This window comes from Bidens hawaiensis, unplaced genomic scaffold (assembly GCF_021521415.1).
Source record: "Bidens hawaiensis isolate Kalapana, Puna unplaced genomic scaffold, B.hawaiensis_p1.1 tig00021021_1, whole genome shotgun sequence".
Classification (NCBI taxonomy): domain Eukaryota; kingdom Viridiplantae; phylum Streptophyta; class Magnoliopsida; order Asterales; family Asteraceae; genus Bidens; species Bidens hawaiensis.
Window position 1 is genome coordinate 228118 of NW_027493247.1, and position 72089 is coordinate 300206.

A 72089-nucleotide genomic window follows, 5' to 3' on the forward strand; every position below is an offset into this window, starting at 1 on the left:
CTGGACTGAACGTTGAATCCGACCAGAAGCATGAGAAAACGAGTAGTCAAACTTGTTGACTATTTTGCCCTTAAATGGGTTTGAGTCCAATTGACCACCGAGACTCCCTCAATCAGCAAAATTGATTGAGGGCTTTTGTTCTACAGATAAAAATCTACAATATTGAATAGACAACTTACCTTAACGATTAATGGAACAAGAGATAATCGAGGTCAAAGGGTCTTGAAGCTTGAAAGTCAAACCGGAAGATGAAAGTTCTTGAAGAAAACGCCATGAACCATCATGAACGAATTTTTAAGAGTTCGGGGCTGAATTTCCAGATTATATTAGGGTTTTAGGATATGCCTTGTTTAACTATTAAAGGTTAAGACTTGTTTATTAGGAAATAGCTATTTTAGGAAACCTAATAATCAATTAATGGCAAAATCGGGTATAATAACTTAAAGATTTTGGTTTGGACACAGCAATAAAACGAAATCTGAATGTTTTATAAAATTAGTTGACATATCTTGGAGCTTAAGTTCCGTTAATTTAATCGAAAATAGGAAAGAATTGGCAAAATTAGTCCCTATAGTTCCCGAAAATGCGATTTTTAGCCGTTTTAAATGATTTTAAAGGTTGTTAAGAGCTATTTGGCATAATTGAAAGTTATGAAATTATAAAATAAGTTAACCAAGTTAAAAACCAATAAACACAAGTTTTAAATAGTTCGAAAGATCCGAATTACGTTCTCAAATCGGTTTAAACAAATACGAAAAAATCCGAGATGTTACATGCTTCATGAACAATCATTTCTTTTCCAGAAGAGTCCCCCCTAAGTGGATGTACCAACAGAAAAAATCAACATTTCCCGCTTCGGGATCATCATTTTGTCATTGCCCTTTAGCTTTCTCAGTTCATCATCTTTACATTGTTGCTAGAGTATCATCTCCCCCTAAGAAGCGACAGTCTTCTTCAACTCTTTGTTCTCTTTCCATAACAACTTCAATCCCTGTACCATCTTCTCTTCTTGTTTATTCCTTGAATCCATTCTTTGTCGATCAACATTCATCTGCGTTGCTTGAAGATATACCACATTCATCAAATATAAAAAATGTTGTTGTGTGGAAAGGGAGGTAAATGTTGTAGTTTCAATTGCAAGAATACTGTCGACTGACTTTAAAGTCTCTGGGGTCTTTCATGTCTAAAATTCTCTATAATCATTGTTCCTAAAGGAGATGTAGTGACTGAAAAAGATGGACCTTGAGTAGAAACATCCGCACCAATATAAGACGACGTTGTGCTTGGTGTTGCAGTCACCGTTGGTCCTTTTGTAAGAATTGGAGAACTTGTAGATGCAACTTGAGCTGCTGTTGTTGATATAAGTTGAAGTGAGACTTGAGTAATACTTGGAAACAGAGGATTAAAAGATACAGTCTACCCTAGAGTAAGAGCTAGAGTATCTTACACTACTGTAGTTGCTTGAGTTATTGTCAGCTTTGTCTTTTACCGGTTGGTTGGGGTACAACAGGAGGACCATTAGGCATTGTCGAATCAGGATTATCCATGATGATAACCCTCTTCTTTATTGGTCTAGTACTTTCAAGACTTTCTTTTACCTTTTTCTTTCCCTTATCTTTTCTATTTTACCTCTTTATAGTAGGTTGTGGTTGCACTGAACCACCTTCATCAACACCATCTTACCATCCTCATCATTATCTTCGTCATCATCACTATCATCATCAGAATCGAAATAATAATTCTTCCAGCGACCATTAGGAGGTTCAACATAATCTGCACTCACTAGATAACCAAACAATCTCTTCATTCTTGGTTTTTCTTCTTCAGTTTTACATGATAAGACAACATTCTTTTCACGGTATCAATGTTCATCACATTGATCTTGGTAATGCCAGTTTGATTATTTACATCTTTCGGCAAATTAGGTAACAATATGTTGATGATGATTTGCCAAAACAAGGATACATAAAAAAAATTATCCTTCTTTGTTGTACAACTCTTTTGCATATGAAAGAAAATCATCTCAGAGAAGTTCAAAGGCTTGTTAAGATTCAATGGCATCATAGGTGATTGTAATAAATCTTTGCATTTTTCGAACTCAACACGTAACAATCCCAAAATGTGTGATCTATGGGTAAGTGGGTTTGTCCCACATTGGTGAATTGGAAAATGGGTTGTCTCACATTTATAGAATGATAAACTTGTGAGCTCCTTATAAGGAGGAGGGCTCATAAAGTAATATTTTTGTATGAAAAGACACATTAAGTGGCATTAGCGAGGATGCAAAGCACCTGATGTGCATGCTCACGGGCACGGTCGAAGTACGATGGGCGTAATGTGTTGGTGCATTTTGGTGTGTCAGTAGTCCATAGGTTTAATGTTTGCCTTGTTTGCAATAAACGATAGTGTTTTGCTTGTGTTTTGTGTTTTTATGGGTTTGTGATAAGCGAAATTAAGGTTTAGGTGTATCAGGTGAAGATATGTAGTATATAAGCATATCTTCGGCCTAGGGTTTAAGGGGGTTCGTTCCAGCTGCAAGAATTATGAAGTGTTTTATCGTGTGTTGAAAGATACTGTGCTATTATTCAATATAAGTAATCCTTTGGTTTAATCTTTGGTTCGTGTGATTCGTGTTTATGTTAATACTCGTAAACAAATACTAATGGGTCTCCACACCCTTAGAGTTTAGGATACATCTGTTGTAGATCCATTCCAAAGACCTACAATTGGTATCAAAGCATTAAACTCTTAATTGTGTGGTTCGGAAGTATCACACGAGTGTTGCACTTGAAATAAGGATTAATCACAAGTTTTACGTCCAAAGCCTACTCAAAAATACATCCATAGCCTACCCACCAAAGATCCCCACAAAACCCTACACTCAAACTCACAGCCGAAAAAAGAAAAACCAATTTTTCCAGCCGTCACAGCGAAGTTATCGCTAGGGTTTCCTCAGATCAGGTGAAGTTATAACAGGCGAAGTTATAACAAGCAAAGTTATAACAGGCGAAGTTAGAACTAGGTGAAGTTGTCAAGTTACTTTGCTTAACCGAAGTTAACCAGACTGTTTTGACCAGGCGAAGTTGAATTAACTTCGCTTACACTAAAACTCAGTCAAAGTTATAGACCGTTTGAGCTACTTTCTTAGCAGAAACCTCCATAATTAATCAAATGACTTTAATAAATGTATCTAAACTGATTAAAATGGAAGCTGAGTCGGGTTCCGCTATGAAAGCACCTAAGTTACTTTGAGGAACTGATTTTGTTCATTGGAAGGAAAGATTTAAACAATACATCAAATGGCGAGACGCCAAAATGTGGGTGTGTATTGAAGATGGTTACACGAGTTTGATCAACTTGATCGACTCTTTTCATTAACGCAAATAAAAGAAAATACAAGAGTTTAAATAACCAACGTAACTTGACCCTCAAGGAACTAATCCCTGATTTGAAATGAAATCAAAGACAGAAATAAAAACATAATTAATGATTAAAAATAAACTAAATACTTGAGCACCAACTAGATGAATTTATCTGTTAAGCCTCTTTAATTTGATCTCCTCCAAACCGCCCCTTTGATATTGAACCGTACCACCCTTTTCGTCTGACTCTAACCGGTATTGCTAATTTCACACTCCCTTTCAATACCGAGTTGGTTCATTCCAATGATCAAACACATCTGATCAAGCTTTGACTTTGTCATTCCCTTTGTTAACATGTCAGCCAGCTTCTCGTTGGTATTCATATACTCAAACTTTATCTCGCCTTTAAGTACCTTCTCCCAAATAAAATGATAGTGCACTTCAATATGTTTTGTTCTTGCAAGGATTGTCGGATTCTTCACCAACTGTATAGCTGACTTAGTATCACACCATTTAACTCACCCCATAGTCATCATCTTGGTTCAACTCTTTCAACAAATGAATTAACGAAACTAACTCTTGTGCAGTGATGGCCGAGGCTTGCTATTCGGCTTCCGTAGTAGACAACAAAATCGTCGGTTGCCTCTTGCTGCGCCAAGACAGCGTGCTTGACCCAACTAGGAAAACATACCCAGTTGTCCATCTACGACTACTCGGGTCTCCCGCGTAATCCGCATCACAATAACCATGCAATTCAATCTGTTGCTCCCTCTTAAATTCAACACACGTTCCCAATGTTGTTACAACATACCTCAACACTTATTGGTTGCGTATAAATGAGGTTTTCTTGGATTTTTCATGTATCGAGTCAACACTCCCACACCGAATGCGATATCGGGTCTCGTTAACGTTTGGTATATGAGAATACCTACTATTCGTCTATACTGTGTTGGATCCTTAACTTGCTTTCCTTCATCAAGTTAGAGTTTAACATTAACATCGATTGGATTAACTGCTAATTTATCAGGTTTTACGCCCAACATGTCAAACTTAAACAACATTTCGGTCGCATACTTTCGCTGATGTAATACCATACCATCTTTACCATAGTCGAGCTCTAAACCGAGAAAATGCTTAAGTAGTCCCAAATCTTTCATTTTAAACCTCTTATCAGATTTTCCTTGAGTTGGGATATTTCTTCTATCAAGTGTCTCGTAATGATTAAATCGTCTACATATACGAGTACAACCACCACTTCTGTTCCTCTAACTTTAACAAACAAACTTGCATCCATCGTTGTTCCTACAAATTCGTTGTACTCGAGAAACTCAGAAATCTGCATGTACCGAGCTCTTGGAGATTGTTTTAGCTCATATAAAGCTTTCTTTAGCTTACACACATACTCGGGTCGAGAGTGTTCTTCGAAACCCGCGGTTGTTCCATGTAAATTGCTCGATCTAGATCTCCATACAAAAATGCATTATTCACATCCATTTGCCACAAGTCCCAATTTTTACTTATTGCAATGGCAATAAGGACACACGGAAGTTAATTTTACAACAGGACTAAACGTCTCGTCATAATCAAGGCCATATTCTTAAGAAAATCGTGTGCTATAAGACAAGCTTTATACCTCTCGACTGACTCGTCTGCTCGTTTCTTAACTTTGTAGACCCACTGACACGACACGGGCCTCACGTCTTCATGTTTAGGCACTATTTGCCTAGTTTCAATCTGGAGTAATGCATCAATTTCCAGCTTCATGGCTGACCCATTCAACTCGGTAACAAGCTTCTTTAAACGAACCTGGGTCTACATCATCTTCAATAACAGTGACCAAATTTGCACACCTAGGATTCTGTTTTCTTTCTTTTGATGACCGTCATGGGTTAGTCGTTTGAACTAAACTTGGTAGCTGTTGTTCGGTTTCATTACTATTGCTCTCTTCTTGTTCAGCCTCTTTGTCTGGGTCCGAGTCATTCACAATATCAAGTTGCAGCTTACCGCTCGATGTTTTGAGTCGTGCTGTCAGGTTTTCGGTGTCTGACAATTGTTGATTTTTGTTAGACCCCCATGACGAATTTTCATCGAATACTACATGACGAGAAACATGGCACTTTCCTGTATTCGGCTCGCAACACTTCCATCCTTTGCATTGCTCATCATACCCGATAAAAATACACTGGATTTCTTTCTTGTCTAACTCTTTCCTAAATGACTCGGAACAAACACGTAACAAACGCACCCAAAAACTTGAAGATTGCTTACGATCGGTTTCTTTTTAAACAATAGCTCGAAGGGAGATGTGCAACTCAAACCCTGTTGTGGGGTTCGGTTAGTTGCATATGCCGTTGCCTTCATTAATATAGCTCAAAATCTCTCCGAAACATTCTTGTTATTACGCCAACATCCCCACACTTGTTGTAAGTGGCAATTCTTTCGTTCTGACACATCGTTCTGTTGTGGTGTGTTCGAACAAGTTAACTGCCTTTCAATCTTACACGCCATTAGGAAGTCATTAAACTCTCGGCTCGTGTATTCTCCCTCGTTATCGGACTGAAGGGTTTGAATTGACTTACCAGTAACTCGTTCGGCTTCCATGCAGAATTCTTTAAATTTTTTGAAAGCCTCACTCTTCTGCTTCATCAACGCCACCCCAAAGAAAACAAGTGCAATCGTTAATAAACGTAATCATATACTCTGCCTCGCCAAGAGACTTTTGTTTCATCGGACCACAAACATCCGTATGAACCAACTCGAGTGGCTCATGAGTCTTGTAACTAGCCCTCTCGAACGATTTTTGGTGAGCTTTGCCAAATTGGCACTCGGGACATACCTCTTCAAGTTTCACCTCAAGTTTTGGAAGACCGGCCACTAACTGTTTCTCCACCATAATTTCAAGCTTATCATAACCTACATGCCTGAGCCTTTGATGCCAACGATCGGTCGTTTGATTATTTTTTGTCTTCTCAACGTAGGTTGACTCGGCCGACAACACATATACCTTCTCTTTCCTAACACCTTTAAGAACGGGAATTTGACATAATCCGCCCCAAATAAAACACTCCGACCTGTGTCGGTAATTTGAGAAATCGAAATCAAGTTCTTTTTTATACCGGGAACGTGATACACTTTTTTAAGCACGATATCATCTTCTTTTCCTTTAGATGGAAAAATAACATCACCTGTATTCGTTATTTTGTGACGTGAGTTATCTGCTATTACTACAACTCTATTTCAAACATATCTAGAAGAGTTAGCCAACTTATCTTTGTCTCCAACCAAGTGATTTGAGCACCCAGATTCGACTATCCATTCATCAAGATCGTTTGTTCTTTCTTCAACTCTGGTTGTAAGGGCTAGCACTACTTGCTTCTGGCCACGTTTGCTTCTACATCCCACAGTTCTTCGTTCTCGGCTACGTTTCCTTGCTCTTTTGGTTCGTTTATACATTCCTTAGCCATATGCCCACGTTCTCCACAATTATAGCACTTGTATGGAAAACTTTTATCTTTAGACTTATCCGATGATTCCACTTTCTAGAAGGTCTTGATTTGGACCAGTTTGACCGACAGCTTTGATCAAACTTTTGGTTCGATACTCTACCGAACCGAGCTTTCCCTTTCCCTTTCTCAAAAAACAGAGACTCATCTTCTTCCTTAATCGAGATGCCGACCATTTGTTTTACCAGGGCCTCTTGTCCAGTATGCAGATTCTCAAATTCAACAATGGTAGGCTGAGTAGGCCAGCCTTGAACTGCAGCGAAAAAGTTCGATACTCCGGTTTCAAATCATGGATAATAATCAGTTTCATCCTTGCTTCCCCAACTTGAGATTGGAAATCTAGTTCGCCGATCTCTCGGCAAAGATTCTTTACTCTATTGAAGTATTGAGGAGTCGAGAGCTCCCCTTTAGAAATGGACATCAACTCGCTTGCAAGCATCTGCAGACGCGCATCATTTTTCTTAGAAAACAGCCCGGCGAACATATCCCAGGTCTGCTTCGGGTGTAGAACGCCTTGCAGATGATCGTGTAATTCATCGTCCACCATGGTCTTGAGAACGAACATCGCTTTACCCGCTTTAACCCGCCACTTATGGGTATCGATTTGTGGCTCCTGGTGTTCGGCTCCATTAATGACTTCCCATAATTCTTGCCCCTGAAGGTAAGACATTAAACACGTGGACCATGTGTTATAGTTGGTGTTATTCATTTTCTTGACACCCCCAACTACTTGGAGATCCGCCATGGTGATCATTCTTGAACTTTCTGATCTGCAGCTTAGTTCGAAACTGATTGAAACAGGTTACTTGAACCTTCTTGATCTGCTACTTCTATTCCAGACTAACTGGGATATAAACTGTTTCTTCTTCCTTCGTCTTTTCTTCGATTACAAACCCGACAGACGGATTTAAATCTTTAATGAATGAAATAGCAAGTCCTCCAAGATCAGCTTGCTCTGATACCAGTTTGTTAAAACTGGGAGCACACTAATCCGCGAAAACACACAAGTTTGATCAACTTGATAGACTCTTTTTCATTAACACAAATAAACGAAAGTACAAGAGTTTAAATAACCAACATAACTTGACCCTCATGGAACTAATCCATGATTTGAAACGAAACGAAACCAAAGACAAAAATAAAAACATAATTAAAGACAAAAATAACTAAATACTTGACCACCAAGTAAACGAATTTATCTCTTAAGCCCCTTTTAATTTGATCTCCTCCAAACTGCCCATTCGAAATTAAATCGTACCACCCTTTTCGCCTGACTCTAACCGGTATTGCTAATTTAAAAAAAAACGACCAAGTAAAGTGAAATCTTACGAGAAGTGAAAACTTTGGTTGTTCTTTTCATAGTAGGTAATTTTCTTGTTTAGTAGTCATTTTAACTTTCATGTCAATGAAATCTTAGGTATGGATGGCTTAGTTATACGTGGCCATGTGCATCGGTAAACTTGTACCATATAATGAATATTTGATAAGGAAATGTGCCTAAGCAATTTAAATGAACCAAAGTTTTGTACTCAATTGGTTGTAAATTTTAATATGATATGGCGTCACGAAACATAATGATACTGCAAAATAAATGAAGGTATCATTGTAATTATGGGATTTTTTATGGCATATTCTCATATAATTAAAAGCATTAGCGACATCCTCATCTTTTGTCATTGCAAAATGCTTTTGTTTTTCAAATGGGTGAAGTTTTATTTGAATCTATTCCTATAAAGTCTTGGGATCAATAGCAAAATAAATGTCACCTTTCTCGATTATCTGTGGTACGCATGGTGATCAAACTTTTTTCAATACTTCAAAGACATGTTTTTCCCATGAGACTTCCCAATTATTTTTAGCGTTACTACCTTCACGCATTCAAAACTATGGGTTCGTGAATAACGAGGCTGATTAAACTGCTCATATTGTTATTTCGGTGCTAAATACATATTATTTCGTAGGATTCACAAAAATATTCAACCAAACCGCTAAATAGGGATTCAACAAACTTGAAACAACAAACAAAAAACCAGGTTGGTGGGTTTGGCCAAAAAGACGAATTTAACTATTTGGTTGTTTAATGGTTTGGTTTTGATGATTTAAATCAATATTTTTCTTAATCATAAATTCATAAGTTTGTATTACAATTTGTAACATGATAAAAATAGTTCATGATTTTATTCAGGTATACAACTACATATTTTAAAGGTAAATTGGAAATAAATAATCACATCTTTCGTGTATTAGTTAATAATAATTCCACCTTTAAAAATCACCAGTAGCGGTCCCACCTTTCAACTATTTTTGTCACAATGGCCATTCGTTAAAAAATGTTTAGCGTCGTTAAGGTTTTCCTAGTTTCAAATTGATGTGTTCAGGGCTTTTGATTGGAAGAAAGATACGAGTCGGCCGATATAAAACATATCTCAAAATACTATAAAGTCCGTCATACGTAAATGTTGGTTTGAGCCCATCATACGTAAAATGACCCTATAAAGTCCCTATGGTTTCTTGGTGTGTTGGTTTGTGTCCCTCCATCAACTAATGGTGTTATGTTGAGAGGAAAAAATAGTTGAAAGATGAAACCGTTGCTAGTGATTCTTAAAGGAGATTATTATCGGTCAAAACACAAAAGGTGGGATTATTTATTTTCTAATTTTTTCTATTTTAAATACATACATATAATTAAGCTAAAACATATGGTCCAGCTTACACGTTTAGCTCTAAGTTTTAAGATGGACTGAACCAAATCATTAAACGATCAAATCGTTAGCCGAACACTTAGATCTTAAACCAGCAAGTTTGTTTCTGAAGGTAAAAATTCGGGAAATACCGGTACCGTAACGTACTGGTACCAATACCGTACCGATCCCAAAACTCAAAACTTTTGTACCAATTCGGTATCGATGGTACCAAATCGGTACCGATTTCGGTAGCCATACTGTAAAGTCCGTCATACGTAACTGTTGGGTTTGAGACCATCATATGTAAAATGACCCTATAGAGTCCCTATGGTTTCTTGGTGTGTTGGATTGTGTCCCTCCATCAACTATAATGGTGTTATGTTGAGAGGCAAAATTTGACTTTTCACTTTGTATAAAACTCCCGATCAGTTTGCCTCCTACATTATATATAGTATATACTATATAGATATATAATAGAGAACATATATGTAATTTTATAATATTGAGGATTGATCTACAATATGAGCGAGCCACATAAACTATCCGTGTAATTAACTATATAGAACAAGCTTGAGACTTCCATGTTATGGGGGTTTATTTTGTTTTTTTTTAATCGTTTTGCTATTTTATATTTTTGTAATGATTTGTTTATTTTTTTAACGTAGTTTTGTTTTGATTTAATACGTGTATGTTAGTTAGTTAGTTACGTTTATTATATTTTTTAACGTTTGAACTCTTTCAATTGAGACGTGTAGGTTTTTTAGATTTTTAGCGAACGAGCATAAATGAACACAAACATGTTAATTATCTAAAATGAACAAACAAGAACACAAATATTTGTCTTGTGAAAAAGGGGTGGTTGATGCAGGGCCGGCCCAACAGTAGTGTTGGACCAAGCTAGGGCTTTAGGCCTTAGAGAAAAAAAGGCCCCCATTTAAAATTAACCATTTTTATATAGAGAGAAACGTCTACTAATAATGTGTAATTGATAAAAGAGACAATATCATACGCTGGCCTAGTGGTTTCCTGCATGTTTTTTAACTTCTAAAATTAAAACTTTTCCAACTCTCACTCACTTAAGTTGTATTTTTTATTTTTGTTGATTCTCCATATCATATCTTATTTATTTTGTTTTCATTTTTCCCTAGCTATCTACCTTGAATCTGTATTATATACATCACAACATCACGTTATTTTCTAATTGAAAATCCAAAGTATACACGATAACCCCTCGGTAAATTTTAAAATAAAAATTCTAAATTCTACAATTTAGTTTCTTTAACTCATGGTAAAGGCCTCAAATTTTCTTTTGCTTTAGGCCACCAAATTGGTTGGGCCGCCACTGGGTTGATGTAGGTGATGATGGTGGTTGATGCATGAGAGGGGAGGTTGATGACGGTGGGTGGTAATCGGAAGTTAACCGATGATGAAAAGGATAGGCCGGCGATGGAGAATATGTAGAGGAGAAAAATTAAATTAGGATTTGATGTTGAACGGGTTTCACAAATAAATAAGATGATATAACATGTTTAAGGACTATCCAGATTTTGTGACCTATGACCTGTGAAAATTAGGGTATGTTTGGTTAGAGATAATGGAATGAAGATGGAATGAAATGGGTGAAGGAATGGAATGGACAATGGAATGAAATAGATCATTACCATTACTTTGTCTTGTTTGGTTAACCTATGAGAATGAAATGAAATAAATTATTACTTTATGTTGTTTGGTATAAAAAAACAGTATGAATGAAATAGAAACTCCTATCTCAAAATATTTTTTTTACCAAAAAAATAAAATAAAAAATCCTGCAATGGTGACAGTGGTGGTGGTGGTGGTGTTAGATCCGGCGACGAAAATGGTGGTGGCAGTGGCGACGGTGGTGGTGAGGGTGGCTGTGGTCAAGCAGCGGTAGAATTGGTAGTGATGGCGATGGTAGGGTAGCGGTGATGGTTAGGCGTCGGCGGTGACAATGTTTGCGGTGGTTACGACGACGATGGTGCCGGCGGAGGTGGTGGCGGTGGTTGCGTTGGTGGCGACGGAGGTGGTGGTGGTGGCTACGGTGGCAATCAGGTGTTGGTGGTGGCGATTGTAGTGATGGTTGTTATTGTTAAGTGGTGGTGTTGTTGAGAAAGTAGGATGGAGGAATGGAATGAAAAAAAAGAAGGGGGGGGGGAAGGAATGGTTTTGATGGAATGGGATTCCATTCTATTGAGCAACCAAACACCACTTTTTTCATTTCTACGCAATGAATCATTCCATTCCCCCTATCAATCCTGCATACCAAACGCTACCTTATTGTTTGATGATTAAACAGCTATTTCACAAATAAATGAGATGTTATAACTCATTTAAGGTATAATTATGGCCTGACATGCAATGAGCTCATACTCGATCAATAAAATTGTTTTAGTATCGGTTTATTAAATATGTCGGTTTATGTGACTCACCAGCTTCGTGGTGACATATTTTTACCCGAGCATGCATTACAGGTTGATAAGTAAGCGCATGGATGCTAAGAGTTGGAAGAGTTTAGACGTTTTATCCTATTACCATTATTATGCTTTGTAATATGTGTAATAGTTAGACATGCAACAAATGCTTTAGTTCTTTATAAAAGATTATGTTTCCGCTGTAAGTCTGTGCGGACTAGTCACTGTAAGTGCCCCATCCTGGGTGGGGTATGACATAAGGGCTATCCGGGTTTAGAGAGACCCATTACCCGCGAAAATTATTGTTTAATTATAAAAGAGTTTCATAAATAAATGAGATGACATAACACATTTAAGGACTATCCGGGTTTGATGAGACCCATAACCCGTGAAAATTATTGTTTAATTATGAAAGAGTTTCACAAATAAATGAGATAACATAACACATTTAAGGACTATCCAGGTTTGATGAGACCCATACCCACGAATTTGATTTAAATGCATGAGAAGCCTCAAATCAAATCAAACTATCTGGTGGCTTAAAAGAGGATGGAATGCTATCAGAAAGTAACACACCGAATTTTTCTTTTAGACATCTAGATAAATAGATAGATATACAATATTTCAATGTACTTGTAAATAAATTAACCATCTATAGATGTTTTAAATTTACAGAAAAGAACCTTAAACAAATCATAATTTTTTAAAGACAAAATAGCAAAACTCGTCCTTTATGTTTTCATGATTTTTTAGTGGATGTCCTTTAGCGAAAGAAATACCAGAAAACATCCTTTATGATTAAAAAGCTTATCACGTTTTATCCTTTAGCCCTAACTCAGTTAAGTTTTCTCGTTAAAACAAGTCATGTGCAAAGCACACGAGGGTAAATGCGTCTTTTACTTCTTGAGGGACTATTAGGGTAGTAACTTAAACTTTGAGACAAAATGATGATATTTAAAGATAAAATTTCTCCATCTCTCCCAACAACCTGCAACTCTATCCACTTTATCTCCCTCTATAGTTTCCACCACTACAATCACCATCACCAGCCGCCACCACCATTTCCGGCCACCATAATTTTTTACCCCCGCGCCATATACTCCCTCTCTCTTCTTTATTCTATTTTTAATGTCATTTTCAAGCTTCCCAAGTTTTTTACTCATATTCAAGATTCTCACACCCATGAACAATTGTGATATGCATCAAATCTTCAACCTTTTTTAGAAAAATTTACAACAATCAAACAAATATCAAGATTCCACAATTTCTTGTTCTAATACCTCGACTTTAGCGTTTGGAAAGCCTAATTCGGAAATTGGTTGTGGAAAATCGGGGGGTTTTAACATTTGTTATGGTGTTGTTGTGGTGTGAGTTGGAGAGGAAGGTGTGGACGGTTTTCAATGGTTGACGGAGATGTTTAAGGGGCATAGCGATGTGCATCGGCGGCAGGGTCAATGACGACGGGGATGGCACAAATCACCGACGTGGTTGAGGAGGTTGATGGGTGTGGTGTTGAACGGCGACGGGGATGGCTTGATTAGGTTTTTCCAAGGTGTCCTTCCATCGGTGGTGGAGAAGAAGACGAGAACGTGAGTGATGAAGGGAAGGTGATAATGACGGTAAAAGGTGGGTGACTTTAGGCTTGAAGAAATATGAAGGGGATGGTGGTTATGGCGGAGGTGGTGGGTGGTGGTTGTGATTTTGGATTTTGGATTGAGAAAGAAGATGGGGGTAGATGGTGATGGTGGAAGATAGTTTATTCTTTTATTTCTTATTATTAAATTTGTAAAATTACAAAAGTACTCTCATATATTTTGCACATTTAACAAGAATACTTAACTGGGTTAGGGTTAAAGGACAAGACGTGATAAAGTTTTAATCATAAAGGATGTTTTCTGGTATTTCTTTCGCTAAAGGGCATCCACTGAAAAATCATGAAAATATAAAGGACGGGTTTTGCTATTTTGTACTTTTTTAAAATATTAAAGGTAATGATTATGTATGTACTACTATTCGGTTTCTTAGTTAACATTGACACGTTGTTATAATTTTTTTTAAGATCAAAATCCAATAAATCCGTATTCCTATATAGGATCATGAAAGGAACATGCCAATGCTCCTGGTTAGAGAAACGTGGAATAAGAATCAAATATAAATTATTTATTTTATGAAACGTAGGAACCAATAAAATAGTGACATATGAGGCTCATGAAAGGAACATGCAAATGTTCTCCGGTTAGAGAAACGTAGAAGAAGAATCAAATATAAATTATTTTTTTTAAGAAACATAGGAAACAATCAAATAGTGGCATATGACATCTCCGGATACTAGATGAAGCGTAATTTTTTATTTTGGTACATAAAAGGGTTTAAATAAGAAGAGACAAATTTCAAAGAATTACAAAAAGTCTATGTAGGTATTGTGTTTTAAATTTTAGGTATGATATTTGGATTCATTTCGAGTAATGGTATACAAAATAGCATCATATGTGTGGAGGTAGGGTACCAAATAGTCCGTAAAGTGACACAAGGCAAAGTCAACCATCAGTGGAGGCGGAAGATCATCCGCAGAAGATATATAACTTCCGCGGATGGCATACCTTACACTTAAAAACTCAGAGAGTTCAGCGAATGGTATGTTGTGATTGAAGGACAGGACCGCACGTGACAAAGAAGGGAAAGACCAATCGCAGATCAAGATTCCTTCAATTCCCATGACTGCGCGATGGACCAATCGTCGAGGGCCAGCGATGCACCTGCCTGCAACAGATATCATTGTATGCCAGCTGTCCGTCTAATCAAGAATCGTTATCATGCACAGCCGTAAGATTATAAGGTTTCGTTGAGTGGATACCTTCGGCTATAAATACCTAGAGAGGATCAATGGTAAAAGGATCTGCAACTCATTTCTCTTTAAGAAATTACTCATCACTTACCATACTGATTTTCACGCCGAAGGGTGGTTACGAGACCCCCCCCCCCAGATTCCTCGTCTCGTAACGAGCTCACAATGTTTTGTTTTGTAGGTGAAGTTGTTCTGACCTTGAACGATCTGGTTATACTCCACCCTCGGTTGATAGATTAAGCTAAACCAAATCTAGATTAGTTTAGTGTTTCTTCATTGGCACCATCTGACCTTGAACGATCTGGTTATACTCCACCCTCGGTTGATAGATTAAGCTAAACCAAATCTAGATTAGTTTAGTGTTTCTTCATTGGCACCATCCGTAGCACCAAGAATAATTATAAGTTGTTTAGGGTCGTTATGTCACACCCCGACTAGCAGTAGCGGAAGCGTAAAACAAGAATGCTATAGGCATCTCTGGTATCAACCACATTGTTTATAAAGAAACGTTAATAAACTAATTTGCATCATATTACATCATTATAACTTCGGTTACGAACTAGGTGCATCTATCTACAATAGTATCGATCACAACTTGAGCACGTAGCACACAACATCTCATTCCAATTTCGATATACCTGAAAAGCACGTTAAAAAGGTCAACTACGAATAGTTGGTGAGTTTCATAAGTTTAAACGAAATCCGATAAGCGTATCCATAATAATCATAATACGACGAACCGGGGGGGGGGGGGTTAGCTTGATCCATGCATTCCACTCAACCCATACCCTTCGACTACCTTAACCCGTTTAAGTCAAGTCCTTATTTTTATTCGAACCAGGTTTTTGATTCGAGTTTCCTTTAACCTATTCAAATCAAATTGGGTCAAGTACCCTTAATCTCATTCGAACCAATATTTGGGCCGAGTACCCTTACCCCATTCGAACCGAATTCGAGTCGATCCCATAGCCTCATTTGAATCAAGTTTGGGTTGAGTACCATACCCAATCGAACCGATCCGAGTCCCCTGTTTCATTTGATTCAATCCGAGTCTCCCATCCCCATTCAATTCAAATTTTGGTGCGACTCCCCTATTCCCATTCGATTCAAATCGGATCGAGTCCCCTTATGCCCACTCGATTCAAATTCGGGTCGAGCCTAACTTTTGTTCGTCGAGTCCCTTTATTCCAGCCTACTAAATTGGAGTCGAGCCCCATAATCCCATTGAACCGAATTTGAGCCGATGGGGAATTGAATCCTATATTTCATTCGAACTGGATATATCCTTTTAAGTCAAACCATTCGAACCTAAGTCCAACCCATTTACTTGGTCCGAACAAAGCTTATTCGAGTAGGGTGACTCAAGTTCATTTTGTTTTATAACTTACGAGACCCGATTGCTGATTATTACTTCATAACTAGAGGTGCACAAATCAGGTTTTTCAAATACCCGGGTTCGGGTATGGAACCGGGTTCGGGTATGACCGGGTATTGGCAATACCCGGGTCGGGTTCGGGTCCGGGTATTCTCTCTAAAAACCATACCCTATGCATCGGGTTCGGGTCGGGTATAGAACCGGGTATTTGAATACCCTATTTTCGAGTATTGAAAAAACCCTATTTTTGGGTTTTTTTGGGTTTTTTTCCGGGTATAGATTAGATTTTTGTAAGGGGTTACAATTTTTAGGGGTATTTTTGAGGTATTTTTTGGGTAATTTTGGGTATAGATCGGGTATTTAATAAACCAGATTTCAGGTATTGGAAAAAACCCGGTTCCAGGTATGGAACCGGTTCCGGGTTTCGGGTATTACCAGGTATAAATCGGGTCTAGTTCCGGGTACAGGTTTTGGTACTGAAATGCATACCATATCCGTACCCTACGGGTAGGGTCGGGTTCGGGTATTAAAATCCCGGGTATAAAAAAAACCGTTCCGGGTATTTTTTTCGGGTCCGGTTCCGGGTTCGGGTTTTTTGTGCACCTCTATTCATAACTACTAAGAATAAGATGAAAATGAATAAAAGGTCAAATCTTCAACCTACAACATACCTTTATGGATTTAGTTTAGATCTTGGACCACTTTATAAATCTAGAAGTGTTTCTCTTTGGTGTTAGAATAAGAATCAATCCTTGCTTAACTCTTGAGATCTTTAATGAAATAAGGAAGGAAGGAATGTTTGTGTGTGTACAGAGGGTGTGTATGCGTGTCTGAAGATAGGAGATGATGTTATGAGAATGACTAGGGTTTTAGGGAGGTTTAGGAGTTTATATAATCCAAGCTCATGAACCTTAGGCCCGTAATCATTCTTAAATCCATAAACAATCCTAAGCCTACCCCTTCATCCCGTTATTATTTAACATAATTAAATAACGACACATGACAAATAAATAAAAACTTATTTTATTTAATAATTTTCAAAAATTCACCCCGTTATTATTTAACATAATTAAATAACGACACATGACAAATAAATAAAAACTTATTTTATTTAATCCCGTTATTACACCAGTAATGGGGCTACAAGATCAAAATCAGAATATTCCTAATCAAATGATCAATAGTAAATTAGAAAATACTTCAATTTCAAAATCAACAAAATAAAACGATTGATGAAACAATTAGAAGTCTCAAAATGGAAAACAATAATGGATACCTCTAAACTATTGTGGATCGATGGATGCCTCTAAAGTATCGTCAGCATTGGTTACAATTAAAAATATCGTGAATTGAGTTCTTGATGGCAAAGGGTTGTAGGCAAATGAGGGCACACTATGCACTTGTTGGTAGACTTCAGGATTTTAAGGTTTTATGTTGCACATCGAAGCAAAATGACTAAATTAGCCCAAAGTCAAACACCCTCAAACGAGCTTTTTACTAACAAGGTTAGATTTCATTACATTTTTATGACGTGGATGATGACGTGGCAAAAATAGTGACGTAGACTGATTATGTTGTAAAAAATTATTTTTAAATTAAAATTAAAATTTTCTAACCAAAATAAACAAACAGAACCACTTCTTTAACAAAAATAAACGAAACGAACTACTTTCTAACCAAAATAAACGAACCGAACCACTTTTTTAACAAAATAAAAGAACCGAACCACTTTTTTTTCAACAAAAATAAATGAACCGGACCACTTTTTTAACAAAAATAAACGAACCAAACTAATTGTTTAACAAAAATAATTGAACTGAACCACTTTTTTAACAAAAGTAAACTAACCGAACCACTTTTTTTAACAAAATAAAACGGACCAAACCATCACCACCATTCTAACATGAAGCACTTCCGACCTGAACTCTGTCATCCTTGGTTTGTTTTTATTAGAAAAGTAATTTAATTCATTGATTTTTGTTAAAAAAAAGTGGTTTTTTTTATTGATTTTTGTTAAAAGAATGGTCTGGTTCGTTGATTTTTTTTAACAAAAGGTGTTTCGGTTTGTTGATTTTTGTTAATAAAAAGCGGTTAGGTTCATTTATTGTTATTAATTGTTATTAAAAAAGTGGTGTGATTCGTTTATTTTTGCTAAAAAGGTAGTTTGTTTGTTTGTTTTTGTTAAAAAGTAGTGTGATTTGTTTATTTTTATTTAAAAAAAAAGTGGTTCATTTCGTTTATTTTTGTTAAGAAAAAGTGGTTCGATTCGTTTATTTTGGTTAGGAAAATTAATTTTAATTTTAAAATAGTTTTTTACCACATAAGTATGCGTCGCTATTTTTGTCACACCATCGTGCACGTCGTCATCCAATGTCATCAATAAATTACCGAAATCTAACCCGTTAGTGTATAGCTTATTGGTGACCAATAGGTTGAAACTTGGGAAGTTGTATTTTTAAAGTATGGTTTAGCGCTGACCAATGGTACAAAGTTTAGATTATTAAAATCCAATATCCTATTTATTACTAATCATGGCCTGCCCAACAAGGTAATTAAGTAAAGAAGAAAATTACTGTTTGCGTCCCTGTGGTTTTAAGGCAGAGGCACCATGAGTCTCCGAAAATTTTTTTGAACTAGTTGAGTCCCTGTGGTTTCAAAAAGGAACCATTTGAGTCCCTGCCGTTACTTAACTTTCAGGGTAAACTTTCATTTTACTGAAACCACAGGGACTCAAATTGTTCGTTTCTGAAACCACAGGGACTCAACCAAATCAAAAAAATTTCGAATACTTATTGTGTATCCGTTCTAAAACCACAAAGACGCGAACAGTAATATGCATAACATATATTATATTTGTTATCGGTTTCCGTTTACAAATTTTTGTTGTAAGAATACTGTGTTGGTAACATGTGTCCCATATTCAAATCCTTGCGGCCGCTTTTTTGCAATTGCATAATGCATATCTTTTTCTTGGGAGGGGGAGATGTCCTTCTAGGCCCAATAAAAGTCCAATTTTCTTTATGCTTCAAGCCTCTAGCTTTAGAATTTTGTTGGAGCTATCAAGTTATGATACATGATTTGTCTTTTAGATCTAAGCATGCATTCCTAAAATAATACTTCCGATGATTCTAATAGAAATTTGAGTTCTCAAATGGAGAGGATATATATGTATTTGAAGTTTGGTGCAGTGAAGAACAAATTCATGTAAAAGAAAAATAGCATGGTTGAAGATTCGTTATTTATGCATTTTATTTTTATATATTTTTTGTCTTATGTGTAGTTTTTTTTTGTCTAGCACTAGTAATAAAAAAGGGTATTCCTTTTTATTCTTTACATACACAATCGTGACCTAAGACATTTTTGCATATATATAGATTGATTTGAGTTGATTTTTTATAGCTAATGGGCTAGACATTGAATTACTGTTATAACATTATTTAAAAGACAGGCTAATGAGTCGACTCGAGCTCGATACGTGAAGCTCAAGCTCGGACTTGCTTATTATATGAGCTAACTTTTAGGCTTGTTTAAGCTCGACTCGATCAAGTTTTTTCACGAGCCTACCTTGAGTTTGATACGATGATAATATTATTCTTGCTCAACTTCTTGATTATGATACAAAAGACTTTTCTTGCAAGCAAAGTAATTAATTAAGTTCATCAATTATTTAGTTCCGTTATTGTTTTATAATTAGGTTTCCTTAGAGTCTGTTTGTTATGAGGGTAATGAAATAGACTAGATAATGAAATGAATTGGGGAATTGAATAGACAAATGGATGGAATGGATCATCATTATTCCATTGTCTTGTTTGGTTATAATGTAGTAACTAGAAATGGGATAGATTATTACTTTATGTGAATGGAATGGATCATTTAATATTCTATTGTTTTATTTGGTTACCATTAGCAGCTAGAAATGAAATGGATTATTACTTTATGTTATGTAGGCAGAAAAAAGGACGGAATAAAATAAAAATGGTGGTGAGCGGCGATGTTAATGGTAGGTGGGGGTAATGGTGGGTGGTGGTTGCGGTGACGGTAGGGGTGTTGGTGGTGGGGGCTAATGGTGGTGCGTGACATACGGTGGTGGCGGGAAGCGGCTAGTGATGGTGGTTGGAGGTAATCAGTGACATCAGTTGGCAATGGCAGGTGATGTGGCTGGTGGCAGTGGTGGTGGCAGGGGGTGGGAGGCGGTTAGTGATGGTGGTTGGTGGTGGTTAGAGGTTGGAAGTTGTTGGTGATGATGATTGACGGCGACAGGTAGTGTGGTGATTGGCGACAACGATGGCTGGGGTAATGAAGGAGTTGGGGTTTTGACAGTGGTGGGTGTTACCTGTGGTGAGCAATGGTGGCGGTGGGATGTGGCGGCGATAGTGGGTAGGGTCAGCCGGGTGGTGGTTGTGGTGGTCGGTGGGTGAGTGGTGGAGATAATGTAGGGTGAAAGATGGGATGAAATAAAAAAAACTCGATTCCAATTCATTTATCAAACGAACACACCAAGAATGGAATTGGATTTCAATTCCTTCAAATTCCAATTCCTATTGGAATGTTCAAATTCCAAATTCAATTCCTTCCAATTCCAAATTCTATGCAAATTCCAATTCCAATTCCAATTCCATTCCATTATGTGAAACGAACACGCCTTAAGGAGTAGATAAAATGAATTTGAGGTGTTTTAAAGAGAATGAAATAAACAATGTAATATGTGATTTCATTGTCTTATACTATCAAAAACTTTTTTTTTCATTCCTTTATAATTGTTCATTCCAATCCGCTTCCTATTCCTGCATAACAAATGTTGCTTTATTGGTTGAGTTTTCCTTTTTTCATGCATCGTTTTCTTATATATTGTAATATTTGTTTAAGAAAAAAAAAATAAGAAAAGTGTTCCGAAGTTCGTGTCTCTTTTTTTCTTAGCATATCTCATTCTACGAGTTTATTAGAATTTGAGAGATTGGTATCTCAAATCGGTCTCAATAAGAGTTGCTCGGCTCGTTTCCACCCAAACACTTGGTCTAATGATCCAGTACAAAAGATTTAGTTTTGAGATTAGAGTTGTAAATTAATTATTCGTAAAAACTAAAGAGAGTAAAAAAAGCCATAATAATAATAATAATAGCGTTGTTGGAATCACAGAGTAGTGGCAATGGACGGAGGAAGGCAACCGCAACAGCAACAGCAACAGCAACGGCCACCACAAGGAAATAATAATGGAGATTTCACCCCCATTCTCACCGTCCTATTTGCTTTCATTCTTATCTTCTCCATGGTATGATAAGTGATACTGATAACCATCACACTTCATATTCATACACAACCGCTTACATCTCTATACTATTATTTTTGTTTCATTCCTTAATTATTTGGGCTTTTAGTTTACGTACGCAATGTTCAATTTTACAAACTCGTAATTGGAGGGTTTGGATCTCATACAAGTTGATTTAACTTCTGACTATTACAATATATTGATCAATTTAGGTATATCAGAATCATATAAATTCATACTCATTTTGAATTCTAGGGTTACCTCAAAACATGTCAGACACGACACAATAAGACACGATGACCTGTATAATACGTATGTGGAATTATGATTGTATTGAATTGAATAATATGATTACAATAGGAGGTCCTATATATAGGACAATTACAGGTAATAACAGAAACAAATAATTTACATATATATCATACTATTGGTTTAATATTCCCCCTCAAGCTAAGGCCGGGGAGCGACCTTTAGCTTGGATCTAAGAAGCAGAAACCGTTGTGAGGATAGAGGCTTTGTAAACACATATGCAATTTGATCGTCAGTCTTGATAAACTGTATTGCTACCTTTTTTTGAGCTACCCTTTCTCTCACAAAATGAAAGTCAATCTCCACGTGTTTTGTGCGCGCGTGATAGGTGCCAATGTCATAGATACGTGAAGCTCCTTAAGAAGTGCTTCAAGCCACTTTAATTCAGCAACAGTGTCAGCTAGGGCTTTGTATTTGGATTCTGTTGATGACCAAGAGACAGTTTGTTGTTTACGAGCACGCCATGAAATGAGATTCGATCCAAGATAGATGGCATATCCCCCCGTGGAACGACGGTCATCAAGGGAGCCTGCCCAATCAGCATCGGAGAAGGCTGTGAGGGACCGTTTATGGGCATCAGTGTAAGCATGAATGACGGAGGCTGATTGTTGTTGAATCAGTAAGCCAAGATGAGATGTTCCTTGGAGATACCGAAGAATTCTCTTAACCGCAGACCAATGATATTCTGTAGGTGAGTGCATACATTGACAAACCTTGTTGACCGCAAAGGTTATGTCAGGTCTGGTAAGATTTAGGTACTGTAATGCCCCAACAATTTGTCTAAATTTCACTGGATCGTCGAACTAAGGGCTATCCGAGTGCCAAGTTGGAATTAGGAGCCGTAGGAGAGTGAACCGGTTTTGCCTGAGAGAGACCTGCTTTCTGAATGATATCAGAAATGTATTTCTTCTGTGAGAGATGCAAGTCATTACCTTTAAAGAGTACTTCAATGCCCAAAAAATATGACAACCGACCCATGTCTTGGATCGCAAAGGTAGTGTTCAGCCGTTGAATGATGTGGTCAATGAGGCGGGAATTGTTGCCGGTGAGAATTATGTCATCCACATAAACAAGCATATATAATAAGTGACCATTGTGGGCATAAATAAACAATGAAGGATCTGTTTTGGACCCATGAAAACCGAGTTTCAATAAGACACTCGAAAGGCGAGTGAACCAGGCCCGTGGAGCTTATTTGAGGCCATACAGGGACTTGTGAAGAAGACATACATGATTTGGCTTTTGTGGATCAGTAAAGCCTTGTGGTTGTCGCAAGCACACCGTTTCCTTGAGATCTCTGTGAAGAAAGGCGTTTTGTACATCTAACTGGCGAACAGGTCATCGCCTTGTAACGGCAAGCGACAAAACCACACGAACCGTGGTGGATTTAACAACCGGACTAAATGTCTCGTGGTAGTCAATTCCTGGCTGTTGGTTGAACCCTTTTGCCACCAAACGAGCTTTGTGGCATTTTATATTCCCATATTCATCATGTTTCAACCTGTAACACTTACAATCAACAATATTAGCGGTAGGAACCGGTGGTACTAAAGTCCATGTACCATTTTTCATTAATGCGTTGAATTCCTTTGTCATGGCAGCACGCCATTGAGGGCTTTTGTTAGCAATGGCAAAGGTGGGTGGTTCGGTTAAGGAGGGGTTAACGGAAGTGTGAAAGGCAGAAGGATTATAAGGAGTTGTCTGCTTGGGTTTTTGTCGAAGGTTTGCTGGTCTAGTACGTGTTTGGGTGGCGTTTGTGTTGGGAATTGAAGTAGATTGGGTTTGAACAGTAGGTTGAGTTGGTGGTGGAACAGGAGGGATAATAGGTGGTCGGTTCGTTTGAGCCGAATGTTGATAGGTTTGATAGGCTGGATTTGTTGTTTTGAGAATGACGGGAGTAGGTGACAGTAGGCGGATCGGTGGTTGTGAGTTGTTTGGCTGGGCCGAGGGAGATGGTTCCGGTAGTGGATGTTGGATTCGGTTGTATAAAAGTGGTTTGGGCTGAGCTGGGATTTGGTTCAGTTTTGTTGGGAGAGGGTGGGTTATGTGATAGGTCATTTGTGGAAGACGAGGGTTGGTCATATGTGGTAGGAGAAGGATAAGATGAAACGTATGGATCGGGAGAAGGTGGGGTAGGTGTAGGAGAGGATGATTTAAGAAACGGAAAGTGTGATTCATTAAACCGTACATGCCGCGCGATGTAAATGCGATTGTTGGTAGGATCTAGGCATTGATATCCGTGATGAGAGGGGCTATACCCTAGAAAGACACATGGTAATGAACGGAAATCCATTTTGTGAGGATTGTATGGACGGAGGTGAGGAAAACATTGGCAACCGAAAACTCGTAAAAAGGAAAGATCAGGTTTTCGATTGAGAAGATTCTCGAAGGGAGAGATATGGGATGAAGTACGAGAGGGCATGCGGTTTATGAGGTATGTGGCGGTCTGAAAGGCAAAGTTCCAAAAATGCATTGGAACACCAGATTGTGCTAAGAGGGTGAGGCCGGTTTCGACTACATGACGGTGTCGTCTCTCAACAAAGCCATTTTGTTCGCTTGTATGAGGACAAGATAGGTGGTGTACGATTCCGAGTGTTTTAAAGAAGGAGGATAAGTTTCGAAACTCTCCCCCCTAATCTGTTTGAACCGATTTAAGTTGTGTTTTAAATTGTCTTTCAGCCATTGTGTGAAACTGTTTGAAGACACTGAATACATCAGATTTCTGTTTAATTGGAAATATCCACATATATCTAGTGTAATGATCAACGCAAAGTAAAAAATAACGATCACCATAAAAAGAAGTAACAGGAGCTGGACCCCAAACATCACAAAAAACTAAATCCAATACATGGGTGCTTCTATAATTATTAAAAGACAAATGCAGTTTTGATGACTTTCCCATGGGACATGAATTGCAAAAAGGAAGAACAGAGTTTTTAATAAGAGGAAGACAATTCTTAGAAATCATGGTCTGTAAAAGCTGCGAATGAGGGTGTCCGAGTCTTTGGTGCCAAGTTGTAGGAGAAGCTCGAACGGTGGAAAAAGCAACATTTGGGAGAGCATGAATCTTTGGTAAGTGAAAAGAGTAGAGACCGTCTTTACTTGGACCCATGAGGAGGATAGTGCGGGTAACTGAATCCTTCACACAAAAAAAAGTAGAGTGAAACTCAAAGAAGAATTATTATCTTGACAAAAACGTTGTACAGAAAGAAGGTTTCGTTTAATTTGTAGAACCTGTAGGATTTCGTTTATAGAAAAGGTTTTGTTTGGTGAATTAAAGGTGGTGGAGGCAATATGAAGAATAGGTAAACCATTGCCATTACCAACAAGAATACGGCTAAGAATTGTCAAAGCCGTTGAGATTAGATGACACATGACTGTTTGCACCGGTGTCTGGCAGCCAAACCGATGATGCTTGTGAGCGATGATCAGCAAAATTCGCTTGTGGAGCCTGTCTTGCTGGACGAATTGTTGCTGGATCACGATTTGGACATTGTGATGGAACGTGTCCAATGCCACACCTGTTGCAAGAACCATAGACGGTATTCTGATTAGAGGCCCAAGCAAATCTGGAACTGTTACCTGAAGAGGAGCTTGTGTTTCGGTTGTTGTTGTAGTTGCCTCGTCCATGACGATTATATGAACCGCAGTCACGATTTGATTGTCCACGAGCACTGTAATAGACTTGATTTTGCTGCTGTGCAGGTTGCACATTGAAGCCTAACTGTGTCATTAATTGCTTAAGGGACTGCACGGTGTCAGGTGGTAGTTGCAGGCTGTTCGGCGATGCCGAGTCACGGGTGGTGGTAGCCGTGAAGGCTTGGGTAGCAGCAGGAAGAGTGGGATCTTCTTTTTTTTTCATGTATTCATGATCAGCTATTAGACCCGGGTAATTCCAGTAAAGTAACTGGAGGGTGTCGTGCAACTAGTGTGGGCTTCAAGTTGTTGTAATCTTCCCGAAGGCCTGAAATAATCAGCATAACATCTTTTTTTGGCATAGCCGCACCAATATTGGCTAAAGCATCGTTGTATTCTTGTGCTCGGTTGATATAGGCAGCAGATGCTTCATCGGGCTGCATGGTAATCTTGAGAAGTTGTGTTCGTAGCGTATGTTCCCGTGAGGATGTGTGTGGTGCATAGGCGCGTTCCAAGGAAAGCCATAGGTCACGAGAAGTATCGCCTTGAACATGCTTGAATGAGGCCTCAGAGATTGAGATTGTTGACAGCAGTTGCATGCGAACATGGGCATCATTGGAGACCCATGTGAGATAGTCGGGATTCGGTTGTTGTATAGCCGATGGCGCTGAATCTTTGGCAGCCATGTCAACAGTAGCAACGATGGTCTGTGATGGACATGGAATAGATCCATCGATGTAAACATACAGACCATTGGTGATGAGAAAGGGTTTGATCATGGTTTTCCAATAACCATAATTAGTGGGACTTAGGGTAAAACCAAACTTGTGAGAATTGTTGGTTTTCTCCACTGTGGTGAAGGATGTAAGGGCCATTGTTGGCTGGTTGGGTAGGTGAAAGAAAAAAAAAAGAAAACAAAGGAGGAGGGTGGCGGCTGTTTTTAGGGTTGTGAGATCCCTGGCTGTGATACCATATAATACGTATGTGGAATTATGATTGTATTGAATTGAATAATATGATTACAATAGGAGGTCCTATTATAGGACAATTACAGGTAATAACAGAAACAAATAATTTACATATATATCATAATATTGGTTTAATAACCTGTGGTACTAAACACGAAAACACGAACCAGTTTAGTAACAGCTTGACACGTTAAGACCTGTTAAGGGATATGTTTAAAGACACAATGAATAATACATGTTTAATGAAACAAAAAGTTTCAAAACGAGCATAAAAGTCTTTGATTAATTCATAATTCATAAACATATTTAAAACAAAAAAAAAAACCTCGAATCCATAACACGCTTGAAACAAAAACCATAAAGAGCAAATCATAACATCCATTGAAAATAGAATATCGTGTTCCATACAGGTTTTAAACAGGCAAGAGTGAAACACCGTATGTAAGTATGACTTTATGTTTAGGACTTTAGAAGTGTATATTAGTATTATATAATTTAAAAATCTAAATAACTTACTAACAGGTTAACAGGTTTTTAACTTGTTAAGACACAAATTTAAACATGTCTTAAATAGGTTGACCTGTTTAAGACACAAAACCTGTTAAGCTCACACCCAAACCTGTTAAAACCCATGGCGTGTCGTGTTAACAGGTTTTGTGTTTGAAATTGCTAGCCCTACCCGGACCCGACACGGAAAAAAAAAAGGTTTTGGGTTGACTCACATGACGTGCTTGAAAAAAGGGTTGGGCTCGGGGTATAAAAACGGGTTGACCCATTAACCCATTTGAGTAATTAAAATTAAACTATAATTATATTTTTGTTTTTTTTCCGTTTTCCTTTTTCTGACTATACTCTTGCAATTTCAAATCAAATCTCATGATTTTAATTAACTTTTAAAATAAAAAAAAAATCATATTACTCATTTTCTCTACCGAATTTAAGTTATATCTATTTTATTTTTCAAAAAAATCCTTTACATTTTTTGGTAAACTGGTCGCTTTCAGGTCGACCCGAATTTTGTGTGTGCGGGTTAGGGTTGAATTCTTTGACGCGAATAATAATCTGGGTCCAGTTCGGGTTGCACATTTCAACCCGCAATCCGTCAACACGCTAACCCGCCAACCCGACACGATGGACACATCATACATTATTGTTATTATTATTATTATTATTTCAAATGTCTTTTTGGATCTTGTATCTACAGGTTGTGATTCCATCTTCATCACCAAACTTTAAGAACAGCTTAACAATCCTGCATCAAGTTCCCGAAGGTCACGTTGGGGTTTACTGGATAGGGGGTGCTCTTCAGAAGACAACTACGACTCCAGGTCAGTTAGTAATACTTGTTACATGATACTGTTTCATATAATGAACATTTGGTACATGTTTTAATTTTAGGTTTTCATCTGAAATTACCTTTAATAACACATTATGAGCCTGTTCAAGTGACCCTTCAGACAGATTTGGTAAGCATTTCTTAGATGGTTAAATATGATCAAGAACAGATGAATTTTGCCCATTATGATAATTGATAATATATAGGTGAGGGATATCCCTTGTGGGACAAAAGGAGGTGTTTTGATCAACTTTGACAGAATAGAGGTACATACAATAGTACTGATCCCACAAATTCTTTATGATTTAAAACTCATAGTCCTTCGTTTATGTAGGTTGTTAACCGCCTAAAAAAGGAATCTGTGTATGAAACACTGCTCAACTATGGTGTAGAGTATGACCATACTTGGATATATGATAAGATTCATCACGAGATCAATCAATTCTGTAGTGTTCACTCCCTTCAAGATGTTTATATTGACAAGTTTGATCAGGTATCGAGTAAAACCAGCTTTTATATCTTGTCTTTTGAATTAAGGGTATGTTTGGTTGGAGGTAATGGAATGAAGGGGGAATGGAATGGAAGAAGGAATGGAATGGATAAGGGAATGAAATGGATCATTACCATTCATTTTCCTTGTTTGGTTAACCTATAGGAATGAAATCATTTATTAATTTTTATTGTTTGGTATCTAAAAAAATTGTAGAAATTATAAAAACACTTCTATCTCAAAAAAGTGAATACTTTTTAAACCCAAAAAAAAAAAAAAAGAAAACCTACAATGGCGACGGTGGTAGCTCCGGCGACGAAATTGGTGGTGGCGGTGGCGATGGTGGTGGCAACGGTGGTGGTGTTGGCGGAGTTGGTGGTGGTGCTGATGGTAGTGGTGGTGGTGGTTGTTAGGTGATGGTGTTGTTGAGAAAGTAGGGTGAAGGAGGAATGGAATGAAAAAAAAGAAGGGGGGTGGGAAGGAATGGATTTGATGGAATGGGATTCCATGTTTAATGGATGATTCCATTCCATTGAGCAACCAAACACCACTTTTTTCATTCCTACATAATGAATCATTCCATTCCTATTGTCATTCCTGCGTACCAAACGCTACCTAAGTGCTTGAAGTTAACTCATAGTCTATAAGTAGAGGATGCACTATGCATATATATCTTTGTATCGTTTTCATGTATGATCATCTGAAGAGGCGTATTTGTATTTTGTATTTTAATTGTAACATACACGTAGGCTTGTAAATGAACCAAACGAACACAAACGGAGCATTTTGTGTTCGTTCGTTTAACATAAACCGAATAAACTATGGAGCATGAACAACTAAATGGACATGGTTTTATTGTACGTCTATGTATGTTCATTAACAGTATAAAGAAATGGTTCACGAATGTTAATGAACGAACATAACTGGACATAGATGAACGAACATAACTTAGATAAAAACCAGTTAAATGCAAATGCGAACAACAATTTGCTGGGCCTAAAAAGTTAATGAATATACTAACAAACGAACTTAAACAAGCGCGAACGTTCACGAATATAAATGAACGAACGAGACATGTGTTCATGTTCGTTCGTTTATTAAACAAATGAACATAAACGAACTTCCCGCCGAATGTTTCACAGGGCGTGCGGTTCATTTACAGGCCCACATATATGCAATGTGACAGAAGTTGTATTATAAGTAGCATGCTTATAATTATATTAGTTTCGTACGAGCCCTACTTTCTTTGTTTTTATAAAGGGCAAAAAAATGTGAAATTTCAGATTGATGAAACAATGAAAGAAGCTCTTCAAGCTGACTGTACACGTTATGCACCAGGCATTGAAATCATCAATGTCCGTGTCACAAAGCCTAGTATCCCAGAGAGCGTAAGGCGAAATTTTGAACAAATGGAAGAAGAACGCACCAACGTATGACTTTTTCTCTTTGACCACTTGCCAATTGTCCAGAATACCCTTAAACAACAAAATTGTACATATATAGGTGTTGGTATCAATGGAAAGACAGAGGGTTGCTGAGAAAGAAGCAGAGACACAAAAAAAGATTGCAATTACAGAAGCTGAGAAGAATGCTTATGTCAGCAAGATTGTTATGGGACAGAAGTTAATGGAAAAAGAAAGTTTACGAATGCAAGAAGAAATTTCTAATGCAATGTATATTGCCAGAGAAAAGAGTTTGGCTGATGCTAAATACTACCAGTGAGTTTATCTTACTCGTTATATTGTATGATTTCGAATAGAGAAAATTGCACAAGTGGTCCCTGTGGTTTGACCATATTGCAATTGATGTCTTAAAAGTTGCAAACTTAGTCAAAACATTTGTGAGAGGGTTGCACGTTTAGTCCTCAATGTTAGTCCCAATTAGGTCTTAGGGTTGGTATATTTGTCATTTTACATTTTCTCTTTTATTTATTGTTTAAAATATATTATTTAACGTGCAACCCTCTCACAAATGTTTGGACTAACTTTTAAGTTTTTAAAATCTGGGGACTAAACTTGCAATATGGTCAACACGCAAGGACCGTTTATGTAGTTTTCTCCTTTGAATATTAATAACTGGTAAGTGTTTTAAGTTAGCAAGATTCTTTCATTTTGAATCTAGGACCATGAAAGAGGCTGAAGCAAATCAGTTGAAGCTCACACCCCAGTTTCTGGAGCTTAAGTTTATCGAGGCGATTTCCAACAACACCAAAATGTTCTTTGGGAACAAGGTTATCATCACGTTAATAATATTTCTGACAATCTAGATCATCTAACATGAAATTCGCGGGTTTGGGTTTGGTATAAACGCGTCGTTGGGCCAACCCAGTTTGTGAGTTGACCCATTTAACCCATATATTGTGTATTTTGTTTTATTTTTTCAAAATGTGTTTTAATAATAAACTAAATTGGTTGGGTATCTTTTGCCAAAATTTAAAACTAAAAAGAAATTGATGTATGGTTTTGTAATTAAGATGTCATGGCTTTATATAAATTTGCATTTTTTGTTCTGAAATTGTATTTTTCAAAGTATTAATATGTGTAAAAAAATATAAGTAGATAACTTTCGGGTCAAATGGGTCGTGTTCATGTCAACATGCGAATATACGTGTCTTGTACAGTTTCACGTGTTTGACATGATTTTCAGGTTTGGGTGGTGTTTAGGTTGAACCCGTCAACCCACGAACACGACCTGTAACACCCAATGCGATACACATAACGGGGCAGTTTGATTTTAGATGATAAATCGCATGGTGACATATTTGTGTGTTGGTAACAATCAAAGTTTCTGACACCGAACACAAAATTTGTGGGTTTAGTTTATTTTAACAATGGTCGGTTTCGGGTCGAACCAGCGAACTTGTTTAGTTACGTGTCGTGTTTGAATCGACCTGGTAGGTTCATGGGTTGACTTGTTTATTTTTGAAAATACTTTAAAAAATATGTTTTATGTTGTAACTTAAACTCTAAAAGCATATTTATGCCAAAATTTAAAAGATGAGAGAAATGAAATCATGTTTTATAGTTTAAACATATAGTTATTTATACGCATTTGTATTATTAATTATTATTATTATTATTATTTTCTAAATTTGTAATTTTAATGTTTTACTTTTTAATATTGTAAATGTAAACCATGCAGATACCGAATATGGTTTTGGATCAAAGGCTACTTGGGAACTATTTGCAAGAGTTGGAAGGTCAAAGGAACTTAGAATCATAGGTAACATTGTGTTAATCATGCGGCCAGTTATTACTTTCAAGGTTTGGAATCAAACTCAACTTTCTAACCAGGTTTCTTTTGTTGAAATCAAACAGTTTTTTCGTTATTATAAATTACATTGATCTGTTCATGTGGTATATGAAGAATTATCGATATCATTAGAGCACCTACAACAGTTGGTTTAAAAATAGCTGCAACATAGCTATCCAAAACCCACAAAAGTCCCCAATTCCAGTAAAGAACACTGTGTGTTAGGCTATGTTGATCCGTTGGTGTGACCTAACCTAACATTGTTTTGACTGTGTACACCAATTTACTCTAGTAGTTATTTATTTAACGTTAATGTCTAAATGAAATCTTAGTATTGAATTGTAGGTAGCTTAGTGAATGTGTTTCCAGTGAATTTAGTAGAATAAAGGTAAATATGTGTCTAAGCAATTTGAATGAATTAGGCACTCAATTGGTTGTACATTTTAACATAAATGAAGTATCATTGCAATTCTAAGATTTTTATGACATATTTTAATATTTGTTGGGAAAGTCAATATATTTTTAACCACCAAAAGCTATTAAAATACATAATTCTACCTATGAAGAAAACATTAAGCAATCAAGCTACTTGCAATCGAGGATTTCGTAGTTAATTAGGGGTATAATAGAGGTGAGCTAGCCTCAAACTCAAACTCGGTTTGTTTTGAGCTCAAAAACCTCCGTTATAATTTTGATTGGTTTAACAAACTTTGTTCGTTTCGAGTTCAAAAACCAATGGTTGTACATTTAAACAACATTTTAGAAGCTCAAAAATTAACGTGTTTATAATCTTTTCATTTGCAACTATATATAAACAAAAATCCTTAATTTTCTTTACAAGCTTATCATCAAACAAAAATGCCCAAATCTTTGATGATAAACTAACTCATAATTAACTCCTTAATAATATTGCTAGATGATAAACTAACTCATAATTAACTCAATAACTCCTTAATAATATTGCTATTAGATGTAAATAAACCCTTCATAAAACATAGGCACTTCATAAATATATTAAAAAAAGGGATGTTACATTACAATACATACTTACCCGTGCTGCTTTCTCGGCCATCTTCAAATATTCACCTAGGGCGTTTCCGTACTCTATTTGACAAAGTGACAGCGAACTTTATACTTAGTACTAAAACTTGTTTTGACTTCTAGCATTTAGCATCCCATACCAATATCAAAATCATGCATCTCGCGTCCCACAGCGTTTAGCTATCATTCGTAGGAGTAACCATTTGCTATTTGGAGCCATTATCTTAAAGTCTCATGTTACAAGCCAAACAGAAGAACTCAACTTAAAAGACTAATCCAATAGATGAGGGAACACATTTGACTTTTATACACCATACAACCGAGATGGGACATCGGACAAGTCTCATGCCTTGCAATGGTTTCAGTTCGTAACATCACATCACCCAAAACAATTCATATACGTATTAATACAGGGTATGATAGGAGCTCGTTAAATTAGACCCGAAACCAAAAATATCGTGTTTGGCTTGGCAGAGTAGTATTCTTAGGGTTGTAAGCAAACCGGACTTCTGGCCGTCCGTTCGACGGGAAGTTCAATTATGTTCGTCCATTTAATAAACGAATTGGACATGAACATAAAAATTTTGTTCGGTAAGCTTAACGAACGAACACTGACAGAGGCCGTGTTTGTTCAATAGTGTTCATGAACGTTCGATAACGTCCGCCTGATTATATTCGGTGACGTTCGTCAGGTAAACGAACAGGGCATGTTTTGGTTACCATGTTAAGTATTTTTGGATCATATGATGTAATTCTGAATTGGGGGGTGAACTTGTGTAGGTTTACGATTATTCTTTTTGAATTAATATGTAATTGTTTATGTTTATTTGTTCGTTAGAGTCGTTTATGTTTGTTGTTCTATTAATGCCCGTTAGTGTATGTGTGACCGTTTGTCCATTAGTGTTCGTTTGCCCGTTAGTGTCATTTAGCGTCCGCTTACGATACTAATGAATGGACACAAACGGCTCAATTCCTTAACGAAGAACAAGGACACACGGTTCGGTTCGGTCCGCTTAAGGATTCTACAAGGCCAAACACCAGACGGAGATCGTCTTCTTCATTGGACTGCTGCAGCTATTGGAGATGATGAACCCTACTAAATTGGCTCGTACCTTACTACCCTTGTTCATAGACAGAGACCTCACCTCACGTTTACATTCTTCTTCACCCTTGTTCGCCTTTCATCGACTCCACCATTTTCAATCACACCCGGTATTTGCTAATAATCATTCTCTTAAAACATCCCCGTCTTTCGATTTCTCTTTTCATGCCCAGTACTCCACCATCATCACCAATGCCGTCGCTGAAGACACCCGCCGTCGAAACCCTAAACAACTAACTCACTGTAATCATCCATCTTTCTTATTTTGTTTTTCTTTTTTTTTTTATAAATATTTTTGCATGCCCACCAAGTGTTCGAAGAAATGTCCCTGCCAAAATTTTAACTCATTTAATGACAACAATCAATCAATCTTGCAGTTGAACCAAATGATGAGGTGGAACCCATACCCGATGACTTATGGGAGGACGAAGATGACGAATTTGACCCTCAGGTTTACTCTCTCTCTCTCCTTTGCATTTTTATTCAATTATACTAGGGTGTGCACGAAACCGAAAAAAACCAAAATAAAATAACTGAAAGCTAAACCAAATTAGAAACAACACCAAACCAGAATAACCAAAAAAAAAGGAGCAAATCGGTGAATAACTGAAAAGGGCGAACCGAAGCGGAATAACCAAAAAACCTAAGAAAACCGTGATAACTAAATCTTTAACCGTTATATCCGAACTTACCGATGAGTAAACGTTATTGAATTTATGACTTGTTATCTTTAATTTTGAATGTTAGTGTCTTTTATTAGCTTTTAATGATCTAGGCCCAAATGTTAAATATTCAACTAATCATTAACTTTGAAATATACACACACACACACACACACACACACACACACACTAGACGGGTGCCCGCGCGATGCAGCGGGAAACGCGGACCTTGATAATCACGTAACAAATTTACGTGTGTTCAGTGTTCGATTTGAAACCGTTCAAACCGGTCATTGATTTGATTTCACAATTGATATTTTTCTTTTATTGGCCAAACGATTTCAATTTTCAACGGGTTGGTTTTGATTTTTGACGACAAAAAAACATTATTAACGGTTTCGGTTTGGCTCACGGTTTAATTTAAAAACCATCAAAACCATACCGCAAACACCTCTACGTAAATTTTTTTTTAACTGAAAAAACTATAGCAATATCATACTCAAATTAAAGACAATAAAACGCTCGTTTTTATGGTGCAATGTTTTTTTAAAAAAATATTAACGTGTGAAAAAGTTATAACTTTTTAAAAATAGTGGGGGAAGTTGGGTTAAAAGTGAAATTAGAAAGAGTAGATATGTAAAAGATAGAGGTTAAATTTATAACTATTCTTTAAATTTACAAAAAATGATTAAAGTGGAGGGACTAATACTGTAACTATATTGGAGAAATATGAAAAAAACGTGATAACTAAGTGTTACAATGACCGCTTTGCCCCTCTTTAAATTTGTACCATATGCTTAAAATATTGTAAAACTCTTAAATCTCACCGTCTTAATTTGCCCATGAGTCCCATATTATATATAGTATATAGACACACACACACACACACACATATAGATAGATTATTAAAGGATCCGATACAATAATCTCTTATCGTACATTACGTACGCGACACCCTTAACCCTTGATTTCAAAAAACACACGGTGACAAATTTGTAATTATTTCAATTCGTTTCCATTCCAATTAACCGTTGCGCCGATTCAACCATCGTCACCGACGCCATTTGCAGACACCACTTCAATTTAATTGAATTGAAATACGCCATTTGCAGACAACTTTAAATGCGTTCCAGATTTGTTCATATGATGAAATCGATGATTAAATCGATGGTCGATTGATGATTTCTTGATGATTACGAGATTATATGAAGTGATTTCAGTGTTCAATTTCATGTTATAGAGTTTAATTTCAGATCTGAACTTCTGAACGTTTAAAGGTTTGTCTAGAACATTTAATTTCGGATCTGAGCTCTGATTAGGGTTCTGAACTTCTAAACTTTTTGTTCTGAACTTGAATTTTTAACTTGAACATGTAACTTGAGCGTTTAACTTGAACGTTTAAAGGTGTTCGTTTTGGTCAGAACGATTTAGTGTCTTCAGTTTTGTTTAGAACGTTTAAAGGTGTTCGTTTTTGGTCAAAACGTTTAAAGGTGTTCGTTTTGGTTAGAACGTTTTAGTGTCTTCAGTTTTGTTTAGAACGTTTAAACGTAATATTTTGAATCATATCATAGCTCAATTGAGTATAGTATTATGCAATTTCATAAACGATTGATGAATCTAAATCCTTCTACATAATAATTTGATTGATTAAATCATCATTTTTTGATCAATTTTGAAGATTGTTCAACGACGTTTCATTTTGATTTTGGTTTTTGAATTTAGAGATTTCATACTTTAAGCACTGATTAAGTTTAGAAATTGGATGAGAAAGAGCGATGGGTTCAGAATTTGGATCAGAATGGATTTGTAATTGATGAATTTGATCATGAACTAGTTTGGGTTTTTTTACGAAACTGCCACCGTGTGTTTTTTAATCCAACGCTCTGGAAGGTCGCGTACGTAATGTACGATAAGCCATTATTGTACGATATATATATATATATATATATGTATATATATAGGGGAGAGATCTTTTGAGAACCATGATGAGTTTTAAGAACTTAAGAACTTCATTCTAGGCCACACATTTAATTAAATGGATTGGAATATATGTGGTTGAGATTACATCTGGCAAAAAAGTCAAAGTAGGAGAGAGAATAAAGATGTAAGTGGTTACACTAACTTTTACGTCCGTTACGCATGTGTAAAAAGTCGACTCGGTGCGTAAAAAATTCTGTAATTTTTTTACGTGTATGTAACCTACATATATTACGCATGTGTAAAAAAAAATTCGAAAAAAAAATAGTTACACTACGTTCTTTCGAGTTCTTGAAACTCAAAGGGGTTCTCATTTGAAATCTCCCCTATATATATATATATATTCTCTCTCCCCTATATATATATATACATATATTAGGCTCAATATCAATATTTTGGGTAATTTTTTTTTGGCCCAATTAGGAAAATTGAAAAAAACAATGGAATCAAACCCGAAAACCATAAGCCAAAAACCAAATAAACCGAAACGGAACGGTATTGAAAAATCAAAAAACCGCAAGTTTGGTTTTCAGTTCGATTTTAGCCCAAAAACGCACCACGCGAACCCCAATATTGTACATCACTTGCTGAGTTGGCTTTCAAATTTACAGATTGGAGATGGTGGAGATGGAGGTGGTGTTGTTTTACAAAATTGCCCTTGGGGCGAGAGAGCTCTATCCATAGCTCAAGAAGTGTTGCAACAGTTTGGTGATGACATTGAAATCTTTGCTTTTAAAACGTCTCCGAGAGGATACATTTACGTGAGACTAGATCGACTTTGTAACGAGTAAGATTTTGTTTTAAACTTGCTTTTTATCATATTATTGTTTGGCTTCTTGTTTATGAACATAATTTCATGAAGATTTTGTTATGTTTTGATATCATGTTTGTGTTTTAGATACGGGTGCCCGAGTATGGAGGATATTCAAAGTTACAGTCACGAATACAAGAAAAAACTGGATGAAGCTGGAGCTGCTGGTGACATCCCTGGTGATTTGGCTCTTGAGGTAACCCTAGTTATTTTGTAATGTTGAGTGATATAACTTCCATAATTTAATGGTGTCAATCGGGTTGGTTGGTGGATTGAGTTAATGGACCTGAACACAACACATATATCTATCCGTGTAAAAGCATTAGTCATTACCCGGACTGACTTAAAATCATGTAACCTGAATACAACCCCTTTAACCCGTTATCTAAACGAGTCAAACGGGTTGGTTGACAGGTTGTAAATGGCTTGCTGTCAAGTTGTAATGAGGTTAAACGGGCTGATGGGCTGTAAAGAGGTTGTAACGAGGTTAAACGGGCTGAGTGAGTGTGGCTGGTTGTAAATAATAGGTCAAATGGGTTGGCGGGTTGCCGGGTTGACCTTATAAAAAATATATATCGAAATTTTAATCAGGTTAATGAGTCTGCCTATTTAATTAAGCGGGTGGACTGGTTGTAATGAGATTACGGTAAAAGTTATTTTTACTGTAATTATAAATGGGTCAAAAAGGTTGGTGGGTTGACTTTGTAAAAGTTATTTTTACTGTAACTATAAACGGTTAACGGTCGGCCTGTTTAATTAAACGGGCTGTACAGAGATTAAACAGATTTAGTGGTTGTAAAAAATGGGTCACACCCGTTGGTGGGTTGACCTTATAAAAGATATTTTTATTATAATTATAAATAACTTAACGGGTTAGCCTGTTTAACTAAACAGGTTGGCGGGTTGTAATGAGGTTAAATGAGTTAGACTGATTGTAAAAAAATGGGTCAAAAGGGCTGGCAGGCTGACCTTATAGAAATATTTTTATTGTAATAATAAATGCATTAACGGGTCGGACTGTTTAATAAAATGCACGCAGGTAATGAGGTTAAACGGGGATGGGTTGTAAAAAGTGGATCAAACGGCCTGGCAGGTTGACCTTATAAAAGAGATTTTAATTGTAATTGTGACTGCTTGGCCTGTTTAAATAAACAGGTTAAAACATATCAGCTTGAAGACAATATGTTTATTAGATGAGTTAGAAATGACAGCCCAAAATCTGAGTTTTTTTTCTTACTAAGCATGAAAAAAATCGTGTGATGTTCTTTTTAGGTATCATCTCCGGGAGCGGATCGGCTACTAAGAATACCAAATGATTTACAACGTTTTGAAAACATGGCTATGCGAGTTAAGTACATAGAACATGATGATTCTAAATCCCCTGCAAAGGAAGGAGTATTCTTTTTGGAATCTATTGATATGGAATCTGCATGTTGCGTATGGAAATTGGCTGATGTAAAAGAAAGCCGGGACCCGGCATCGAAAGGAAGACCGATGAGCCGCAAACAAAAGGATTGGAGACTTGATCTGCCATATGAAAAGCTTGAGCAAGTGACTTTGTATCTTGACTACCACTAATATGCAGTCTAGAGTTTTATATTTTTGTGGGATTTTTAGAAGCTGAACTTCATAGAATTGACGGGTTGATCCATTAAAAAACTGGTCCATGCCCTTAGTTGGTCTTGGTTACAAGCGGTTGTAGTTTACTTTGGTTAGACCCGATGCAATCTTTTTGGTTTAGGTTTAAAAGAAAGTTGAATGAATGCATATTAAAAGTGAAAGGAGTGATGAGCGGGCGTTTTATTTAAAAGAACAGTCCCATTGCATTCGATTGTGTAGTCAACTTTGGATTATATTTTAGTCATGCTGATTATGAATTTACGATTCTAAACGTGTACATTTGGGCATATCTTTTGTCTTCAACTAGTCAAATGGATAAAATTTAAGGGGGGTGACGATCGATGGTGGTTACGTCTAAATCGGGCGGTTACGAGCAGCATCGATGGTGACGGCACGATGTTGCTAGGTGGCGGGAGTCGGCTGTGGCAACTGTTTGATAGTGGTCGCCGAACAACAGTATTGAATAGTGCCGTAGCTGTTGGGGGGGGGGGGGGTGGTAGAGGTCAGTGTTATTTATGGTATTTGTGTACATTCCGGTGAAATCCTTCAAAGTATTGGAGGAATTTGGATTTCATCAAGAGTGGGAAATGGTTGGAATTAAATTCGATTCCAAATCTTTAATTCCATCCTACCAGATTCTATTTACAGTAATATAGTTTTCAAACATAATTACACTTTAATCAATCATAAAATTCAAGAAACGACAGTTAAGGGTATGCATATTCTTAAATGACCTCTTTTACTCATTTTCATCCACGGTTATACATTTCGTTTCTTGTCGATCTGAATGGATCAAGTTTGCACTTGACTCATTCAAATATACATATGCCCAAGATCATCCTCATGACTGGGGAACAATATTGTGTTAAAGAAGGCAAAGATGCCTATTTTCCAACTCCAGTTTCTAAGAATCACACTCCGAGTAAGAACTGAGTGATTTTCAATACATAAAGACCAATGTCGGTTGAAGGGTTTATTTTTATTTTTTTGATAAAATGCATGCTTGATTGAAAAAATGGAAGTTGAAACTCGAAACCAAGCAATCCTGAGTTATAACCGAACATATTATTTAATCCTCCTTACAAACCTATACCCGTTTCCAAACCAAACACCTTATAACCACTACAGTTAAAGATAACTAGGAAATAATCCGTAAAGAAAAAAGGTTGTACTCAACATATTGGGGTACACAACTATATGTTATATGTTACATGTAGATAAACACGTTAGCAGGCCCTTGGGACTGAAGCCCCACGGACATTTTAACATTCAAGTCAGTATGTTATAAACGAGCTTCCTTCCTGTACTTGCAAAGGGAAGTGATTTTGGGCTAGATAAAGCTCAATATGCCGAACCTCCCAAAGCCTGGGCCTAATCATCAAGCCCAGCCCGATCGACATCATCCCTCCCGTTGCTATTTGCAAAATAACAAACAAGAAAAGAGCTTTACTCCACATATTTGAATGGCTGCTTGAATCTTATAGGTTTCTTTCCATTTGGTGTTTCTTGGGGCACGTTGACTTTTCATAGTCAAACAGTATGGCATCCCTAAATGCTGAGAAATTTGTGACTGATAAGGGTACTAGAATGGTATCTCTCTCTCAACGTGGATATTGTGTATGTATTTTTAGTAAAATAAAAGTTGGAGATTTGGTGTTTCATTCTTTGCTAATTTCGCAGATTTGCCTTTCATTTCTTAATTTGAAGGTGCAGTGATGAAGGTTTATATCTCATAAAAATGAACAAGCAGCTACTATTAAACTTGGGCGCACGCCTCTTATAAAAGTAAAATTCCTTACTAGAGTGGTAAATTGGTACCTCATGACAACCACCCGGAACATAACATGAAAATTATGTTTTAAATAATCATATCGAACCAGTATAGTGAATAGGTTATGTCCAGCTTGACTTGTTTAACCCGTTTAGTGTATCAATGGGCTCTAGTAAGTTTAATTGTAGCGGGTTCTCATGGTTATAAAAGAACACACTTCTATGTAAAGTTGCAAACTAACAAGTCTCTCATTACTTCATTAAAATTTGCTTCTGTAAAACATAACAAGAGAGTAGAGAAAGTTAATAGCCATTAACAATAGAGCATAACAAATTAACTATTACTCTGCTTCAATGATTCTGCTTCAGCCACAGCCATTGGATCATCCTTGGTGTCGGGGTCATCTTTCTCACCTTCCCGTTCTTCTGCAAGTTGTTTCCTATGCAATTCCTCTGCAGCCTTCATTGCAGCCTGGTTTTCCTTTTGAATTCTTTGCATTTCTTCTTCTTGTTGCTGCCTTTCAAACCACGTGTCCGCATCAGCCCAGACTGTAATTCAAAAATCACAGGTGAAGTTAGTTATTAATTAAGTTCAACAATATAAACAGTTAAATGTGATTCACATACACCTGGCACGAACTATTAGATATGTTTTGACCTAAAACCAAATTGATTTTTTTTTAAAACGGCTCGTTTTGACCTGAACGAGTAGGCTTGTGAACGAACCGAGCATAGCATGTTCGTGTCCATTCGTTTAACTCTAACTAAACAAACGATCAAGCAAAAACAATTAAACGATCGGGGTTTTCTTGTTCACGTTCGTTCTTTATGAAAATGAATACGTCTGTGTTGGTTTTGTTCGTTCATTAATATCATAAGTGAACGGTTCATGGACATAAGTGAACACAGAAGAACGAACATAACTGAGCTAAAAACAAGTTAAAGCTAATGTGATGAACAATGTGTTGGGCCTAAAAAGTAATTAAAGCTAGACTACGTCCTAATGCCCCAAAACTTTTAAACAAAAAATATTTAACAAACGTAAACAAAGGAACCTAAACAAGCGTAAACTAACGAACATAAATGAACAATCAAGACATTCGTTCATGTCCGCTCGTTTAACTAAATGAACAAAATTTTTTGTTCATGTTCATTCGTTTACTAAACAAACAAACATAAACAAACTCCCTGCCGAACGGTTCACAAACCGCTCAGTTAAGTTGAGTTCATTTACAGGCCTAGAAAAACCCGTTTTGCCCGCGAAGAAACACTGACCCAATTGGCTTCCCAAAGATGGCAACCCAGACAACCAATTTGCAACAAATTCAGAAACCCTAATCTTAAAACACAACCAAAGTATAGCAAATTAGGGTTTAAGTAATACATACTGGGTTGAGCAGCCCATCCCTGTTCACCGCCCTTAATCTTCTCCGGCAAGGCGTAATTAACGGTGAGTACACGGCCGTACAGCTCAGCACCGTCCATGTTATCCATGGCAGCCGCCGCATCTTCTCGCTCAAGAAACGTGACAAAGCCAAAGGACCGGTGCTTCTGTGTGGCCTGATCTAACGGCGTCTTCACATCCTTAATGTCTCCGAAGGGGATGAAGGCCGAATGGAGTATGGTTTCGTTCACCTCCTCCGCCAGCCCACCTAATCAAATATTCAATTACAGATATATGAATATTCATGTGAGTGTATTTGCGTGAAACTGAAACCAGGGTGGGTTTCTTACCCACGTAGAGGGTGTTCTTCTGCACCTGTTGATTCATTGTTGTCTGGAAAGAAACACTGTGACTCAAGTCTCGTACTAAATATTGACCCCGAGAAACGAAACCCGACCCGACTGAAAGCTAGAGACGGCTAATGGAAGCACTTGTTTTCTTTTTTTTTTCCTCAATTTAAAAAAGGGTTGTCATGGGTTGGGTCGAACCTTTTGTTCAAGTCGGGATGGATTCGGGTCAAAATGGGATTTAGGGTCGGGATGGGTTCTGGTCAAAACGGGTTTCTGGTCGTAATGGGATTTGGATCACAACAAGATTCAGTTTGGATCGGGTTTCAGGGACGGGACGGGTTTTAGGTTGAAACAAATTTCGGACTGCGACAGGATTTGGCATTTACTAATATACCTTTTGTTTGACTCGTGCCGTTACTGGTGTTCAGAAATCCGAAATTCGAAAAAAACCGAAATCCCAACTAAAATCGAAACTCGAATAATCAGATTCGATTTCTTATTCGGATCAGATCGATTTCAATATCCGAATAACTAACTAATTCGGATTCAGATAGGGATTCCCAAAAAATTCGATAGTTTTAATTATTTGAAGTTTGGCTTTATTCGTGCACTGTTATGATTTTTAGAATTATGATGGATCAAAGATTTGATTAGAATTTTGTTTGAGCTTTGACTTTTTTTGTGTACATTTTATTTTAATTTCCCAGTTTTGTATTTTTGTTTAATTAGACGTTTGTGTGAATGTTTGTTATATAGTTTATTTCGGTTTATTGAGTGTAACACCCTAACCCGGATCAGGCTGACGAGTCACTATTACAGATATCAAATCAAAGCCACAAACCAAATTACAATAAATCAAAGCAGCCTAAGTCATATTATTAAACCAAAATGAATTAACGTTTTAAAATCTTCAACTTCATTGGTCTCTCTCATCATTAACTCCCGCGAGTCCCGGATAACCTGTAAACAAATAGGAAAAACACAACAAAGAACATACGGCTGAGCCAAAAATTGCCCAGTAACGGAAAGAGCAACAGTAATGACGATAAGACGAATAAACAGAAGCAAAATAATAACAAAATCTATTTTAACCAAAATACGTATGATACCGAAATTTGATATTTTTAGAGAATATGACAAAAACCGAAACTAAACGTATTACTAAACATGTAACGGTGGCTGACTTACACGACAATTGACGTTACAAAAATAAATCGCGTAATTAAAGGAGTACCCAGAGCCAAAATATATAACATATAACTTGTAACATATAACATGTGACATATAACGTGTAACATATAACTGAACTAGGATCGATCCATACGCCCCTAAACGGCAAAAGTACTACCAAAGTACTAGTTAGAGACGCCGTGAACTTTTAAAACACACTGTCACGAAAAGTGTTATGCTCGGGTAACAGAGTACTAAACATGAAAGGCAATATAACATATTAACAGAAATTCATATTATTGTCCATAGGAACATGCAATAATGAGTACGAGTTTATAAAATCTATTGCATGCTACAAATCTCTCTAACTTTAACTAGTAACCAAAATGGATAGGTAAACGAAACTAAATAAAAAAGTTGACGACGCATAAAATGTCCAAAGACCAAAGGGTCGTGTCGATAGAGACAACTAGGTGATACTAAAATGTAAAATACCGAAAGTCCGTACTACAAAGTAACGGACTAGAGTCAATACTAAGAGTAAGCGAAAACAGACACCGTACCACAAAGTAACGGAATATAAATAATACTAAGATGAAACAAAAAAACATAAACCGTATCTTAATGGTCACTGAGCAAACAAAGCACAATCAATTAAATCTAAGTGTGCGTACGTCATACAATAACCTATGGTTTGTTACAATTTGAATTAGATGTATTAACATAACTACTTTGGCGGATTCGTTGATTTTCCCTTGACGGACACAACGTATTATGATATACTCGTCTTAGTAAATACTCAAACATGTTTAAGCTTCTAAAATATAACTAGTTATATAATTTATAGGTTAAAACCTCCACTTAGTTAAATAAAAAAAAACTTAACTAAATTAAATATATAAAAAGAAATCATCATTACCCACCAACCATCTTTCTTTCATCTCATGCATGACATTCATGAATTTTAGTACATATATATGTATCTATATATTTTAACTACTTCTATTAAAACAACAACGTTCCCGTCACCAGACAAATCAACGACTATAGCCTCTGTATTCGAATAACTTATTAAGTCATGCGAACCAAAAGAGAGGGAGTTGGAGATTACCTCTATTGTCAAACAAAGCTGGCAACACACAGAAACAAGACGGTTCTCCGAACATAACGAATCGAAGGCGGAAACTCGAACGGTCGGTGCTTGCGGGAAACTGTAACAAGTCGCGGTGCACGACAAATCAACGTTCCCGTCGCCGGACAAATCAACGACTATTGTCGCCGTGTTCGAATAACTTAGTTAGTCATGCGAACCAAAAGAGAGGGAGTTGGTGATTACCTCTATTGTCAAACAAAGCCGGAAACGCACGGAAACAAGACGGTTCTTCGAACAGAACAAATCGAAGGCGAAACTCGAACGGTTGGTGCTTGCGGGAAACTAAAACGAGTCGCGGTGCATGACTTGTGTCACCGGAACTTGATCTAAAGTCGCGAAACAGAAGTAACTAGATTGCAATGAGAGAAACGATGAGATACTATCGGTTCGCGATGGTTCGTCGATAGTGGAGACGCCAGCGGCCGCTTGAAGCAGGAACAAGGTGAAGTCACAACGAGGGAGATGGAGATAGATCTCACCCCTGCCTCTCTGATATCTTGGTATCACAGCCATACCTTCGGCTCCTGTTCTCCTTTACTAAAGGTTCGGATTAGTATGCCCTGTGTCTGCCGTCTTTGAACAGATCTCTCACATCAGAAAACCAACCGATAGTTAAGGTCTAAAAGAACGACTGGTACTGTTCCGTCCAAGATCCCTGTTAGAAGTCAAAAAAGAACCAGCAGTAGAGTGGTAAGACGACAAGAGGTCGCAGTGAAGTCTCGTTTTGCAGTGTGAAGACCAAACAGTATTGAAGAGAGTCTGATATCCAGTCATGTCCGGCCAAACACTATCCCGTTCAAGTTCTACCCTACGTCAGTCATCAGCATCCAGAATAGATCAACTATATGAAATATCATATATTTCTGATGATTCTAAAATACCTATTACTAGTATGCCTTTAGTAAATCCTTATAATGTCTTTTCTAAACCTTCAAATTCATTATCCAAAAAAGTCAAAAAATTAATTGGTTCTACCTCCAATCCCCATGTGAAAGAATTTGTCCAAACCTCCAAGTTTGATTCACATCAACTCCCAGCCACCACCTCCGAACACCTTGTAACCCTTTCCCTACTGTCAGATCTACCCAAAATCTGCCAAGCCCAAGGTTACACACACATCCACTTCGGTGCAATCCGACTAGCCCTTACCTTTCACGGAAAAAAGGCTTACCGGCGTTCTCCCGTATAGCCCTTGTTGATACAAGATTTGATGAATACCAACATGCTTGTATAGGTACTATACAAACCACCTTGAACGCAGGCACTGTGTTTGTCACCTTTTACCCAAACTTCAACATGCCCATAAATGACCCATCTCTACTCACAGCCCTAAAGGCCCAGATCCAAATTGGTGGAACCCCACAAGTAAATACTTTCCAGGCAACCTTCCACTATCAAATGGCGTACAGAGTACAAAACCACTCCCTAGACATCATGGTCCCAGGACAAGATAACGCTGGTGACGCGTTATTCATTGATGTTGATTCCAACGCCATGCCAACCTGCACATATGTTCCAAAACAACTATCCAGAGAAGAATTGATAAAACTGTTACTAGAAAAATGGATAACAAATTACGAACAAATCCACTAAACCCCTGTGCAGACAACCACAACCCCAGAGTTTGTCAAGCATCAAGATGGAATGGTTGAGATAAACTTCTCAAGCCAAGAACGAAGAAACATATTCCCAACAATAAATATGATGCGAACCATACCACCACCAACACCAACTCAACACACCGGACATGTTAGTTACGATGTATGCAACTGTCCATCCTGCATAGAAGAAGCTTTCAGAGTTGAGTATGACAAAGACAAACCAAAGAAAAAGAAGAACTCACAACGCTCCCTAAAGAAAAGGTATGAAGATGGAGACCCCAACGTTGGTCTACTAGGTGAATCATCAGGCAAGTTTGACTACTATGTCCTTTATGGTAGCTCAACGCAGAAGCCCAACTCAAAACCAGAATCCTGCGAACCATCACCTCCACCAAGCATACCTCCTAGCAATCTAGAAAGATGTTTTGTAATCACCCCATCCACCACATCATCAGATTACCAAGCAGAATTCCCACCATTAACCCCGTTTGAGAAACCTGACCAGAAAGCCAAACACTCATGGAAGATACAAAACTCTTCCATCATGACACCAAGTGGCCCCTCCAACCCCACCACTGCAGAAGAAGCAACTTTAAACTGGCAAAGTGAAAATGCTGTTGCCCAGAATAAAGTTCTCACAACCATCCTAGCTCAACCGGACAACTTCAGCAGAACCCAAGAAGTACTGGTCAACAGACTTCAAGGTATAGAAAACATCATCTATGAAGTTAAAACAAAGATTCTAAACCTCCACCAAGAGTTGATGGAAATGGTTAGAAACACTCCTGCGATGCAGACATCAATGACTCTCTCCCATAAGGAGTCAGAGATGAAGTTCCTCAAAGCTCAACTAGCAGACCTTGAAAGACAACACAAACAGCAAAATATCTCAACAATGGTTGATGATCCATGGAGATTACCAACCTCCCGTTTGCAAGACCTAGCTTTGACCCACAACCTTTAGCCAAGGCTCCATTCTCACAATCCTCACCATCACTAAGCCTATGGTCTAACCAAAGAAGCAGGCCACAAAGAAAATCCCCACCCAGAACCATGGGTACCTCTTCTAGCAACCCTTCATCATCAAAAGCCAAAGAAACATTCAGAAAGCACACCCATGGTGACAACATGATGATGGCCTCATCAGTTGCTCCATTGGATCTTCCGATCCCGAAAGAAGACCCCATCACCACCCTGCTACAAAGGCTAGCTACAAAAGACTCTCCAAAGGTCCTGCCATGTATTGCCTCCAACATGACTGTTAACTCAGATGATGAATCTGACAAGTCAGAGGACGAGGAAATACCCAACCCAAGTGAAGCATTCGAGCACTTGTTCATGAATGAACAAGAAACCACAGTAAGAAATGATATCGATTCAGATATCGAAGATGCAGCTTCAAAGACAGAAACCCTGAACAAACCAAACATCCCAAGATCGGACTCCAACATAAGGTTCACCTTTGATGACATTCCCCCGTCACAATGGCGTGAAAGAATTGTAGAGATGCATACGTGGTGTGCAGCCGAATTACAATGCTACGAATTGATGTCGTCATTAAAAGATTCTTGGCCAGGTGCCAAGGAAGACTTAGAGACTGGTACCTAAGTCTTGGTGAATACAGACAGATACAGCTTCAACAGCTCCGGTCACCAGAAGAACTCATCCACGTGATACACAACGAATTCATTGGGAATCCCCTTGATCATAAGGTTCACGCACGCGATGAATTCTTAAAAATGAAGTGCTGTTCGTTCCATCCAAAAGATCTCGAGATACATTATAACCGTATGTCAGAACCGTTTTACTGTCTTAATGGCGTAGACGACGCGAATCTCAAGCAGATCTTCCTACAGTCTTTTCCAGAATCCCTTTGTAACGAAGCATTCAGAACTCTGGAAAGCAGGAATGTGACATGCGCACAAGCATCACTAGGAGAGCTATATCAGCTCGTTACAAATGCTCTAGCCAAGCTTTGTAATCAGAAAATATTCCTAAGTGATAATGAAAAGACGAGCAGTCGTCTTGGCTCAGCATGCAACGATAGTCATCTAAAGATCAAGTGCAAAGATGAGTCGTCCTGCAGCTGTACGAAAAAATCCCACTTCCTGAACAGACACACCAACCATTATTCATCAAGAAAAAGATTCTTGAATAAAAAATGGAAGTTTCTAAGGAAAAAATCCTTTAGAGGGAAAAGCACAGATAGATGCTACATTTGCAACCAGAAAGGCCATTTTGCACGGGATTGCAAAAATGAGAAGAAAACTCAGGCCTTACTCCAGACAATAAACCAGATTGAAAGAGTTGATATCTCAGATTTAGAGTCACTGTACTCACTTGATGATGAACCAGGAGAGAAAGCAATATGTTCGATATGCTATTCGGATGATGGAACAGAAGTGGACGATTCAGATACAGACAACCAATGTAGTGACGTTCGCCCAATGTTTATGGCAAAAGCTAGAGGGTTGCATACAAGTCCTATGATTCCAGAACCTCTAGTTAAGTTTGATCTATTGCTCAACCAGTACACAAATTCTATCCCAATAATTGCATTATTAGATTCTAGTTCACACAGATCAGTCCTAAATCCAAGTATTCTACCCCCCAGTTATTGGCGCCCCCACAAACAATTTTTTATAACTGCCAATGGCCAGACATTCTCCATTGACAAAATCAGCAAGCCAATATACATTCGACTATTTCCCAAATGCGTTATCAGACATCAGTTTTTGGGATCTAGCCTCCATGGTAGAGACCTTCTACTTGGATGGGATATTATTTTCCAGCTACCAGAAATGAGCTTTTTTGGTTACAGTGGTATTAAGTGGAAAAACCATATTAATTCATACACCACAACCTCTAATCTCCATGAAAACCCATACTCTCCCACCACAACAAAGAAGAACACCATGTCCCCATTTCCCTGTTAGCATTATCAAAACAAACAGTATCCTGGTCCCCATAGCAAAGGAGAATCCAATCAAGTGGCCTGAAAAGCAAGCACAGGCTGGAAAAGGAAAAGAGAAACAAGAGTCAGTTGATAAGATGCCAAAGCAAACTGACAAAAGAATACTTAAGTCTGAAGCTAGTAATGAGTATTGGGCAGTAGCTTTACTTGTAGAAGACGACAAAGGTGTCAGGAAAAGATATGGATACAAGACTGGCACGTTTGAAATGTCAGAAAAAAGTTATCACTCCACGATAAAGAATATTTTGACGGTCAAAAAAGGATTAGAAGAGTTCCATATTCACCTCAATGGTCGCAGCTTTTTGATAGAATTAGATATGTCGTCTTTTTCAGAAGAACAGTTGTTACAATCCAAGAAAGAAAACCTTCCAAATGAACAGTTGCTACAATGGGCTAGCTGGTTCTCTCAGTATTCCTTTACAGTTGTCCACATCAGCAAAGAAAATATTCTCAAGAAAGATATGCAACTATGGCCACGAGTCTATAAATACCAAAGACCCGAAAAGGATCAGCACAACCAATTCTTACCCACCATCCACATGATGGCCGAAGCCAGCTCCTCCACCACCACAGACAAGAAAGAAATCCAAGAAGAGTTCAGGCAGAGAGACGTACCGGAAGAAATCGTTGAAGTAATTGCAGATCTAACGTTCAAAGAAAGATCTAAGCTAAATTACAAGACGTTCACTACAATCCTACTGAAAAATCATGCAACAGCTTTAGAAGGGATAAAGTTCAACCCAGATTATCCTTTCCTAAACGTCTTTTGCTTTGAGAACTTGCTTAACCTCCCCAAAGAAGCCCTATGTTTCTTTTGGTACTTGTTTGAATCATTCTACATCGCCATTTCTTTTGACAATGAAGATTTACACTTGTACTTGCTAAATTGTCAATTTGGAGATGTACCAGCAGAAAAGAAACATACCCTTACCCTCCTCCAATGGTTCTTACCAATCCACCAATGGATTGGTTACGTAACCAACTCACGCCTCAAATACAGTGTATGGTATTTCAGGAGGCCGGGAAATTTCATACCAGCATCAACAATCAACAGGGATCAAGCAGCCATCTACCATTCACCGTGTACCTTCCTTCACAGTTCTTATAACATAAATCCAGCATCCATAGGGTTCAGAAGGAACTTCCCAGACGAGTGGATGAAACTAAGAGAATGTCTAGGACATGTAAATGGAGTGGATGTAAGGAAAGTAAGCCCTAATATCAGAGAAAATATAAAAATCTGAGGTATTGATCATCCTTACATAAAGTTGTGGAAAAGAACACATTTTGAATATATCCACACCCACATTGTTGCCCTCAGTGAGGAAGAATACGAAGAGCTAGAAGATGAAAAGTTTTATCAAGAAACAAGCAACAGAGTCCGTTCCCCAACATCAAACCTAGACCCAAAGGAAGAATATAATCCCAGAGAAGACTACCACGACCCATATGATGATGATCCATCTCATCCAGACTCAAGATGGAAGTAGTCTTATGGAAGAAGAAAATAAAAATGTCGTGTCTTGTATAATATTTTATTAATTATGTATTAAGTGTGTTGTTTGAACCTAATCACTCTTAAAGTGGTTAGTTAGGATTAATCCATGTGATGTCATGGCTTATGTCATAAAGTATGGCCCTTAATCAATAGGTATGGGCCTTGTGTCTTTTTATAAGGATAGGTAGCATTTCCTTGCCTATAAAAGGAAGGCTTCCTCTCACTTGTAATCCATCCCTTGAAAGAAATAAAAACATCTTTCTTATATCCTCTCTCTAGTTCTCTCTTGAGTTTTTGAGTGTTCTTGAGTTCTCACACTTGAGTTCTTAAGTTCTTTCTTAAGTTCTTGGTATCTCACCCCTGCCTCTCTGATATCTACAGTTACTGAGATGGGAAAATTGGTTTTCTGATGTGAGAGATCCGTTCAAAGACGGCAGACACAGAGCATACTAATCCGAACCTTTAGTAAAGGAGAACAGGAGCCAAAGGTATGGCTCTGATACCAAGATATCAGAGAGGCAGGGGTGAGATACCAAGAACTTAAGAAAGAACTTAAGAACTCAAGTGTGAGAACTCAAGAACACTCAAGAGAGAACTAGAGAGAGGATATAAGAAAGATGTTTTTATTTCTTTCCTTTGATATGTTTAACAGTGAAGGAATACTGCGAAAACCAATTTTCCCATCTCAGTAACTGTGCCTCTGGGAGAGCTTTTTTCTTGAACTGTAGCATTTTGGGAAATGATGACATGTCCATTTCAATGAAAAAGCTGTGGCCGATTAGATGGAACTGGAATTTTTTGATTCCTCTTTTGACCGCCAAGATTTCTTTGTAAGTGGAGTGATAATCTTTTTCTGACACTCTAAACGTGCCGCTTTTATATCCACATATCGATCTGACTCCTTTATCATCTTCTGCAATTAGGACAGCCGCCCAGTATTCATCACTTGCGTCTGTCTGAAGGATTCTTTTGTCCGTTGGCGTGGGAATCTTTAAAGGTGGCATCACATCTGCCAGCATTTTTATTTCTTTTACAGCCTGTGTTTGTCTTTCAGTCCATAGTGGGGGATTCTTTTTTAACATGGGGAACATGTATACTATTTGACTTGACAGCCTTGGCAGAGATTCGGCCATATAATTAACTAGGCCAAGAAACTGTTGAATTTCTTTTTGTGACGTCATCTTGTCAGGAAAACGCCTGAGTTCTTGGGCCACGTGGGGTTGGTGTTTGAAATTTCCATTAGCAATTTTCATTCCAAGGAAATCGATTTCTGTGACACCAATTTCCATTTTCGTTTCTGACAGCATTATCCCATATTGTTGAACAATTGAGTGGAATTTTTTGAGCAGCTCTATATGGGACTCTTCATCTTTGGAGAACAATAATATATCATCAATGTATATCAGCGCATTGCTCAATATGGGTTCAAATATCGTCACCATTGCTTTCTGAAAAGAGGACGGTGCAATTTTTAATCCGAAAGGCATCACATTCCATTGGTAGTGGTGATCTGGGATGCAGAATGCTGTTTTTGGTCTATCCTCCGGTTTGATTCCTAGTTGCCAGAAACCAGCTTTGAGATCAAACTTTGACAGAACTCTTGCGTCAATTAAGGACTGAAACATTGATTTCTTCTGAGGCAATGGGAACTTGTCATCTGCTAAAAAGTGATTAAAGGCTGATAATTGATGACTAGCCTTAATTTTCCATGAACTTGTTCACTTCTTTTATTTACGTAAAAGGCCTCACAAGCCCATTGAGATTTTGTAGGTTCTATCAAACCTTGTTTGGCCAGTTCTGAGCATTCTTCGGTTGCAAGCTTGTAATGGTCTGGATTCATTCCTGGGTGGCTTGCTTTTGTTGGGTTTATGTCTTCATTTTGTTTAAATGGTAAGGACACAAAAAATGAAGGATTCAGCCACAAGGGTGAGTTATGTTTGGTCAAAAACTCAGTATGGTTTAAAGAACAAGCGGTTTTGATGATTTGGTTTTTTAGGTCTTCTATGGGGTGGGGTGAGGGTGTGCTCATGTGGAGATGATGGATTGTGGTATAAGGATTGACAAATTTTTTCCACTTGAGTCCATTGTATCCGAAAAATCTCATCTCTGGTAATTGGAATATAATATCCCATCCAAGTAGAAGGTCTTTTCCATGGAGGCTCGACCCTAAAAATCTGTGTCTGTTACACATGTGGGAAAGAGTCGGATGTATACTGGTTTGCTTATTTTGTCAATGGAAAAGGTTTGGCCACTGGCTGATAGAAAAAATTGTTTGTGAGGGCGCCAATAATTTGGGGGTAGAATGCTTGGATTTAGTACCGATCTGTGTGAGCCAGAGTCTATCAATGCAATCACCGGGATAGGTTTTGAATAATGATCTAGCAGCAAAGAGGATCTGGAATTGGAGGGTCTGGGGGCGAATCTCTGGTTCTGGCCATAAACATCGGACGAACGTCACTGCATTGGCTGTCTGTGTCTGAATAATCTGATTCTGTTTCTCCATCTGAATCAGAATAATATATCGAACATATCGCTTTGTCTCCTGGTTCATCATCAAGTGAGTACAGTGATTCTAAATCCGAGATATCGACTTTTTCTATCTGATTTATTGTCTGGAGTAAGGCCTGAGTTTTCTTCTTATTTTTGCAATTCCGTGCAAAATGGCCTTTCTGGTTGCAAATGTAGCACCTGTCTGTGCTTTTTCCTCTAAAGGATTTCTTCCTTAGAAACTTCCATTTTTTATTCGAGAATCTTCTTCTCGATGAATAATGCTTGTTGTGTTTCTTGGTGAAGTGGGATTTTTTCGTACAGCTGCAAGACGACTCATCTTTGCACTTGATCTTTAGATGACTATCGTTGCATGCTGAGCCAAGACGACTGCTCGTCTTTTCATAATCACTTAGGAATCTTTTCTGATTACAAATCTTGGCTAGAGCATTTGTAACGAGCTGATATAGCTCTCCTAGTGATGCTTGTGCGCATGTCACGTTCCTACTTTCCAGAGTTCTGAATGCTTCGTTACAAAGGGATTCTGGAAAAGACTGTAGGAAGATCTGCTTGAGATTCGCGTCGTCTACGCCATTAAGACATTAAAACCGTTCTGACATACGGTTATAATGTATCTCGAGATCTTTTGGATGGAACGAACAACACTTCATTTTTATGAATTCATCGCGTGCGTGAACCTTATGATCAAGGGGATTCCCAATGAATTCGTTGTGTATCACGTGGATGAGTTCTTCTGGTGACCTGAGCTGTTGAAGCTGTATCTGTCTGTATTCACCAAGACTTAGGTACCAGTCTCTAAGTCTTCCTTGGCACCTGGCCAAGAATCTTTTAATGACGACATCAATTCGTAGCATTGTAATTCGGCTGCACACCACGTATGCATCTCTACAATTCTTTCACGCCATTGTGACGGGGGAATGTCATCAAAGGTGAACCTTATGTTGGAGTCCGATCTTGGGATGTTTGGTTTGTTCAGGGTTTCTGTCTTTGAAGCTGCATCTTCGATATCTGAATCGATATCATTTCTGACTGTGGTTTCTTGTTCATTCATGAACAAGTGCTCGAATGCTTCACTTGGGTTGGGTATTTCCTCGTCCTCTGACTTGTCAGATTCATCATCTGAGTTGACAGTCATGTTGGAGGCAATACATGGCAGGACCTTTGGAGAGTCTTTTGTAGCTAGCTTGTGTAGCAGGGTGGTGATGGGGTCTTCTTTCGGGATCGGAAGATCCAATGGAGCAACTGATGAGGCCATCATCATGTTGTCATCATGGGTGTGCTTTCTGAATGTTTCTTTGGCTTTTGATGATGAAGGGTTGCTAGAAAAGGTACCCATGGTTCTGGGTGGGGATTTTCTTTGTGGCCTGCTTCTTTGGTTAGACCATAGGCTTAGTGATGGTGAGGATTGTGAGAATGGAGCCTTGGCTAAAGGTTGTGGGTCAAAGCTAGGTCTTGCAAACGTGGAGGTTGGTAATCTCCATGGATCATCAACCATTGTTGAGATCTTTTGCTGTTTGTGTTGTCTTTCAAGGTCTGCTAGTTGAGCTTTGAGGAACTTCATCTCTGACTCCTTATGGGAGAGAGTCATTGATTTCTGCATCGCAGGAGTGTTTCTAACCATTTCCATCAGCTCTTGGTGGAGGTTTAAAATCTTTGTTTTAACTTCATAGATGATGTTTTCTATACCTTGAAGTCTGTTGACCAGGACTTATTGGGTTCTGCTGAAGTTGTCCTGTTGAGCTAGGATGGTTGTGAGAACTTTATTCTGGGCAACAGCATTTTCACTTTGCCAGATTAAAGTTGCTTCTGCTGCAGTGGTGGGGTTGGAGGGGCCACTTGGTGTCATGATGGAAGAGTTTTGTATCTTCCATGAGTGTTTGGCTTTCTGGTCAGGTTTCTCAAACGGGGTTAATGGTGGGAATTCTGCTTGGTAATCTGATGATGTGGTGGATGGGGTGATTACAAAACATCTTTCTAGATTGCTAGGAGGCATGCTTGGTGGAGGTGATGGTTCGCAGGATTCTGGTTTTGAGTTGGGCTTCTGCGTTGGGCTACCATAAAGGACATAGTAGTCAAACTTGCCTGATGATTCACCTGATAGACCAACGTTGGGGTCTCCATCTTCATACCTTTTCTTTAGGGAGCGTTGTGAGTTCTTCTTTTTCTTTGGTTTGTCTTCGTCATACTCAACTCTGAAAGCTTCTTCTACGCAGGATGGACAGTTGCATACATCGTAACAAACATGTCCGGTGTGTTGAGTTGGTGTTGGTGGTGGTATGGTTCGCATCATGTTTATTGTTGGGAACATGTTTCTTCGTTCTTGGCTTGAGAACTTTATCTCAACCATTCCATCTTGATGCTTGACAAACTCTGGGGTTGTGGTTGTCTGCACAGGGGTTTGGTGGATTTGTTCGTAATTTGTTATCCATTTTTCTGGTAACAGTTTTATCAATTCTTCTCTGGATAGTTGTTTTGGAACATATGTGCAGGTTGGCATGGCGTTGGAATCAACATCAATGAATAACGCGTCACTAGCGTTATCTTGTCCTGTGACCATGATGTCTAGGGAGTGGTTTTGTACTCTGTACGCCATTTGATAGTGGAAGGTTGCCTGGAAAGTATTTACTTGTGGGGTTCCACCAATTTGGATCTGGGCCTTTAGGGCTGTGAGTAGAGATGGGTCATTCATGGGCATGTTGAAGTTTGGGTAGAAGGTGACAAACACAGTGCCTGCGTTCAGGGTGGTTTGTATAGTACCTATACAAGCATGTTGGTATTCAACAAATCTTGTATCAACAAGGGCTATACGGGAGAACGCCGGTAACCCTTTTCTTCCCTGAAAGGTAAGGGCTAGTCGGATTGCACCGAAGTGGATGTGTGTGTAACCTTGGGCTTGGCAGATTCTGGGTAGATCTGACGGTAGGGAAAGGGTTACAAGGTGTTCGGAGGTGGTGGCTGGGAGTTGATGTGAATCAAACTTGGAGGTTTGGACAAATTCTTTCACATGGGGATCGGAGGTAGAACCAATTAATTTTTTGACTTTTTTGGATAATGAATTTGAAGGTTTAGAAAAGACATTATAAGGATTTACTATAGGCATACTAGTAATAGGTATTTTAGAATCATCAGAAATATATGATATTTCATATAGTTGATCTATTCTGGATGCTGATGACTGACGTAGGGTAGAACTGGAACGGGATAGTGTTTGGCCGGATATGACTGGATATCGGACTGTCTTCAATACTGTTTGGTCTTCACACTGCAAAATGAGACTTCACTGCGACCTCTTGTCGTCTTACCACTCTACTGCTGGTTCTTTTAGACTTCTAACAGGGATCTTGGACGGAACAGTACCAGTCGTTCTTTTAGACCTTAACTATCGGTTGGTTTTCAGAGAGTTCTTTTAGATATCAGAGAGGCAGGGGTCTAAAATCAGAAATATCAGAGAGGCAGGGGTGATATCTAACAAGATATCATAAACTTTACACATAGCATACTAAAGATGAGATATGCGAGCAGATGATAGGGTACGATGAAGTTCATTTATAACGGAAGTCATCCCCAATTAACAAGGATAGTTTGAAGTTAAGAAGATAACTAGATGAGGGTTGGAAAGTTACAAAACATAAATAAACATGTGTGCTTATCGATAGCTTGAACTCATTTATGTTTTTTTTTTCATTTACCTAAACATAACAACGGAAATATTATTTCATGTTATATAATGCCATTGTCGATTCAATGTATAAACATTCCAAAATTGCTGCCATGTTGATAATCTGCTTAACATAACATAGAATACATCCACATATTTGTTTGTTTTGCCAATGTATTTTGAACGTTCAAATTTTGGTACATGTGTTTGTATGTATTTAGATTTTAGGTTTTGATGAAAGGATTTTATATATATATATATATATATATATATATTTAAACGAGTGATAAGCACCACGGTAGTTCGAAATAGGATTAGCTTGAAGCGGGCATGAAGGAAAGTGACGTATGGATCACAACTTCTTCAATGTTTGATCATGTTTCACAAAATGGCAAACATAGCCCTCCAACTTTCTTCCTAATTTATTCAATGATTTTACACGTTTAGTTTTAGTTTATTTAAACTTGTACTAAAAAGAAAACTAGAACTTATTTAAAACTTAATATTAGTATTATTATAGTGGTAAATCGTATTAGCCGACACTATTCTGCGGCCAGTTTTACTAATTATCCACTTGTTAATATCTAACATATTGATTCAATATTTAATGTTTTAGGTATTTGAAATTCGTATGTTACAATTCTTCCTCCCTAAAAAAAATTTCGTCATCGAATTTTCTAGTTATCAATGCATAATCAAACTTTGATGTAACGGATAAGAAAAATAACTTCAAGCAATAATGATACCGAAGAAAACTTAAATGGTAAACTAAAACATTTAACTGAGAATATTTAATCATATTACTGAAATGAAACAGAAAAATTTTCTCTAAATACATATAACTAAGTGGATCACAAAAAAAAAAAAAAAAAAAAAAGAAAATGTCAAGCGAAGACATCTAAATGAATCCTATAACTAGTAACCGAGACAAAACAGATAACTGAAACGGGTGACTATAAGTAACACTTAATTCGGTAACTTGATCCTTCATAAATTTAAAAACTCAAAACATATCAAATTCAGGAATCACATTTTATAAGTTTACATACTTTTTTTTTACTGTTTACAAATAAATAAATAAATAGATAAATTAATAAACACATAACACTAGCACAATAAAGTGAAAATCTTATGACGAGGTCATATCAGACGGAGTATTAGAGGAACAAAATCTGCACAACAGAAATTTGGTAGCACACATGCATACCTGTAAATTCACGATTACGTTCGCGACCATAATCGTCAATTTACCTTACGACTATGTCCTAACAAGCCTTCCATTATGCATCTTAAAAACATGGCTTGGCTTATAACAAAAGAGTAGAGTGATGACATAATAATTAAGAAATGATGATTATTCAAATGCATAATTATTGCGGAAAACGTCGAGAGGCGTGCATGGTAGAAAAGTCTGAATCGAGCGTAGAGGGATACGTAAGTCAAAGTCGTGATCCCTTTAGTTTTGTTGTGTTGTCTTCGAAAGTCGTTTCCATATTCGTATAGTGTAAACAGGAACAATTAACTCAACTAAAAGAAATCCAGAAAGTCATAGAGAGAAAGATGTGCCGAGAAAGGGCTCTAACAAATAGACCGAAAATCACAAAACGATCAGCATGAAGATTTGATATAAAATATTAATTCTAACCCAACGTCTACCCATTATCTCACAAGTTTGATTTTAAGGTTTAAGTTTTCTACAAGAAAGAGTCTTAGCTCTGATATCATAACTGTAACACCCCAACCCGAAACAGGCTAACGTATTACAGATATCAAATCAAAGCCACAAACCAAATTACAATAAATCAAAGCAGCCTAAGTCATATTATTAAACCAAAATGAATTAAAGTTTTAAAATCTTCAACTTCATTGGTCTCTCTCATCACTGACTCCCGCGAGTCCCGGATAACCTGTAAACAAATAGGAAAAACACAACAAAGAACATACGGCTGAGCCAAAAATTGCCCAGTGACGGAAAGAACAACAGTAATGACGATAAGACGAATAAACAGAAGCAAAATAATAACAAAATCTATTTTAACCAAAATACGTATGATACCGAAATTTGATATTTTTAGAGAATATGACAAAAACCGAAACTAAACGTATTACTAAACATGTAACGGTGGCTAACTTACACGACAATTGACGTTACAAAAATAAATCGCGTAATTAAAGGAGTACCCAGAGCCAAAATATATAACATATAACTTGTAACATATAACGTGTGACATATAACGTGTAACATATAACTGAACTAGGATCGATCCATACGCCCCTAAACGGCAAAAGTACTACCAAAGTACTAGTTAGAGACGCCGTGAACTTTTAAAACACACTGTCACGAAAAGTGTTGTGCTCGGGTAACAGAGTACTAAACATGAAAGGCAATATAACATATTAACAGAAATTCATATTATTGTCCATAGGAACATGCAATAATGAGTACGAGTTTATAAAATCTATTGCATGCTACAAATCTCTCTAACTTTAACTAGTAACCAAAATGGATAGGTAAACGAAACTAAATAAAAAAGTTGACGACGCATAAAATGTCCAAAGACCAAAGGGTCGTGTCGATAGAGACAACTAGGTGATACTAAAATGTAAAATACCGAAAGTCCGTACTACAAAGTAACGGACTAGAGTCAATACTAAGAGTAAGCGAAAACAGAATCCGTACCACAAAGTAACGGAATATAAATAATACTAAGATGAAACAAAAAAACATAAACCGTACCTTAATGGTCACTGAGCAAACAAAGCACAATCAATTAAATCTAAGTGTGCGTACGTCATACAATAACCTATGGTTTGTTACAATTTGAATTAGATGTATTAACATAACTACTTTGGCGGATTCGTTGATTTTCCCGTGACGAACACAACGTATTATGATATACTCGTCTTAGTAAATACTCAAACATGTTTAAGCTTCTAAAATATAACTAGTTATATAATTTATAGGTTAAAACCTCCACTTAGTTAAATAAAAAAAACTTAACTAAATTAAATATATAAAAAGAAATCATCATTACCCACCAACCATCTTTCTTTCATCTCATGCATGACATTCATGAATTTTAGTACATATATATGTATCTATATATTTTAACTACTTCTTCTATTAAAACAACAACGTTCCCGTCACCAGACAAATCAACGACTATAGCCTCTGTATTCGAATAACTTATTAAGTCATGCGAACCAAAAGAGAGGGAGTTGGAGATTACCTCTATTGTCAAACAAAGCTGGCAACGCACAGAAACAAGACGGTTCTCCGAACATAACGAATCGAAGGCTGAAACTCGAACGGTCGGTGCTTGCGGGAAACTGTAACAAGTCGCGGTGCACGACGTGTGTCATCGGAACTAGATGCGAACTAACGAAGACACCGGTGGCGTCTGACTTGCGCGGTTGTTGGCGGTATACGATACGTACGTTGTCGGAATTTGATCTAAAGTTGCGAAACAGAAGTAACTAGATTGCAATGAGAGCAACGATGAGATACTATCGGTTCGCGATGGTTCGTCGACAACGAAAATGCCGGGGGCCGCTTAAAGCAGGAAGAAGGTGAAGTCACAACGAGGGAGATGGAGATAGATGATATATGCGAAAAGATAATAGGGTATGATGAAGTTTATTTATAACAGAAGTCATCCCAATTAACAAGGATAGTTTGAAGTTAAGAATATAACTAGATGAAGATTGGAAATTAAAAAATAAAAAATAAACATGTGTGCTTATCGATAGCTTGAACTCATCTATGTTTAATTTTTTTTTCTTTTGCCTAACGTAACAACGGAAATATTATTTCATGTTATATATATGTTGGGTTTTAATAAGATTATCAAAGAGATAAAACCTTACTTTTATCGAAAACGCAGCGGATATATGTTTTAAATCTTGTTAATTTGATTTGTATAAAACCGATTTTACACATGCAAAACCCAATCCCGGATCCAAATACAAAAAACATACCAACAAATACATGCATGTCATTATAAGTTCATGCATGTAAAGACTACCTTTCGATATGACAAAATCCGGGTGAAGAAGGAGATGATGGAAGGGCAAGAACTCCAACGGAGAAGCTCCTCAAGCTTGTATACCCCAAGCTTCCGACTAACACCTTCTTTAACTAGGATTTAACACTTGAAAAATTCTCCTTCTTTGTTAAATACCTTGGCCGAATTCAAAGGAGAAAGAAGAGAAGAGAGGAAAATTTTTGTATCTTGTGAAAAATTACAAGAGAATGAAAGAGTTTGGTAGTCTTTCAAAGCACCTCACAAGTCCCCCAATAGAAACCATTGCATGCGCCTACTATCTTTTGAAATAATAATAAAATAATAAAAGAGAGGGGGAAGGGGGGGGGGGGCGCCCCTTCCTTCTTTGTTATTATTATTATTTTTTTCTAACTTTCCATTAATATATATATATATATATATATATATATATATATATATATATATATATATATATATATATAAAACTTATTACTTTAGGTTATAAAAATAACACAATATGAGTAACATGCTAGGTAACATTATTCACATATTGTTACTTAATCATCTTAAATAACACTATGGAATGCTCTCTCTTAAAGTATAAATCATCCATACGATTTATTTATTTCACAAGTACATTGTATTTAGAAACCCTTTCCAAATAACATAAGTATCAATATTTATTTACTTATGATCATATCTTATATAAAAAACATAATCGGTGTTTGTCTAGCTTGTTATTGGGCCCGACTTGGATCATAACGTACTAGCCACATCAATTATAATACGTGTCTTGGGCAGACCGAGTCCAACAATCTCCCACTTGCACAAGATACATATAAGATTGATGCACGTAGAAAATACCGCCTAACTACGGTTTACTACCCCTAATACGCATGACGAAGTGCCATTCAATAACATCATCCCCTTCAAGTCTCTTACTTGAAATGAGTTAGGTGAATCTATGATTTATCTTTTTGTCTCAAATGTTATGTAAAATCCAGAGACATAGAGTGATCATTCTCTGTTGATTTAACTTAACAGGCCTTAGACATCTTACTCTTAACGAATAAGAGGGACAAATCCCCTTTTGACCACATACGTCTTTCACAGTCACCTAGTACCATACCTGATATTAGACTTATGCACCGTCATGTTTCAGAGCAGCGAAGAACTAAGTCAAAGTACAATATTTGGTGAATATCAAGACCCAATATGTTATCAGGTCGGAGGATACTATGATATTGGCCTTTCCTCAAATTTACTTATGATCAATCACAAAGATTCTATGTAGTAACATTTGAGAGCGGGTGAGTCCAATATTTATATCCCATAAATATCTATGAATCTTGGCAGCAATCTTTTGCTCTATATTCATACTTCATGAATATCCACCAATCCAAGTTCATAATAGTCTTACCTTCATATTTTTTCCCACAAATATGAGCGACTATGGACATTTAGAATAATTAACTTATTCATGGATTTAAACATGCTAAAATGGAACATAACTCAAAATGTCATAATCATAAACCATAATCATATAATGAGTAAAATAACAATTGTTCCGATATCCAAATACAAAATAGATCATATCCAATCACTAGAATACCGAAGCCCTAAGGCACAAGTGTGATCTTCATGCTTTGGCCTTTCACGGAGCTTCATGAGTGGATCCACAATGCTTTGATCAGTGTGAACTTTGCGAATACATATCTTTCCCTTTTCAACTTCATCCCTTATGTAGTTGAATCTCCGCTCTATGTGCCTCGTCTTTTGATGTGCACGAGGTTCCTTGATTTGAGCAATCGCACCCTCGTTGTCACAAAAGATCTCTAGAGGGTCCTTAATGGTACGGACCACCCCTAGATCGGCAATGAATTTCCTTATCCATGCAGCTTCTTGAGCTGCCAATGAGGTGGCGATGTATTCCAATTCCGTGGTGGACAATGCTACCACATCTTGTTTTGAGCTCTTCCAAGAGACTACCCCACCATTCATAACGAAAACATATCCCGATTGTGATCGAGAATCATCTCGATCGGTTTGGAAACTTGCATCCGTGTAACCCTGTACAACGAGTTCCTCCTCACCCGATGTAAGACCCCGAACCCCGGGAATCCTATAGTTGGTAATCATGTCCAAAATTCACAAAATTTAAAACCGAAGCAATTTGTTTTATTCAAACCAATTCAGAGTAATAAACAACGGAAATTAACCAGTATCAAAACCCCCAGAAAACGGGGGCATATTCCCAAAGTTAAAATAAAATAAAATGTTTTGTTTTACTAGAAGTCCTCGACCTGAAATGCCTTCAACTCCGAGTAGCGTCCAGCACGTCCAAGGGGTAACATCCACTTCTTAACCTGAAAATCAATCTAACATACACACAAAGTCAGCTTGAGCTGAGTGAGTTCAAGTTTTAATAAATAACATCTATAATAAAAATCATAATAATCATTACAAGAGTTTTAAAAATAAAATAGGTTACAACGGTTAGGCCATCATCAATAATAGGTAATCATCATTATATATATATATATAAACATCCTTATAATTATATCCCTACATATATATCATCCAAGTAATAACATCAGGGTCGAGCACACGTACAACCCAAACACGTAATATCCAAGTAATAACATCAGGGTCGAGCACACGTACAACCCAAACACGTAACATCCGATGATGATCATGCCGCACGAGACTCCCCCCTCACGGGCTTTTCAGGGCCCGCCACAGGATTAAGACCTGAGTAGTATAGTCTGTCCCGACCAAGATCACCATCCATCCGTATGTAAACACGAAGCAGGCATACGCAACATCCTTAGTCGAAAACAACTAATTAACATCGCCAATTACTGGCCATACAATAACGCATGCATAAACACGCGTATATATATATATTTATTTATTTATACACTTATACATATATAACATTCCAAACATACCATCATGAACGTAAGCCTAGGGTCATAAAGTAACACCCGCATACACATTCATAAATATCATCTCATGACATACTACAATACGAGTACACCTACATCCTTGAGTCTAGACCATAAGTAATGTCTATAACATTATAAAATATATAACCATTAATGAGCCTCAAATATTCTAAGGCACCGAGTATAATTCACCTATACGTTCATGAATCCCACGAACCCAAGTAAAACCATATAAAACCATCCGATTAGTTTAAACGAGTATAGTCGGATAAAATTTGTTAACATGGTGTGCATGCTAGCCCAAAACTTGAAAAGAGTAAAAAGGGGCATCATGAACTCACCTGACACAAGGCACGAATTCACTACGAGCTAAAGAGTCCCTAAGTAATCCCAAAACTCAAACACCTGTCGGTTTACATTCAAACATTACTAACGACATCGAAAGAACTCGTTTATCCTACGAGACGTTCTAACATGGTTCGAGTTACTTAAAGCCTCGACCTCATCAAACTAAATCACAACAGCCCCCGAGGCCTCACATTCACCAAAACGACCCATAGGTACTCCCGGAAATAAAGAATTCCCAAATTGCCCCCGGAAGCACTAGGTGGCACTAACACGCGCGTTTAAGAGTCGCTTAGGCCGTTAACATCCAACTCAGCCCCGTGTGGAGCCATTATGATAAAATCACAGCAAACAAGTCCACACGACGCTACACGAGTCAAATGGGTCGGTAACCCGCAAGTACAACGCACCAACTATACAAAGAAAGCAATTGGGCGCTGTACCGACCCGTTGGAGTAACCGACAACCAATTCAGCCCCATAACTTATAAAAATGATTTTTCAACAGCCCGTACATCAAACCAAGTGCCCCCGAGCTGAATTGGTCATTAATCACTTCGTCACTCGCGTTAAACGCATCAAACTACATTTCTAGTCAAACGAACACTAACAATCAAGCGACAACTAGTTGACCAATCAAACGAACACTAAAGGACATGATTTTAAAGTATGTAATACTAGACATACATAGGAAGATGTTGGTGCAAAAACTCACTTCAAACAGCCCCGACACGATCACAATTGAACATCCACTGGTTAAGCATAAAACTAACTTATCGATCAATAACAAGTAAAACGTACAAATTTTAGCATGCAAAGATGCATTTAATTACATAGGATAACCTTTGAAATAAATTATTAAATATTTACCAAACTTTAATAAATGTCTTAGGTTTATAAAAATATTTTTATTATATTTTTCTAGTGGACACAAAAATCATAAAAATTCCTCCAACACAGAAAGGTATGTGCAGCTATTTCAGTGCGCAACAAAATGGTTTTATTTTTATAAAAATCATTACCCAGCCAAATTAAACTATTCCAATTGGGTTTGGTTCTTAACTCAAAATATTAACTTCCAGAAGTAAAAGCAACCAATTTAGACTTGTCGAAAACCGCTTATGATGTCGGGAAGACAGACCAGAATCCGTCATCTCGCATCAGCTTTGACACTCGATCTTATAAAATCATAAAAAGTATTCAAATCTCGTCCAAAAATTACGTATTATACCTTTCTGGAAACTAGACTCAAAGTAGAACATAATAGAAACAAGAATCGATCAAAAAGAATATATTTTCATTGAGTTACTGACCGAGCAATAAACAAGTACGAATCTGTCAGAAATTGTTATAATCCAAACTCAACCCTAACGTGTTCAACAAAGGGTCTAATGGTGAAAAAAAGTTATACTAAGATAGAACCGACCTTGAATTAGACTTGGGAGGCCGGAGAATGGCTGGAACCTGCACGGAAATCGAGGAGGAGCCTCCCCTAGCTGCTGCCGATCGAAATTATGGTGTGGGGGGGGGGGGCTGGGGTTTTTTTTTCTTGTTATGATATAATAATTAACATTTTAGCCCCTCAACTACGAAAGGTGCAACCACTTGGAACGGAAATTAATAAATTTAGCTTACTGGAATGACGAGAAGGTCTCTGAGGAATGCCGGATAAATCCCGAGAATATACAAGCTTTGTTAGGCATACCCCTTCACTTATTTTCTCTTTTCCCGCTAAGTAACAAGTGAGTTTTTATAACCCCTTTTTACTTTTACACGTTTTGGGGTGTAGCACGTCCAAACTTGGTTTTCTTGTGTCAAACTAAAATTCATATGCGTGTCTTATATGTATTTGTTTTGAATCATATTGCTTGTAAACTGTGTGATTATGTGCTAGTTGTTTACTGTTTTTATTGGTGGATACACGTACTCATAGCGGAAGGGTCCGATGGGACGTACATGCGCCGTCCATTTGTTAATGGCAGTATCATACACATACTCATAGCGGGAGGGTCCGACGGGGCGTACCTGCGCTGTCTATTTTTAAATGGCGGTATCATTATTCTATACTCCAAGTAGCGCGGCGAACGGGGGTTCCTTAGTAGATTTGACTTTTGTCAAGCGAACGGGAATGTCATGTATTTACTTTTCTTTGCTTTATGATTTAGGCAATACATCTTGACTTGTGAATTTTTACTCTTTTCGTATTATATATATGCAAAACTTATGAATTCTCACCAACATTATTGTTGACAAAATATATTATTTTAAAAATGCCGCAGGTTAAAGTTTAAGGATTGAAGACTGGATTAGTTGGACCATTAGGTTATTAGAAACATATCATAATGAAATTTCAAATTTATTGTATTGTGTATTTGTGATGTAATGAAATGAAATGAATATAATTATTGTCGCTTTAATAGCGTTACGAGCTTATAAGTGATCTGTACATCACACCCGGGCGTATTCCGCTTTAGCCGGGGTGTTATAGATTGGTATCAGAGCCGTAACTATAAGATAGGTTGTTAGATGTATCAGCCTAGTATAGTTATAGTTTATTTAGGGCCAAACTGCATGTATACTTTATGTGCTATGTGCCCGCACTAATATTAAAAAGTTCATTCATACGCTTTTACTTATATTTATGACATTTCATAGCGTTGTCTGCACACATGTTCACACACAAACTCCAAGGCTTATGCCTAAAACAAAGATTTTCGAAAAATCAGTTTTTACTTGGGTTTTTCCGATATTTCTTCCTCATAAATCGCACCTTTATCTTTCAAACGTGACCATGTCCCCTTTGTGATAAGGATACGGTTACACCCTTAGAATGTCACACAAGTCATGGTGATTCATGCGACGTATGACTCCGACCCTCAATGTTTTACAATGTGTTTTAACTAAAAGTCTGACAAGTCGTGGTGATACATGAATACCCAGCTTTTGGGTTGATTTGATTTCGCATTTTGATTTATGTATTTTAACTATGTAAGGCCCCATTCCCAGTAACCCTACTTTGGTGTTGGATTTACTCATAAACAAGGTCCTAAAATCAGAGTTTAATTAAAACTTTCGCGGAATAATTTAAAACTTCATACATCACATTACAAAACATTCATTCTTGTCTTAACATACAAATTATGATTAATTAAAACAATCTTGACACTTCTTCGTAGATGCCAACCTCTTCCGTCCATGCCATGTGTCCCTCCTCAAGCCAGGTGCCTCAATCTATTTGCCTGCATGCATACTAAAAGTCAGCTACGCTGAGTAAGTTCTAGTTTATCATTTAACATACAATACATTCATACCCTTACTCATACGCATCCGAAGATACGTATTCATACCTTATTTACTCTTACTTCTTTCATACGAACTTTATATACTTGCACACGCGCTTACATACTTTCTTTCATAAGGCCTTGTAATTTACCATAGGCTATTCTATCTCTACCATCACAGATATTATTAGTGTCTGTTCCCTTCTGTCTCAGATATTTATTAGGGTCTGGTCCCTTCTGTCTCAGATATTATCAGGGTCTGGTCCCTTCTGTCTCAGATATTATCCGGGTCTGGTCCCTTCTGTCTCAGATATTATTAGGGTCTGGTCCCTTTGTCTCCAATATCCATACCTGTCACGTCACTCGATCGTAAATTCATTTTCATTCATGCATACTTTACATATATTCAGGTCATGCACATACGTATATGTACATATTCATTTGTATAAACATTCCATAATAACATTAATACTTAATCATACATATATTATACACATATCATACACTTACCACTTAAGTTAAGTGTATTAACAATTTTCACAAAGGAGTATACACACAGCCCCAAAAACATAACAGAAAAAGGGGCTAGAAACTCACCTGAAGTCGGTTTCTCTCGCCGTTAATAGTAATGCCTTTCTTTAGCTGTGCACGGCTAACTGTATAACGTATTACGAGTGTCAAATATCTATTACTACTACTTCTTATATCTAAGTCAATGACACCCTCAACTAACGGGGGTCTGGGGGCAGCGCCCCTGGTAGCTGGGTCTAGGGGAGGCTGCCCCTAGCAGGGTCCAAGGGGCAGCGCCCCTGGCTGGGGTTGAGCTGCCAGGTCAGCTTGGAAAAAATTTATTTTCGTTAATAGGTCCTTTAACAAAAATGCATCAGAAAATGAATTTTATAAAATTTTGCATGGAAGAATTTCGCTTCGCATGGCTGAGCGAAGCAAAATGACTGTTTCGCTTCTCATGGCTGAGCGAAGCGAAATGACTGTTTCGCTTCTCATGGCTGAGCGAAGCGAAATGCCTTCCTTTCTTCGCTTTTTCCATTTTAAATCCATTTTACTTCGTGGCTCCTCCTCAGGTCCTGATTTTTACTCTTTCTCAACTTACGACACATTCTGATCCCATGCACCTGGTCCTGAACCCATATCTCTCATAGTCCAATGCCACCTTTTCATCTTAAAGTGCACCCAAGAGGTTATAGCTTACCAAATTATATTTTTTTCTTACATTTTACAACCCGATCTATCATTATATCTGTTTGCATGACGATTCTAACCATAAAACTTAACCATTTAAATTGAAACCTACCTTTTGCTTCGGGTTCGAGTTCAGATCTGGATAAAACGCAGATCTGGACGTGATTCTTATTTCTTGACGATGTTAAACACGAGATTCCACCCTTCTTTGGCTTGGATTTTAAATCCGAGTGCTAGAGAGAGTATTTGTGTGTTTCTTGAGTGTGTGTGTGTGTGTGTGTAACAAAATGGTGAAAAGAATGGAGAGGTTAGGCTTATATAGGGGGCCATGGGCCCTACAACCCACTCACAATTCTAAATCCAAATATTATCCAAACACTTAACACACGACTATCTTAACGACACACAGTTAAATAACAAAACTTTCCGTCATTTATTATTTAACAAAAAGTTGGATGTTACAAACTAAAAGTCTGACAAGTCGTGGAGATAAACGAATAACCAGCTATTGGTTCAATTTAATTACGTATTTTTTTTACAAGATATGATAATTCACACTCAATTATTTATATTGCGGTTTCGAAAAGTCATTTGGTTATGTGAATAGTCAAAGTTTTAATTCGTTTTTATGTGTTTATATATTCAAAGAAATTTCTAAAATTTGTGCTGTTATGCGAATTTTTAAGTTTCAACCCGTTTTCTTTATTTATAAATTCTATTATTATAATTTAAAAATTCGAAAGGTCATGGTGATACATGAATTGTCGAGTTTTAATTCGTTTTCTTTATTTATATATTCAATTACTGTTTTGGGTTTTGAATTGAAAATACGAAAAGTCATGGTGATACATGAGTAGTCGATTTTCAATTTGTTTTCGTTATATAATTCGTTTATTATCACGGTTTTAATTGAAAATTCGAAAACTTACGAACACTCGATTTTCAATTCGATTTCACTACATATATTAAGTTTACGTTAAATTCATATTTTATTTCTAAAGTTGACATATCTTTCATATGTTATTTAAAAAAAAATTACTAAGATTATTATTGAAATGCGAAAACTCATGCTGGCTCATGAGCATTTCAATTTCGATTTTGAATTTTGTTTCTTGTGATTATTTCTTTATTTATAATTTATATAGATGGATTCCGATTTTAGGAATCTTTCATGAAATATTTCTTTTGGTTATTAAACAAATTTCATATTTATGATTCATGTCATATGAAACCTTCACGCTTCACGACATGTCTTCTCGTTCTCTCGAAACTCAACCCACAAAACGACAACCCAAATCATCAAGCAAATGACCATCGCAATCCCGACCATGATTTCCATTAACCACAACAACAAGAGCAAACACCAAATCTATGCTCTAACCAATCCAGGACTCAACATCAACCCCAGATACCCAAGCACACTCGCTATGCTAAAGAAGGGCTAACTTGTTTCCGCCATGCAATACCTTAAGCCGAATTCCATAACCACTTGAAGCTTACACATAGCCTTGCACCAATACATAGTTCCATCATACTCGTTGAACATATTTATTTAGAAAAAAAAATGCATAATTTTTCGTATTTTTTATTTATTTCTTATTATTATTATTATTATTTTATGAACACCTTATCCTGTAATTTCAAATCCTCGATTACTTTAGAATAGTTATGTAATAAGTATATAATCAAGTTGATTTTCTTTAAAAGGACTTTAAGTCAAACCAAATGGTTTATTATTATTATTATTATTATTATTATTTTATTATTATTATTAAGTATACATATATAATTTCAAGGTTAAATAAAAAAAAAATCTTTTGTTTCAAATAAGTTCTAAGCCTTAGTTGGTTATTATACTACCACTATTATATTTCTACCTTCAAAGAATCATTTTATCTTGCGATCATCTATAAAGTTTTATTAGGGTGCCACCCAAAAGAAAACATTTTACATTAAATGTTTTATAATTTTTCTCAAGCGTTAGTGCTAATTTAGGACTTTCATTCATTATTAAAAAAATGAGTTATAAAAGCATCAGGTTTTTGTAACTAATTTTCACAAACTAAAACGAATCTCGAAAATCATTTTTTTCTCTCCCACATTTTTGTCAACGCCAATGAGTTTCGGTTAAGAAATCATGGCACCACCCACCCTAGCCTTCATACCACAGACCCACCTACCTTCGAGAAGACAAGCATCGCAATCTCCACTTTGTTTTCCCTCATTTCATGAATTTTTACTTTTTTATATATAATTTTATTTGGATATAATCAAAATAATTCTATTCATCTAATTTCTTCAAATGTTGTTATGAAATTTATATTTGAGTTTTGTTATTTATTGATTGTTGACCTATTTTCATTCTTATTACGCTCAAGCACGAAACACACAAAATATTGCATCATCTATAATACATAATCGCATTGCTGAATTTGTTTATTTTTTGTTATCTCAATTTCGCGGTCTATGACCGATTTCCCATAAACATAATCGGTTAGTGGAAATTGGGACTATGAACATGGTTGTGTACATAGTTATCTAATAGAAATCGTATTCTTACATTGACTATCTATGACCGGATACCTCTAAATGGATTTGTTTTCTTAAAACCGGGGCTATGATTATAGCTATTTAATAGAAGTCACGTGTACATGTTGAGTTAATTTTCTTTTTTTTTTTACATGAATTTCTTTGGTTATTTGTTTGGTTCATTTCCTACTCAATGTTTCATCGAATCTTCTTGTTATTCTAGATCTCAAGGTATCATCAATTTAAGTCCAATGCTTTACTTTGTTATACTCATCTCAAAGTTTCAACTATCTACTTTGTTATTTCGTCACCAAAGTATCGTTAATTTACCTTGTTTTTAAACCCAAAACTTTATCAACTTACTTGGTTATGTTTTGTTAGCTCAACTTACCCTGTTATTCTCGATCCCAATACTTCATTTATTTATTGCGATGTTCATGACCTTAACGTTTTCACGCATCATTCTCATTATTTTGTGTTACTCTGGAAATTCGTTTATATCATTTTAACCTCAACAAAATCGTTTATTTCGTTTTACTTCAATAGTTTCATTTATATCTTTATGCCAATTTAACCTCAATAGTTTCGTTTATTTCGTTTTAAACCTAAATAACATCGTGCATGTTGTTTAAACTTCAAAAGTTTTATTTATTTATTTTGACCTAATATTTTCGCGTTATCCTTAACCTCAAGGGTTCGCTTATATATTTTTGTTAGTTTTGATCCTTATAGTTAATTGTTGATTTCTTAACTTTTATATAAGATTTTATTTTATTTATTAAAACCCATACAATGGTAAGGATTATGTGGACCATCCGACGATAAAGGTAATTACGGGTCGACACGTAATTATCAAAGTTCTCGCATGGAAAACATAATAAGTACGGTTGTGTGGAATAGCTCGAAACTTAGAATGATGTTGGGAAATGTGACAAATGTAGTATGATAAGGGCACGGTGAATACGCCGTTGGTACATCCTATACATAAGTGTCCTTATCATATTCCCATTTGTGACGTCTTTCGAGTCATTCAAAGAACGACGTTA

At 37.2% G+C, this 72089-nt stretch overlaps 3 protein-coding genes across 3 annotated transcripts; 2 read left to right on the forward strand and 1 right to left on the reverse strand.

Moving 5' to 3' along the window:
* The first annotated feature begins 21347 nt into the window (after positions 1-21347).
* Positions 21348-31491, forward strand: LOC143562468 (uncharacterized). The gene is made up of 9 exons (XM_077050255.1): positions 21348-21470; positions 27585-27708; positions 27779-27846; positions 27923-27982; positions 28051-28209; positions 29490-29636; positions 29710-29924; positions 30328-30436; positions 31348-31491. Exons 1-9 carry the CDS (start codon positions 21348-21350, stop codon positions 31426-31428), a joined length of 1086 nt encoding a protein of 361 aa, XP_076906370.1. The 3' UTR covers positions 31429-31491.
* A 2091-nt stretch (positions 31492-33582) lies between these two features.
* LOC143562470 (uncharacterized) lies at positions 33583-38745 on the forward strand. The gene is made up of 5 exons (XM_077050258.1): positions 33583-33844; positions 33979-34052; positions 36852-37027; positions 37139-37247; positions 38324-38745. The coding sequence occupies exons 1-5, from the start codon at positions 33583-33585 to the stop codon at positions 38627-38629; spliced, it is 927 nt and encodes a 308-aa protein (XP_076906373.1). The 3' UTR covers positions 38630-38745.
* Positions 38746-40759: 2014 nt separating this feature from the next.
* On the reverse strand, positions 40760-42277 carry LOC143562469 (uncharacterized). The gene is made up of 3 exons (XM_077050257.1): positions 42176-42277; positions 41830-42093; positions 40760-40990 (listed from the first exon to the last, which is right to left on the reverse strand). Exons 1-3 carry the CDS (start codon positions 42210-42212, stop codon positions 40776-40778), a joined length of 516 nt encoding a protein of 171 aa, XP_076906372.1. The 5' UTR covers positions 42213-42277; the 3' UTR covers positions 40760-40775.
* Between the last annotated feature and the right edge of the window lie 29812 nt (positions 42278-72089).

What these genes read in the sequence shown, in the direction of transcription:
- LOC143562468 (XM_077050255.1), top strand. Translation starts at nt 21,348, where the DNA reads ATGGACGGAGGAAGGCAACCGCAACAGCAACAGCAACAGCAACGGCCA. An exon ending in TCATTCTTATCTTCTCCATG is followed by an intron (nt 21,471 to 27,584) that starts GTATGATAAGTG and finishes TTGTATCTACAG; the next exon opens with GTTGTGATTCCATCTTCATC. An exon ending in GCTGATGCTAAATACTACCA is followed by an intron (nt 29,925 to 30,327) that starts GTGAGTTTATCT and finishes TTTTGAATCTAG; the next exon opens with GACCATGAAAGAGGCTGAAG.
- LOC143562470 (XM_077050258.1), top strand. Translation starts at nt 33,583, where the DNA reads ATGATGAACCCTACTAAATTGGCTCGTACCTTACTACCCTTGTTCATA. An exon ending in CCCTAAACAACTAACTCACT is followed by an intron (nt 33,845 to 33,978) that starts GTAATCATCCAT and finishes TCAATCTTGCAG; the next exon opens with TTGAACCAAATGATGAGGTG. An exon ending in ATGACGAATTTGACCCTCAG is followed by an intron (nt 34,053 to 36,851) that starts GTTTACTCTCTC and finishes TCAAATTTACAG; the next exon opens with ATTGGAGATGGTGGAGATGG.
- LOC143562469 (XM_077050257.1), bottom strand. Translation starts at nt 42,212, where the DNA reads ATGAATCAACAGGTGCAGAAGAACACCCTCTACGTGG. An exon ending in GAAGAACACCCTCTACGTGG is followed by an intron (nt 42,094 to 42,175) that starts GTAAGAAACCCA and finishes ATATTTGATTAG; the next exon opens with GTGGGCTGGCGGAGGAGGTG. An exon ending in GGGATGGGCTGCTCAACCCA is followed by an intron (nt 40,991 to 41,829) that starts GTATGTATTACT and finishes TTTGAATTACAG; the next exon opens with TCTGGGCTGATGCGGACACG.